Genomic DNA, 72,089 nt, shown 5'->3' with positions numbered 1-72,089 from the left:
TCAACGAGCAGCGGAGGGCCACGACGCCCCTCGCCGACAACAACCACCCATGTCTCGAGAAGCAAATCCTCCTATTTCCATACAACCACTACTGATATATGGTCAATCATTATCATCACATAAAAGTTTACAAATCCATAGATCAATCATCGCCAACACACAAGAATATACCTGCAGAGTCAGAGTGAGTGCCAGTTCGGGCTGTAGAAGAGCCTGGGTTGGAGGGAGTGAGGGACGGAGCAGCAGCGGGGTCCATGGGGTGCACGCGCGCGCGGGGGGTGGGGGGAGCTACTCAGCTCAGGTTGGACAAGCAGCACCACACCTTGCTGCATTGATGAGGGGCCGTAGGGGAGTAGCAACGCCATGCCTTGCAAGGAGCAGCAGGTGTCCACGTAGTCGCCAAGAGGAGAATGCCGAGGGAGAAGCGGATCAAGAGGAAAATTTCTCCGGTGGCCGGCGCCAGAGAAGACTAGATGAGGTGCCGGCAGCAGCCGCCACTTTGGGGAGGAAGGGAGGAGGATGCGTGTGAGAACAAGAAAAGGATACTCTCTCGGTTGAGCAACAGCAAATGAGCATACGACGCGTAGGCCAACAGGATAGACAATGAGCGCTTCCTTTTTTCCCAGCGCGTTTTTTTCTCTCCTTTTTCTCTTTTTTCTGTGGGGCACACGTGGCGTAGCTATTTGCTCGCCCAACAAGTCACTGTTAATGGGTGTAATGCTTCTTTCATCCATGAAGAGGGGTCCAGCACCAGCGGCGCTGTGATCCGCGAAGTGTGCTAGTGGTGGCCGAGAATTTCTTCCTCGGTCCTGTGGTGGACGCTCACACTGCTGAGGCTCTGGCATTGAAACGAGGCCTTGTGCTTGCTCGGGGCTTCAGAATTCACCACCTTATTGTCCAATCGGATTACTTGCAACTGGTGGAATGTATGAACAATGGATATGGTTCTCCATCTATAGCGGCACTCATTATCGACGACTGTTTTGATGCTTGTAGGGAGTTTGGTAGGGTCTCTTTTGTGCATTGTGCGCGTGAACTAACTGCGTGGCTCATGAACTTGATTAGCTAGGATAATCTAGTTTGATGCAACGAGGTATATAAGCACAAGCAAGGCATTGCAGATAAGAATAAAGGCTGAGTACCAGACAGGGCAAGCTTAACCAATACCATATTAAACTAGTTTAACCACTACTTTAACTAGCATTTTTTTGTTCTATCATGCCAACAGAAGAAATAGAGTAAAACAGGTCATGGTGAAATTTGGCTTACATCAGTAAAAAGACTGACCTATGAATTTTATTTTTCAGTCTTATCTTCCACTTTCACACTCCTTTTCTCCTGATATTGATTCTTCCTCATCAGGTCCAGCACTAGGTGGCATCCTCAAACCCTTCCGATGGTAGTACTTCTTCCAGTCGAGCTCAACAAGCTTGGTGGCCTCCACCAACCTCGATGCATCTACCAATGCATTCACTACATCCTGCAGCACACCCCAGTTGACTCCACAACACCTTTTACTAGCAAAGATTTCATAACAGCACCTCAGTGCACAATCCAGCTCTCCAGCCTGCAGAAGGTGTGGCACGAGAGTCTCTTATGTCACCTTATTTGGGGCACACTCATTCTTCATCAAATTATCATACACCTTCTTGGCCTCCTGGAACCTCGCTGCTTGGCAATATCCTCGAATCAATTCATTGTAGGATACTATATTGGGTTTTGGCCCGTCCTTCTCCAACCTCTCAAGCACAGCAGCTGCATCATCAATCTTACCTTCTGCAACCAAACCCCGCAGCTTTGCATTGTAGCATTTTGCGTCTGGCTCCAAATTCCTCTCCTTAATCATTTCCCATACTGCCTCGGTTTCCTCATTACGGCCACTGTTGTGAAACCCATCCAAGAGCGAGTTGAAAGTAATAATGTCAGGTGAAACACCGTGCTTCTTCATGAGATGAACAGCATCAAGAGCCGCTGAGAGGTCGTACTTCTGGCAGAATGTGCGGATGAGTGCGTTGTAAGAGTACACGTCGGGAACAATGGAGGGGTGAGTGGCTGGGATGTCCTGGAATGCAACAGCGAGCCCGTCAAGATCTCCGGCCTCGGCGTACGCGGCAAGGACGGCGTTGAATGTCCTCGTGGACTTATGCCGCGCGGGAAGTTGATGGAAGGTTGCGGCCGCTTGGGATGGCATGGAGGCACGGCCGTAGAGGCAGATGAGGCGCGCGGCGAATTCCGCGGTTGAGGTCTCGAGGAAGGGCTTCTGCGCGTCGATGATGGCCTGGATGCCGTCTGGGCGGCCGAAGGAAGTGAGGCGGCTCACCGCTGCATCGTACAGGTCGTGCCGGTCGCCGAAGCGCGGCGATGCTGACGAAGCTTGGACGAACATGGAGACCAGCTTATCAGGGTCCCGCTGCCTGATGAAGGCCTTGAGGACACCGCGAAGGGGCTTCCGGAGGATCTGGTCCGCGTCGGGCTCGGCTTTGGGTGGTTTTACGGTTGGCGGGGAGGGGGAGAAGATGCTGGAGAGGCCGTTTGACAAGCTGGAGGCAGTGGCCGCGGCGGCGGCCGCGGCGGGGTAGGCCATGGGAAGGGGGGCGAATGGTGGGGTACGAGGCGAGAGGAGTGGATCGGAAGGGCGGAGGAGGGCGTTGGCGCGCGCTTGGTCTTGCGATTGCGTTTGGGTTGTTTGACTCTTGGCGGCGAGGGAGAGGAGAAGATGCGGGAGAGGCTGTTTGCCCGGGCGGCGGCGGCCGCCGCCGCGGCGGGGGAGGCCACGGGAAGGAAAGCGGCGGATGGTAGGGTATGGCCGAATGGGGCGAGAGGAGTGTTTTTTTAAGACAAGTATGGGGCGAGAGGAGTGCGGTGGCTGGACCTGGACCGACCCGAGCCGGCGAATGTACAGACACGTCCGGCCGAAATCACTAGTCCTTTTTTCTAATCTAGACACGCTTGCTTTATTGAGTAATAATGTTCATAGGAATACAATCCATATGGGTTTATAAGCCACAAATGGCGCTCGAGCTCCAGACCAAAAGCATACTTAGCGAGGCTGTGTGCCTTGATATTAGTCTCTCGCTCCTCAAAAATAAAGGAGTATTGATGGAAATTTCTAGCTGTCTCTATAATTGCCTTGACTATACTTCGGTACGCTCCTCCAGTTTGGTTCTTGATATCACGAAACTACACCTTGGCAATCCGATGCAATAACAATATATGTTAGTTGAAGATCCGCTGCTACCGCAAGAGCTTCCCGGCAAGCTAGAGCCTCTAATATCGTTGGGTCAGAAATTCCTCTGCATTTTATTGCTGAAGCTCCTAGAAACATGTCATCCGAGTTCCTGCAAACGGCACTAAAAGTCCCTTTGCCTTGGTCCCTCGAGACAGCTCCATCAACCCTCAGTTTTGCAACTCCAGACGTTGGAGGGATCCATCACGTACGGCTAGGTGACTGGCGGACGGCAGCAGTCCGAACCTCTTGCTTGGGCTTGCAATCATTTAGTTCCCTCAGGTATTTCATGATGAAATTATGAGTTGATAAGGGGCTTTGAAATATATTTTCATGCAGCGCCTGCCTTCTCGCGTACCAAATCAACCACAGGGTCACCACTACTTGGGTGAATTCCGTTGTGGACAACAGATCCATAAGTGCAAAGATCCATCTCTTTGCATCTGGTTCATTGGAGTTGTTTAGAGCTTCAACAAGATCTTGATCCTTCAAGGCCCATACACACCGTGTTGCACTGCAATGGAGAAGCGAGTGTTGCCAAGAATCCTCTGCTCCACATAGTCCACAGGTGGTGGTCGTCGACATATTCCTATCATGTAGCAGATCGGTAGTGGGCATGGAGTTTTGAGCAAGCCTCCATAAAAAATTTCTGACTTTTGAGGGGACATCCACCTTCCACAACTTTGACCATGCCCGTTGCTCACCTTCTGTATTAGAGGAATTTGATCAGCCCTCAAGCCAAGCTTCTCTTCGCAATTTTGTTTCAGTGAGCATTCGATATGCAGACCGAACTGAAAAGACTCCATTCTTCTCATGTACCCAGGCCTAGAAGTCCTCAATATGTCTCGTGCATAAGGGTATAAAGAGGATGGTATTTGCATCAGTGGGTAAGAACACCTCCTCTATCATAGCTTGGTTCCATTCTCACCTGGTAGAATGAGGTGTCAAACTAGGTGCGGTGGGTTCAGCACCCTACTCACTATTGGCCTCATGTTGAACGGTCTCGGTAGCCAGTTCTGCTGCCATATGTGGGTGGATTGCCCATCACCAATACGACGAATGAGGCCTTGAACAAGAACATCTCGTCCTTCTAGAATGGATCTCCGGATGTAGGATGGGGTCGCACCCAACTCTGCACGCAAAAATATGTGGTGCTACGGTATTTTGCTTTCAATACTCGTGCACTTAGGGATTCCGGCTCCTTCAGCAGACGCCATGCTTGCCTGGCCAGAAGAGCTAGGTTGAAGAGTTCTATGTCACGGAACCCTAGCCCCCCATTGTACTGACCCAACTTGGCTTCCACAACTTGGCTTTCTCTTTTACTCTTTGCTGCCCCACCAAAATTTACGAATGAGTGTATTGATATGCTCACATAAGCCCCGTGGTAGCTTGAAACAGGACATCGAATAAACAGGCACAACCTGGGCAATTGACTTAATTAAAACTTCCTTCCCTTCCGAAGATAGAGTTTTTCTATCCAATCTTTAACCTTGCTCCACACTCTATTCTTTAAGAACTTAAAAACACCGTTCTTGTTATTTCCAACATTAATAGGCATACCCAAATATCTCTCAGAGAGGGATTCGTTGGCAATATTTAGCGCATTCATTACCTCAGACTTCAGTATATTGGGACATCCCTTGTTGAAGAAAACTGAAGATTTTGCCAAGTTAATTCTCTGGCCAAGAGGCATTACAATAACTATCCACCAGTGAGGACAATTCATTTTCTCTATTACAATCCTCACTTGCTCCATTACAACTGCCTTTGACAAATAGTAGGCTGCCATTCGCAAAGAGCAAGGGGCTTACTGGTGGTGCCGATGGAGCCACTCGAATTCCATTAAGGTGTGATGATTCATCTTGTGTTTTTAAGGCCGAAATCACTAGTCAAGGTCTCAAGGATGGAGACCTCCCCTGTGCGCCCGTAAACGGTAGCAACGCCCCCCCCCCCTTCGTGGGCTGGCCCATTTACACGAGCGTCCTCTCGATCCCATCAATTGCTCGTCCCGAGTGAAAGAACATGCGGTGCCCCCATGTTTGGTTTTGTCAATTGATGACAATCTCTATGGACTAATGGTTGTCTTGAGTTGTATTTGAAGGATTTGTCCATAGGCTTTTGTTGAAGTCCATGTGTTGGTTTCAAGGAGTTTTTGAGTTGACCAAGGTGTTATTAAGAAATTATCCAAAGATTGGTCATGCGAGTGTTGAGCTTATTGCAAGCATGTCTTGAAGAAGAAGGTTGTGTGATCATTCATGTTTACCTTCAAGACATCATCCAAATGAAGAGAGTTGCAAAAATTCAAGGTTGATCAAGACTAAGTCAAGAGTGAATTAAGTTGATCAACTCACAAAGCATAGAAGATGTACCGAGGGGGATCAAGTGATCCCATGGTATGGTAAGCATTGTCCATTACACTTTATGTACTAACCCATGGTCTATGTGAGAGTTGTATGTGGGGTTAGGTACGTATCCATGGGCTTGCGTCAAGAGGAAGATATCATACAACCCATGGAAAGGATGACATCAAGTGGTGATCGTCATCAAGATTGTCGTGTGCAAGTTCAAGTGGAGCATCAGAAAGAGATCAAGTGCTTGAATCTTGCCATCCATTGTGGTGTCAATGGACTTGTGAAGATGTGCCGAAGAGTGGCTCACCCATAGTGAACTATGGGGGAGCAATCATCTAGTCTTCATCGAGCCAACGCAATCAAGAAAGGTGGTCCAACTTGAGGGAGTCAAGATCGTCTTCATCTAGCTCAAGTGGACCATGTGCAAGGCAAAGGTTTTCCCTTGATAGGTTTTCTATTTTACCGGTCTTGTGGTGGTAGTTGGGAGACCGAGTTATAGGATCGTTTGCCGTACTATCAAGGGGGGCTCTCAAGTTGGTAGCTTGATCGTATCGTTAGTAGAGAGCTCAAACCATTGCATCCTTGCATCATGTTTCTTGGTTCTTGTTTGGTTATCTTTGTGAGTCTTAGAGCTTATGGTCATCTTGATGACAAGCTTGAGTTCATCGAAAACGGAGTTCGCATGCGTCTTCTATGATGTTTTCGGTGTTGGAGGTTTTACCGGTCTTATCCGATGAAGGGTTCTCACCATTTTCTTATGGGACTTTTCTCATTTGCTTATTCTTGATATTTCTATCAATATTGTGTTAGCCCATGTCGTTAGCTTTCCAACAAACTTGGTTTCGTTGAATTCGGAGTCCGTTTGCAAAAGTTGTGGCTGTTTTGGTAAAGGCTGCAGCGGTACTACCGCGACTAGAGCGGATGTAATTTTTTACTACCGCTCCAGAGCGGTACTACCGCTGCTCCTGAGCGGTAGTACCGCTCCAGAGCAGTACTACCGTGGCTCCTAAGCGGTAGTACCGCCCCGGACCAAAATCTCGTGTTTTCTCTCTCGTTTGGGCTGTTTTGACCGTGCTAAGCGGTAGTACCGCTCCTCCAAGCGGTAGTACCGCTTGTGCACGACCTGAGCACATAACGGTTGGATTCGGGAGGTCCTATAAAAGGGGGTCTTCTTCCCCAATGAACCTAATCCTTTGAGCTCGTGTTCTTCCCCCATTGTTGACCTTCTTCGAGCTTGCTAACTCTCAATCCCTCCATGGATTCTTGCTAGTTCTTGAGGGAAAAGAGAGAGGAGATCTAGATCCACGTTTCCACCAATCACTTTCTCCTCTAAGTGAGGGGAACCCCTTGGATCTAGATCTTGGAGTTCTTCGTGTTCTTCTTTCGTTCTTCCTCTCATTTTCCTCCCTAGCATTAGTTGCTTTGGTGGGATTTGGGAGAGAAGGACTTGGGCACTCCGTGTGCCCTTGCCATTGCATTTGGTGCATCGGTTTGAGTTCTCCACGGTGATACGTGGAAGTGAAGTTTGAGAAGCTTATTACTCTTGGGTGTTTGGGCACCCTAGAGCTTGTTCCTCTTGGTGCCTTGGTGCCCTAGACGGTTGGTGGTGTTCGGAGCTCAATCATTGTGGTGTAAAGCTCCGGGCAAGCGTCGGGGTCTCCAATTAGGTTGTGGAGATCGCCCCGAGCAATTTGACGGGTACCGGTGACCGCCCCCAAGGGTTGCCAAAGTGTACGGGTTCGGTGACCGCCCCCAAGGGTCGCCATTTGTACGGGTTCGGTGACCGCCCTCAAGGGTCCCTTAGTGGAATCACGGCATCTTGCATTGTGCGAGGGCGTGAGGAGATTACGGTGGCCCTAGTGGCTTCTTGGGGAGCATTGTGCCTCCACACCGCTCCAAACGGAGATTAGCATCCGCAAGGGTGTGAACTTCGGGATACATCGTCGTCTCCGCGTGCCTCGGTTATCTCTTACCCGAGCCCCTTTACTTATGCACTTTACTTTGTGATAGCCATATTGTTCTTTGTCATATATCTTGCTATCACATAGTTGCTTATCTTGCTTAGCATAAGTTGTTGGTGCACATAGGTGAGCCTAGTTGTTGTAGGTTTTGTGCTTGACAAATTAACCGCTAGGTTTATTCCGCATTTGTTCAAGCCTAAACCGTAATTATTTTAAAGCGCCTATTCACCCCCCCCTCTAGGCGACATCCTCGATCTTTCAATTGGTATCAGAGCCTCGTCTCTCTTTATTAGGCTTTACCGCCTAGAGAGTAAAGATGTCGACTAGAGGATTAGGATTCTCTGACACTCTTAGTTTCGATGGCACAAATTTTGATGTTTGGGTAATTCGCATGCTTAATCTCTTTAGGGTCATGGACCCAAATTTAGAGCGAATTGTAGATATGGGTTTTTCTCCTCCAAAGGATCCCCAAAGATTATCTTTAGAGGATGAGAAAAACTCTTATCTCAATGCTCAAGCTTCTAATGTGCTTTTTGATGCTTTGAGCAATGTAGTTATATTTGAACTCATGCCGTTCCGGGATGCTCATGAGTTATGGACAAAGCTTCAAGATAAATATGGTGTGTCCAATATTTGTGGGGATGATTGTTCTCCCTCCACCTCCGGTCGTATAGTCTTCTCAACTTCTTCTACTTCACCTACATGTGGTTTGCCACAAGGAAATGATATGGTGAGTAGTGTTGGTCATTGCAATGATGATAGTATGCTTACTGTGGATGATCCTTCATCACTATATTATTGCAATGCTCCTTCTTTGGGCTTTAACACTTCGAGCACTCCAAATGTTTCACATGCTTGTGTTGATAGTCCTTGCATATCATGTAGAAATTGCTTGACTAAATCGCATGATGATATGCTTGCTATGTCTTGTTGCCATGATAAAAATGCATCTATTTCCTCGAATTATTGTGCTAACAATGTAGAGGAAACCGAACACTCCATGGAACAAGATGTGGTGTTTAATGGTGCCTCAAGGGATCCTACATCATCATCTATTGCTTTTTGCCTTATGGCTAAGGCATCAAAGGTATCTCCTACTTTGTACCCCAATATGTCTCTTGATGATGATGTTGATGCTAATGATGATGAGGATAATGATGAAGAGAATGATAATGTTGCCTCCTTAAAAACTAAGGGGGAGATGATTTTTAAAGCTCTTCATAAAAATAAAATTGCTCGTTCCAACTTCATGGAAATTATGTCCATTGCCATTGAGGGCAAGAAATATATTGAGGAGTTGGAATCTCATCTCGAGGAGCATGAGGTCACCATTGAGAAAATGGAAGCTCATGGGCGTGATTACGCAAATGAGATCGCGGAGCTATCTCAAGCTCTTGAACATGAACAAACCACCAAGGAATCTCTTGAGGAGACTTTTGCTCTAGAATTGTCTAGAGTGAAGGAATCTACTGATAGAGCTCTTGAGGTGGCCAATGTTTTTGAAACTAAAAATGCTAAGCTTGAAGTTGCTCATGCTAGACTCCTTGAGGATTTTGAGCACCTCGAAAATGGCTCAAGGGTCATCAAGGGTGAGCTCATCAAACTCACCGAGTCTCATGCTCAACTTGAAGCTTCTTATTTAAAAGAGCTTGCCAAGTTGCCTTCTCCTCTTGTTGTTAATGATGATGCTTGTGCTACTAATTCTATTACTTGTGAAGCATCCATTTTGAAGGAGAATGTTGAGCTACGGGCTCAACTTGAGGTGCTATCTTGCAATTATGGGAAATTGGAAGAAAGTCATGAAAAGCTCTCAAGCTCTCATGATGATCTTCTAGTATCCCATAGTGTGCTAAAGATAGCTCATGAGGCCATGATTGCTAAGGTAACATCTAGTGAGCCTCATGTGGATACTAGCACTACTTCTAGTCAAAATAGTATATTGCCATGTGCTAGTCCTTGTAATTCATCTACTCACAATGTTGGTACATCTTGTGATGAATTGCTTTCCTTGCCTTGTTGCTCTAACGATGAAGCTTATACTTCCTCTAGTACTTGTGTTGAGACTAACCATGTAGAGGAAATCAAAGAGCTCAAGGCCCAAGTCACTTCTTTGAAGAAAGACTTGGAAAAGTGTCATGAAGGGAAGGCCACACTCAACAATATCTTGAGTGTGCAAAAATCCCCCAATGACAAAGGTGGACTTGGATTCAACTCCAACAAGAAGAAGAAGTCCAAGTTGAACAAGAAGAAGGGCCAAGAACAAGTCAAGAATTCGGCCAAGATTGTTTGCTTCAAGTGCAAAGTCGAAGGGCATCATGTTAGATCTTGCCCATTGAAGAAGAAGGCCATTAGTGTCAAGCAACAAGGGAAGAGGGCACAAGTTCAATCTCATGCTCAACATCAAGTTGAAGAAAGGCCTCTTCCCAAGAAGACTCAAGTTAATGCTTCTCAAATTGAGAAATCAAGTGAGAAGAAAGTGAAGAGTAGACGTTGCTACTTATGCCGTGAGAAAGGTCACGTCGCTTCTTCATGCACTAGTGGTAACTTATCCAACCCAATTATTATTGATGATATCTATTCTCTTGGTAAGGATAAGGTTGGCAATGTGTTTGCCAAGTTTGTTGGTACTCAAAGTGGTGTCAAGCAAAGAACCATTTGGGTAGCCAAACCTATTGTGACTAACCTCTTAGGACCCAACTTGGTTGGGGACCAACAAGCCCAAACTTGATCAATAGGTGTTGTTGGAGGTCATTGGAGACTTGGCTACATTATGAAGAATTAAGGGGACTTCATCTTTCTTGTTGTCTCAAGCCAAGTCAATTGGGTTGTCAAGTTTCTATCTTATATCCAATGTGCCTCCTTGCGGTAACTTGTACTTAAATTGTTTACATTGAAAGTTACTTGCCCCTTTGCATGTTTTGGTTTTGTTCCTTGCATGTGTTTGTATATGATGTGTCTCCAAATTGCCTTTGTGTATGTTGGTTTGCACATCATGTACTTGTGTGTCGTTCGTTGAGCCTTAGTGCATCTTGTTTATTTCTTAGTTGGCTCTTGTGAGAGATTAATGGAATATCCATTATGGGGGAGTGGTGTGCTTTGTGCACCTCACAATCCTATAAATGTGTGCACATGAGTAATACCATCTAGTATTGATATTTCAAGATTATCTAGTCGCTAGGTGGTATATCTCTCATGAGAAATTCAAATTCTAAAAATTCCATTGATTATCTCGTGTTGGATCCTCTTATTGCCTCTTGTTAAGTTTTCTTCATTGGTATCACATTATGGGGGAGTAATATGCTATGTGCATATTACAAGCCTAGAAAATGTGTACATTTGAGATATTGTCACCTATAATTGATATTGTAAATTATCTTGTTCCTAGGTGGCATGTTAGCTCTACAAGTTGCAATTTGCTTTTTGTTTGGAGTGAAGATGATGTCGGATATCCTTGCTATCTACCACCGGGAATTATTTCCAAATACTTCTTGTCTTTTGACAATTGGTAATCACTTATGTGTGGTAGAATTTAATTGATCATCTTTACATTGGCTTTTGTTTTTATTTGCCTTTTCTCTTGCCAAGGTTTGTGTCAACTCCCGTTGTCTTCCATACCACTTGTGGATCTTGTTAATTTCTTGTTCTTGTCTAGTGTTTTCTAGATATAGTGAAAGTGGTGATCCCACCTTGTGCATTTTGTATTCAAAGGAATTCTTTATAATGCACAACTCGTGGGGGAGCTATCCTATTTTCTTTAGAACACTCTTCTTGTGATCCTTATCAAGTGTGTGTTGGTGGAAGGCAAGCCGTTTTCTTTTGGTACCTTGTGCCATCATGAAACTTTGTTGGGAGCTTGGTTTGTTTGGAACCATCCTCTCTTTGGGAATTTGACATCTTTAATTTAGTGTGTATCAATGGATATCTCATTCCTTGATGTATCTTTAATGATATCTTCCAAGTGATGATTTCTCCATTTGGTATCCTTTTCACTTGGCATTTCTTTGTCTTTTGGTATCGGTTCTTGAAAGTTTTGAGCATGCATATTTACTTCATGTATTCTATTTGGCATGCTTTCTTTCGTTGACTCAATATATAGGGGAAACTTCACCTAGTCTCAATTTGGATGAGATGTGCATGAAATTCATTTTCATATCTATATGCACATATTTATGTGGAGTTTGTCCTATGTATTGGTGTTTCTAACTATTTGGTCCCGATGAGTTTGGGTACTGTTTAGTTTGTGTTGTTCTTCTAGGAACATTTGGAGATGCATTGGATGCTCGGCTCACTCACAAGGAAGGTGTTTTCACCATGTGCATATTGGAGTCAAGCAAGGATGATCAATGAACTACTATCTACCTTCAATTGGTATCTACTACATCCTTCCAATGATATCTCAGTAACAAGTATCTATTCATGCTTTCTCCTCTTGCATTCAACCTTGTGTAGATTGCATCTTGGCATGATATTCATTTCATATCTTGTGATACTTGTTTCCTTTCTCAAAGCATCCCAACGATGATCTCTTGTTGCTAGTTGTGATGCCTTTGATGGATGTGTGTTTGGACTTCATTTATATACAATAAGACCATATCTAGCCAAGTGCTATGCTTTCAAGCAAATATCTTATTGGTATATTTATGACTTCCATGTGGATATCTTGTTCCTTCGTGTTGTAACTATTTCGGGTGTACATCCTTCTTTGTAGATATATATATCATCATGATTTCGTCTACATAGAACCTTATAAACTTGAGAGAAATTACATCTCTAGTTGATATCTTTTCTTTCACGTCCACCTTGTCTTTCTTATGTTACTAGGACAATGCACGTGCGTTGCAACGGGATATAAATATTCTAGTACGTTAGCTGGTGATTTACCTGTCCATGTAAATGCGAGTGTGTAAATAAATGTTTATCAAATCATGCTCGTATTTCCCTTTAATTAGTTTGATAAGAAGTTCGGAGTAAAATTTTCATAAGTAAATTAAGGGGGAATTGCTTTAGAAGGTAAGTAAGTTAAGGTGATTGATTATCATGCGGGGAAGCTACAGACAAAAGGCAAAAAAACGTGAGGACGGAAAAAAATTGGGTGAAGGGACGTGGTGGGACGGGGGAGAACCGGTTACCAAATCATTATGCTGGCAAGAAACGAACACTACTCTCTTTTTAAGTAATAGAGATATAGGTAACTGCCCTCACATTGCAACGGGTGAACCTTATGTATGGGTGGATGATATATTCACGCTATGCTATCAAGAATGAGCACAACCAAAAATTTAGTGGGATTAACTTTACTTTGTTAAGTATCAGGCAATACATGTATTTTTTTTAAATATAAAGATATAGAGTTGGTATATGGTTGAATGCCTCATGCTATATGACAGGAGAGCCTATCTCAGTGTCCTTTCCGCCAAAAAAACAATATAATATGTTGAATATGTATCACAAAATCACTACAAGTCCACGCATTAGGAGCAGCCTCTTGCAATATTTACCTGGCTATTTTCTAGGTCGGCCTATAATATTTCATGTCACCTTGATTTTGCATCTATTTCCAGAAAGTCTTCTCCACTACCTAATAAAACATGCCAGAAAATAATAAAATTATGCAACAGAGAATGGTCTCGAATTTAGGAATTCGTTGCTCGAAATTCAATCATTTACCCTGCAAGATGTGAAGAAGGAGGAGAGGCGTAACTACGATGGAGAGGTGCAGAAGGAGGCCGAAAGGAGGCGCCGACAGAGGCCGACTATGAGGCGAAATAAACTTCAATCCATGGGAGCCTGGTACTGTTAGAATTAAGCTTGCTTGATGGTCACAAAATACAACTGCATAGTTATATAGGTAATGTCAAGGGGGCTTCTCTTGGATCCCAGAATCTTCATATAGTGTATTGTGTCACTGTGTGCATATATCTTTGCAAGCATCACTAAATGGGACAAAAAGAAGCATCTCCGTCAGCTTAACTTTGTCACGCACGGCCCGGGCATCCACCACCTCTCCTCGCCGTGGCTCGCCGGACGTCAGGGCGCCAAGTCGTCGGAACTATTCTTATGCCTCTTGTCTTGAAGTACCGGAAGGCGGTGTTCTAAAAGCCGTCCAGGATCTCCTGCGCACACAACATCAAATTAAGCCACCTGAAGGCTGATCCTTTCATAGACTCCATCTCTTAGAAGGCACGTCTAGCTAATCTCATGCATGCAACGTTTGTTATTTTTCTGTTTAGAATAATGTGTGCATGGTCGTGATGTGACCCATGCATGCACGTACGTAATCACATAGCCGGATGGAGTTGCTCCTAGCACGCATCTCTCCTTTCCTTTGTTTTCTCCAGGTTGTTGGCATGAACTATGAGACGCAGTCGCCGGGAGGCCATCGAGCTTCTCAATCAAGGGCGGGAGGTTGACGTAGATGTCGGATCTCCGCATGGTCGGCTGGTCGCCACAGAATCAGAATGCACATAATACATTGTGGTTGCTTTGCCGGTGACATGAACACTACATATCTTCAGGCCATGGTACTCATGTTTCGATTTCTCACCTCTCGTGTTGAGAGCCCCTGGGCATGCAGGATGTCCTTGTATTGGAAGAACTCGACGATGTAGTCATAGACCCAGAGCAGGCTGTCCATCTCGGCTCTCGCCACCTTCTCCACCGGCAGATGCTCCAGCCTGTGGAAACTCAAGAAATCGATGCGGATGCCTGCAAGCAGAGGAAGCAATGGATAATATCAGCGTCCTCTGTTCTATTGGTAATTAACCTCTTCCACACAAGGACAGACCGGCGTGATTAATTACTTACCTATGGCAGCGGCGGTGGAGACGCCCTTGCCGCCACCAGACATGTCCTTCTCGAGCACGAGCTTCCAGAACCTCTGTGGCATCCCTGCATCATGGTTGTATCGAGCTGCTCGCTCGGCGAGCCGGCCACCACACCACGCGGCTGCAGGGTCCCTTCGTCGGTCGCCTTGCACACCGATCGCGGCTGGTCTCCTCTCTGCTCTCGCTCATCTCTCTCTTAGCATCTTCCCATGATGACACAAGAAAAGACGGGGATCGAGCGGGCCGGTATATCGGATAGGGCAGGTTTGGAAGGAACAAAAACAGGAAACTACGTGAGTCACGGGAGCAATTAATTATGAGATTTTTTAGGAAAAAGATAATTACGGGATTAATTGAGGGAATCAGATGGAACCAACCCGATAGGAAAGAAAATCGGTGGAGGGAGGAAAGAAAATCGGCGGAGGGGTGTGAGATCGTACGAGAGGATGGACGAAGGGCAGGGACGTAAAAGGAGAGACGGAACCTTACGTTTCTTTTAGGTAGTAGAGATTTCTTTGGTGGCTCCGTGAAAGCTTTTGCCTTGAGTGTGTGTCCTCTATCGTTGCATCTTATTGCACTCTTGTGTGGTGAAGATTATTTTCCTCTTGCTTATCTTTACGAGGTTTTTGCCATCTTAATTGGTATCCCTCGTCTTGATGAGCCTCCCCTCGTCTATCTTCACCACGGGTTGTCACAAGCATAGGTTCTCTTTTGCTTATTAGTAAGCTTGTGAACCCATTTGCCAGTTGTGTGTGGGAATGATAGGCCTTGCACCGTGTGCCTCATTCTTTCAAGACTATGTTGATGCTTAATGCCCATCCTAATCTTAGTCTTCTCAAGTGCTTCGCCATGACTCACACACATCATTTTGGTTGAGCCTATTCTTAAGTTGCCTCTTTTACATGTTGCTCAACCATGTGCTTGTTGCAAGTGCTAGGCTTTGTTTCCAATATGCTCACTTGCACTGGATGTGAGTTTCTATTGATTTTGGGGGAGCTATGATCCTATTTTATGCACTTTGTATTCAAATACAAAAATTCTTATGTGTGCACAAATCATGGGGAGCTTCTCTAGTTTCTTTAGAACACTCCTTTGCGCTTTTCATAATATCTTTATTCTTATGGCATGTAGGATCATTGGTCTAGTTGGTTCAATTGATATCCGTTGATTGCTTGCTTCAATTGGTATCTTCTGATTGCTTGTGTCTCTCTTTGTTATGTCTTTGTGGCATATCTTTCTGTTGCAATCTTTGGGCATCAATATAGTTTGCCTTCCTCCAAGTATTGGCAGTTCGATATGTGTATTGCATTCCTCTTTCTTGTTGAGAAATACACAATTTATGGAGGACCACAATTTATATTGGCCTTCTTAGATTTTCGCCCATTTTGGCAATCGATGCCAATGGGGGAGAAGTTTCAGAGAGTTTTGTGGAGAAGTTTAGAGAGTTATCTCTTCTTGCTTTGTTTTTGTTCCTTAGCATTTGCATCTCATTTGCATACACTATTAGTTGTTGCATTGCATGGTGATGCATAATTCCTTATGTAAACTCTCTTGAAAGTGATTGTCATCAATTACCAAAATGGGGGAGATTGAAAGAACATGCGGTGCCCCCATGTTTGGTTTTGTCAATTGATGACAATCTCTATGGACTAATGGTTGTCTTGAGTTGTATTTGAAGGATTTGTCCATAGGCTTTTCTTGAAGTCCATGTGTTGGTTTCAAGGAGTTTTTGAGTTGACCAAGGTGCTATTAAGGAATTATCCAAAGATTGGTCATGCGAGTGTTGAGCTTATTGCAAGCATGTCTTGAAGAAGAAGGTTGTGTGATCATTCATGTTTACCTTCAAGACATCATCCAAATGAAGAGAGTTGCAAAGATTCAAGGTTGATCAAGACTAAGTCAAGAGTGAATCAAGTTGATCAACTCACAAAGCGTAAAAGATGTACCGAGAGGGATCAAGTGATCCCATGGTATGGTAAGCATTGTCCATTACACTTTATGTACTAACCCATGGTCTATGTGAGAGTTGTATGTGGGGTTAGGTACGTATCCATGGGCTTGCGTCAAGAGGAAGATATCATACAACCCATGGAAAGGATGACATCAAGTGGTGATCGTCATCAAGATTGCCGTGTGCAAATTCAAGTGGAGCATCACGAAGAGATCAAGTGCTTGAATCTTGCCATCCATTGTGGTGTCAATGGACTTGTGAAGATGTGCCGAAGAGTGGCTCACCCATAGTGAACTATGGGGGAGCAATCATCTAGTCTTCATCGAGCCAACGCAATCAAGAAAGGTGGTCCAACTTGAGGGACTCAAGATCATCTTCATCTAGCTCAAGTGGACCATGTGCAAGGAAAAGGTTTTCCCTTGATAGGTTTTCTATTTTACCGGTCTTGTGGTGGTAGTTGGGAGACCGAGTTATAGGATCGTTTGCCGTACTATCAAGGAGGGCTCTCAAGTTGGTAGCTTGATCGTATCGTTAGTAGAGAGCTCAAACCATTGCATCCTTGCATCATGTTTCTTGGTTCTTGTTTGGTTATCTTTGTGAGTCTTAGAGCTTATGGTCATCTTTATGACAAGTTTGAGTTCATCGAAAACGGAGTTCGCATGCGTCTTCTATGATGTTTTCGGTGTTGGAGGTTTTACCGGTCTTATCCGATGAAGGGTTCTCACCATTTTCTTATGGGACTTTTCTCATTTTCTTATTCTTGATATTTCTATCAATATTGTGTTAGCCCATGTCGTTAGCTTTCCAACAAACTTGGTTTCGTTGAATTCGGAGTCCGTTTGCAAAAGTTGTGGCTGTTTTGGTAAAGGCTGCAGCGGTACTACCGCGACTAGAGAAGATGTAATTTTTTACTACCGCTCCAGAGCGGTACTACCGCTGCTCCTGAGCGGTAGTACCGCTCTAGAGCAGTACTACCGTGGCTCCTAAGCGGTAGTACCGCCCCGGACCAAAATCTCATGTTTTCTCTCTCGTTTGGGCTGTTTTGACCGTGCTAAGCGGTAGTACCGCTCCTCCAAGCGGTAGTACCGCTTGTGCACGACCTGAGCACATAACGGTTGGATTCGGGAGGTCCTATAAAAGGGGGTCTTCTTCCCCAATGAACCTAATCTTTTGAGCTCGTGTTCTTCCCCCATTGTTGACCTTCTTCGACCTTGCTAACTCTCAATCCCTCCATGGATTCTTTCTAGTTTTTGAGAGAAAAGAGAGAGGAGATCTAGATCCACGTTTCCACCAGTCACTTTCTCCTCTAAGTGAGGGGAACCCCTTGGATCTAGATCTTGGAGTTCTTCGTGTTCTTCTTTCGTTCTTCCTCTCATTTTCCTCCCTAGCATTAGTTGCTTTGGTGGGATTTGGGAGAGAAGGACTTGGGCACTCCGTGTGCCCTTGCCATTGCATTTGGTGCATCGGTTTGAGTTCTCCACGGTGATACGTGGAAGTGAAGTTTGAGAAGCTTATTACTCTTGGGTGTTTGGGCACCCTAGAGCTTGTTCCTCTTGGGTGCCTTGGTGCCCTAGACGGTTGGTGGTGTTCGGAGCTCAATCATTGTGGTGTAAAGCTCCGGGCAAGCGTCGAGGTCTCCAATTAGGTTGTGGAGATCGCCCCGAGCAATTTGACGGGTACGCGTGACCGCCCCTAAGGGTTGCCAAAGTGTACGGGTTCGGTGACCGCCCCCAAGGGTCGCCATTTGTACGGGTTCGGTGACCGCCCTCAAGGGTCCCTTAGTGGAATCACGACATCTTGTATTGTGCGAGGGCGTGAGGAGATTACGGTGGCCCTAGTGGCTTCTTGGGGAGCATTGTGCGTCCACACCGCTCCAAACGGAGATTAGCAAAGGGTGTGAACTTCGGGATACATCGTCGTCTCTGCGTGCCTCGGTTATCTCTTACCCGAGCCCCTTTACTTATGCACTTTACTTTGTGATGGTCATATTGTTCTTTGTCATATATCTTGCTATCACATAGTTGCTTATCTTTCTTAGCATAAGTTGTTGGTGCACATAGGTGAGCCTAGTTGTTGTAGGTTTTGTGCTTGACAAATTAACCACTAGTTTTATTCCGCATTTGTTCAAGCCTAAACCATAATTATTTTAAAGCGCCTATTCACCCCCCTCTAGGCGACATCCTCGATCTTTCACCGAGGATCGCTGGTTGGCTCCTTAATGATTGTACAAGCGTGATTTCATTTTTGAAAGTCGTACTACGAATATTGATGCACACAATTTAGCTAAATTTTTTACTTCGTTAGATGCTGGTCATCATCTGTGGCTGGGTATACCCCATGACAAGTTTGTTATTCCTGTAAACCGAGCGGCTATTTTGCAATAAAGCTTTGGTTTACCACTCAAAAAAAGATCGCTAGTTGGCCTTTCACTACGAGCATAGAACACTGCTCAGGTTGTTATTTCCTAAGAAAAACTGTTCAGGTTGTTGACAGGTGACTTTAACATAAAAGTTCACAAAAACTCATAAATTCATGAAAAAAGTTCATAAAAAAATAAAGTTTTGCAAAATGTACTGAAATTTAAAAAAGTTCTTCACTTTTGAAGAAAAACTTCACAAATTTGGAAAAAGTCCATTGATTTTGGAAATAAGTTCACACAAAAAAATGTTCATCGATTTTTTGTTCACAAATTTGAAACCCTAACCTCATGCACGTGCCCCAAAGGACTCGCTCTTGAAGCCGCGGTCGTTGTCGTTGAACCCTTGCATAGATCCAAAGCACCTGATACCAAATCTCGCCACATGACGAGAAACCCTAACCTCACCACCCCAAGAAGACGGTGGAAATCTACACCGAAGCTTAGTCGACTACGCCTAGGTAGACGAAAAGACAAACTCAAAGATAATTTTAGATCAGTTTGTAGTACATCCACTCCCCACAACATACTTCATTTCCAAATTGGAGAAAACAATATATTCCTCTTGGGCTCCTGAATCTTAAGAAAATCTAGCAAGATATCAACCAATCCAATAGAATTTTTCAAAGAAAATATGCAGTCATATGCAAATTCATTACCACGGCAGGGATCACCTAAGCAAAAAGCATAAACGTGGCTAAATTATCTTCGACGTTGAAAGCACATACAAAACTAAGATAGTCTGCAGCTCTTCAATCAATCAATTCTGCTTTTGAAATAAAATGTGTGCCATATATCTGAAGGGACAAGTACATATTACTCAACAGAAGATCTCTCCGATTTACTAACTGACTTAGCTAGTCAGTTAAAGCTAAGGCACCGTGTCACCATTACATGCAGGCAACAAGGGAGCACAAGCAAATGAAGCCAACAAAATAACACCATGCCAGAAATATTGTACAAGGACAGACGCAGAGGATGAACCACCATATCTGAACAGAATTCGAGAGCCGGATCGCCGGAAATAGAGACAGAGGCGACCGCATTGGAGAAATCAACAACCACTGATCAGCGCCAGCACACGCACGAACCCAAAGCAACCTGAGGAAGACACGCATCAGGACATTTGTGCACAAGCAGGCTACAAAACGAGGCGAGGTAAAATTAAACAGAACCTAGTCATGATCCTCCATGGGAAGGGGGAATGAGGAAGTGGCTTTCTGCTGCTCATCGACTAGCAGGGGAGGGCCATGGCCTCCCTCGCTGACAACAACTACCCATGTCTAGAGAAGCAAATCTCCTATTTCCATACAACCAATGTTAAATGTTGACAGTCGGGGGGGGAGCAGAGTCAGAGTGAGTGCCACCTCTTTCTCTCTCTCTCTCTCTCTCTCTCTCTCTCTCCCCACAGCAAATGGGCATCCGACGCGTGGGGCAACAGGATAGACAACAAGCGCTTCCTTTTTTTTCCCGACGCACTTTCTCTCCTTTTTCTCTTTTTTCTGTGGGGGACACGTGGCATAGCTCTTTGCTCACCAAACCAGCCGCTATTAATGGGTGTAATGCTTCTTTCATCCATGAAGAGGGGTCCAGCACCAGCGGCGCTATTGTCCGCGATGCTGCCAGTGTGCTAGCGACAGCCGAGATTTTTTTCCTCGGTCCTACGGTGGACGCTCACACTGCTGAGACTCTGCGTTGAAACGAGGCCTTGTGCTTGCTCGGGGCCTCAGAATTCACCACCTTATTGTCCATTCGGACTACTTGCAACTGGTGGAATGTATGAAAAATGGATATGCTTCTCCGTCTATTGCAGCACTGATTATCGACTGTTTTGATGTTTGTAGGGAGTTTTGGGAGGGTCGCTTTGGTGCATTGTGCACGTGAAGCTAACTGTGTGGTTCATGAACTTGAATAGCTAGGATAATCTAGTTTGATGCAACAAGGAATATAAGCACAAGGAAGACATTGCAGATAAGAATAAAGACTTCATGTGGATCTCTTCTAAAATGGGCAGAAAGATTTTCAATAAGTATTACCACACAGGGCAAGCTTAACCAATACCATATTAAACTAGTTTAACCACTACTTTAACTTGCATTTTATTGTTCTATCATGCCAACAGAAGAAATAGAGTAAAACAGGTTATGCTGAAATTTGGCTTACATCAGTAAAAGCCTGACATATGAATTTTATTTTTCAGTCCCATCTTCCACTTTCACACTCCTTTTCTTCTGATATTGATTCTTCCTCATCAATTTCAGATGATAGTACTTCCGATGATAGTTGGACTTCTGCCCGAGCTCAACAAGCTTGGTAGCCTCCTTCACCCTCGATGCATTTACCAATGCATTCACTACATCCTGCAGCACACCACACTCGACTCCACAGCACTTTTTATTAGCAAAGATCTCATAACAGTACCTCAGTGCACAATCCAGCTCTCCAGCCTGCACAAGGTGTGGCACGAGAGTCTCATATGTCCCCTTATTTGGGACACACTCGTTCTTCATCAAATTACCATACACCTTCTTGGCCTCCTGGAACCTCCCTGCTTTGCAATATCCTAGAATCAACTCATTGTAGGATACTATATTGGTTTTTGGCCCGTCCTTCTCCAACCTCTCAAGCACAGCAGCTGCATCATCAATCCTCCCATGTGCAACCAAACCACGCAGCTTTGCATTGTAGCACTTTGCGTCTGGCTCCATATTCCTCTCCTTAATCATTTCCCATACTGCCTCGGCTTCATCATTACGGCCACTGTTGTGAAACCCATCCAAGAGCGAGTTGAAAGTAATAATGTCAGGTGAAACACCGTGCTTCTTCATGAGATGAACAGCATCAAGAGCGGCTGAGAGTTTGGACTTCTGGCACAATGTGCGGATGAGCGTGTTGTAAGAGTATAAGTCGGGAACAATGGAGGGGTGGGCGGCTGGGATCTCCTGGAATGCAGCAGTGAGCGCGTCAACATCTCCGGCTTTGGCGTACGCGGCAAGGACGGCGTTGAATGTCATGGTGGACTTATGCCGCGCAGGAAGTTGATGGAAGGTTGCGGCCGCGTGGGATGGCATGGAGGCACTGCCGTAGAGGCGGATGAGGCGCGTGGCAAATCCCTCGGTCGAGGTCTCGAGGAAGGGCTTCTGCGCGTCGATGATGGCCTCGATGCCGTCCTTGCGGCCCAAGGAGGTGAGGCGGCTCACCGCTACATCGTACACGCGGCGCCCGTCGCGGAAGCGCGACGATGCGGACGAGGCTTCGACGAACTTGGAGACCAGCTTATCAGGGTCCTGCTCCCTGATGAGGGCCTTGAGGACACCGCCAAGGGGCTTCGTGAGCTTCTGATCCGCGATGGAGTCGGCATCGGCGGCGGGCGGCGCGGGCTTGGTCTTGGGATTGCGTTTGGGTGGTTTTACGGCTGGCGTGGAGGAGGAGATGATGCGGGAGAGGCTTTTTACCCAGGTGGAGGCGGCGGCTGCGGCGGCGGCGGCGGCGGCCGCGAGGGAGGACATGGGAAGGCAGCGGATGGTGGGGAATGGGGCGAGAGGAGTGGAGTGGGCGAAGGAGGGGTTTCCCCAGCGAATCGATGCAATGCTTCTTAATTAGGCCGTTAAAATGTTAGCCCGTTAACCGTCTCCCAGCCCAGCCCAAAATGTCTCGGTCGACCGACCCACCCAGCAATTGGGCGCGGCTATACGCGACCTCCTATGTGGGACCTCCTATAGGCCGCTCGTTGCGGCAAAGAGTTGGCGCTTCGCACAGGGCGACTCACCTGGGCCGGCCCATTTGCAGTGAACGGGGTGGCACACGTTAGCGATGTTTGTCTCAAAAAAAAAACACGTTAGCGATGTGGAAAAAAAGAAGAAAAAGGAGCGCACGGGCACTAGCGTTCGAACACGCGACCTCAGGGACGTGGTGGGTTGCACGCAAGTCATAGTGGTACAAAAGCAGCGCGACCCCATAAGAAGTAACCAACCACGGCAAATTTAAACACCAGGCAGCACAAATTCCCATAAAAACAAATCTGTACGAGGGATCGAACCTAGGTCCTATTTCTGGTGCAGAGCGTCGCTGGCCACCTACATTACTTTGATTAGGTGTCTAAAATGACAGCCCCGTGTCTATGAACTATAAGCCACGAACCTGATTTTCTTTTTGACAAAATTAAATATTTTTAAACCAAAATTTTCTAATTTGTGAACAAATTTATAAAAAGTCCAACATTTTGTGAAACCCAAACATTTTTTGAAAAAAGGAATAAATTTCGAAGGGAGAACAATTTTTTTAATTACAGACAAATTTTTGGAAATGAAAACATTATTTAAAAAAACAAGAACAAAATGCACTTTTTATTAAAATCACGAACAAATTTATCAAAATGCGAACAATTTTTGAAATTCCCTGATTTTTTTCTGAATTCATGAAAACATGGCTTTTTATTTGTGAACATATTTGGAAAGTGAAAATTCCCGAACATTTTTAAATTTTGTGAGAAAAAAATTCAAAGGCGAACATTTTTTGAGATCCTCGGAACAATTTGTTATTTGGCGAACAAATTTTGGAAACACGAACATTTTTTAATTTTCGAATAAATTTTGAAGGTGGGAACATCTATTGGAATTCACAAACATTTGCTGATTTTGCTAACAAAAATTCAAATGCAAACATTTATTAATTTGGAATTCTGCACTTTTCTAATTTTCGAACATTTTTTTGTAAAGTAGAAAACAAATATTAAAATTATAAAAATTTAGAATTTGTGAACAAAATTTCAAAACTGGAATATTTTAGAAAAAACGAACAAATTTTAAAAATGCGAACATTTTTTGATATTGTTGAAAATGATTTGTTTTCTACTTTACAAAAAAATGAAAGAAAAGTAAAAATGAAAATAATAAATGAAGGAAAAGAAAATAAAAAAGGAAAAAGGAAAGAAAAGGAAAACGAAAAGAAAAAGAAAAACAATCATCTTTTAGTTTGTGAACATATTTTGAACAAATGTGGAAAACAGAAACATATATCTTAAACCGAACATTTTTTAGTTTATGACCAAAAAAATAAAAGGACAAACACGTTTTGAACTTTGGAACATTTTTTGAAAATAAGAGAACAATTTTATAAATTCTAAACTTTTTCGAAATTTCTGAACAAAAATTTAAATTAGGAACGTTTTCTGGAAAATCAAAAAAAATGAAAATTTGAATTTTTTTCTAAATTTCTGAAACAATCGTTAAAAATAGAAAAAATTCTAAAAGAAAAGAGCAAGAAGAAAGAAAAAACAGACAGGAATAAAGAAACAGAAAAAAAGATAGAGAAAAAACGAAAAAGGGAAGATTAATCAAAAGTAAAAACGAAAAAAGAAAAAGAAAAAGAAAACCGGTTCAGGAACCTTCTAGAACGTTCCCAAAACCGGAAAAAATCGGCTGGGAATATCCATAGAAGGTTTCCAAAACCGGTATGTTTGGAACGCTAACAGGCCGGCCCACCCCCCGAGCGCTCCGTCATTACCCGTGCGGTAGCTCGACTGTTTGCCGCAAAGAGCGGCAAATAGGGTTTTCCCTTCTATGTGACGCGCGTTGCGTCCAACAGACGCGCTCCGCACAGCTTAGAGCAAGTACGAACAAACAGATGTGATAATTTAAAAAAACGTAAAAAGGCTTGGAAGGGATCATACCCCAAACCTTGCAACAAGGTACTACGTCCTTAGCCACTGCAATACCTACAACTTGATGTCCAAGTTAGCATCAGTATCACCCACGATAAATTTAAATTATTTCCAAATTTCAAACGTGAGTTCTTCAAAAAATTAAAATTCTCATGCACTACCGACATTTTTTGAAGAAATAGGAAAAAAATTTAATAAATAAATATCAGTTGAATTTACGATCATTTTTTTAGAAACAGTAACATTTTTTGGAAAGCTGGAAAAGACTTGAAAACTTAACATTTTTTGAGAATAATGAACATTTTTTTCAAATCGTGAACATTTTTTGTATTTGCAAACAAAAAATTAAAAGTGATTTTTTTAATTTGTAAACAAATTTAAAAACAGAAACATTAAGTCTGAAATTGTGAACAAATTTGGGAAATGAGAACATATTTTGAAATTCCTCTAAATTTTCCCAAAAAATGAATAACATTGTGAACATATTTTGAAAAAGAGAATTCTTGAAATTCCTGAACATTTTTTAGAAACATGAACATAAAATAATTGAAACGAGAACATTTTTTGAAATTACTGAACATTTTCTAAAACACGAACATTTTTTGAAATTGTGAACAAAATTATCGAACTAGAACATTTTTATAAAATTCTTGAAAGGCTTTTTCAAGCACGAACATTTTTAGAAATTGTGAACAAAATTTGAAAACAGGAACATTTTCTGAAATTCCGGAACATTTTTGAAATTAGGAGCAAATTTTGAAAATGAGAACTTTCCGTAAAATTCTGAATAAACATTTGAAATTCTCAAGAAAAGTAAAAAAACGAAAGAGCAAAGGAAAAAAAGAAAACAAAAAAAGAAAATTAAAACGAAAAAGGAAAAGAAACAGTAAAAGAAAAAAAATGGTAAAAGGGAGAATAGAAAAACCGGTTCAGAAACTTTCTAGAAGGTTCCCAAAACCAGAAAAAACCGGCTAGGAACCAGCTAGAAGATTCCCAAAACCGGATTCGCTTTAACGTTTGAACGGGCCGGCCCATCCTAACGCTCGTCGATCTGCGTGTGTGCGTCCGGTCGACTAGTGCTTGCCGCAAAGAGCGGCAAATAGGAATTTCCCAGCTATACGTCGCTTATAGCGAGATGTATCGAGCTATCGCGTACAACCTTGCTCAATCATTTGTGTGGGTGGACCGGCCCAACACTGTAATACCCTTTTTTTTAGATCACCATGATGGAATTTTATTAAACATTCGGCGATACAACTTCTGATTGCGCTTGGGCACCAAGAAAGCAGGTATTACATCAAAAATAGCGTTCGCAGACGCCAAGTTCAGTGCTTCCTTTGCACAAAGATGAGCTGCAAAATTCGCACTTCTAGGAATAAAAACAAGCGAAAATCCCTGAAAATTTGAGAGATATGATTTCATCTCTCTTGGGCTACACCCGATCGGTCTTCCACCACCCCCCCAAGCCGTTGCCACCATCTGGCTATCAGTCTCAAGCACTATTTTCTGTGACCACCCTCCATAGCTGCTTGAACACCAACTCTGTAGGCTAGGGCTTCGATGATGAACGGGTCTGAAATGACCTCGTACTGCTTCGCCTGCGCTGCGACAAAATTACCCAGGTGATCTCGAAGCGATACAGTTGCTCGCTCACGTCCATCTTGCTTGTCCGCTTGCTTTTAGCGGCAAATGAGAGAGCAACTAACTGGAGATTATCCTTAGAGCACGTCCAGTGATGTGTGCAGACACTATCACATGTCGCTTGTTGGGCTCTCTCTACGGATTTCTTTTTTTAATTATTTTTATGAGTTTTTTGGGTTTAGATGGATTATTAGGGGGTTTTCGATTTTCTTCAAGTTTTCCCTAGGTCCTGGTGTCGGGGGTTTGGTGCGACATATGCCAAAGGATGGCTAATCATGGTGGGAGCTAGTAAAACATCGTCGGTGCCTGGAAATGGGATAAGGCGTAAACATTCACGTTGACGCATCTTACCCAGGTTCGGGGCTCTCCTAGGAGATAACACCCCTAGTCCTTCTCTGCGGGGTCTTCGCATGATCACTAGATCAACAAGTAGCTACAAGCTTGCTCCTTGAGCTGTTCGGCTAGAGGAGGAAGAAGGGCTAGGCTAGCTCTATTCCTCTCTCTATGTGTGTGTATTATCTAAGAGGCTGAACCCTTTGCATGGGTGCCCTGGGGGGTTTATATAGGCCTACCCTCCAGGGGTACAATGGTAATCTGACCGGGTGTAGGCCCGGGCCATCAGTGTCTATGGTCGCTGGCTTCTCCGTCGACTGTTGGGGCCCGCCGCTTGGTGGGTCCTGCCGGCTGCCGGGCTCTCGGCCGATAGGTAAGGCCCGCCGCTTGTGGATCCTGTTGGCTGCTCGTCAATGTAGCCCTGCTTCTGATGACGAGGGCTTGGTCGGGGAAGCGTGGCTACAGTACCGCCGCCCGGTGGGCGTTTCACTGCTGCCACTCCCCATCTTATCTGGTTAATGGCGCACAAACTTGAAGGGAAGGGGAGGGTCGGCTGCTGGGAGCCGGCCTCCCCTATGCCGACTGGTCATGGCCTGCCGTCTTGTGGCATCTCACAGAGAAGTAGGGTCTGCCGCCTGCGGGCCGTACCGATAGCCCGTCGTGGGAGTATGGCTGCCTCTGCTACGGGTGATGTCATGGGAAGCGTGGCAATAGTGGCGCGCCGGGCTAGGGATGGCCGCCCGGTACGCTGCACTGTGGCCACGTCCGCCCCTGGATTCGAGGGTGGCAGGCTATACTGTAGCCATGCCCCGTCTCGTCGTTGTTATGTGGGTGCAAACTTTGAGGATGCGAGGGTGGGACGCCTACTAGGAGTTGGCCGCTCTAGCGGCCGCCTACTAGGAGTCGGCTCGCGTCGGGGCCGCTCTTTAGGCCTTGTCGTCTTCCTGCAGCCGGCCATTTGGACCAGCCGGCCATAAGAAGGCGGTCCCTTGTCTTTGATGCCTGAGGGGCACAACCGGCCCCGATGTCTTGAAATATCATGGGGAGCAGATGGCGCTACCCGTGATCATTTACTCCGACAGTAGTCCTCGAAGCTGGTGGGGCATCGCGGTTGAGAGGGCGACAGGCCTCAGCAGCTTCCTACTTCGAAGAGCCGACAGCTAGGAGTCGGCCGTGACTAAGCATGCCATCTGGTGAATTCGAAATGCGAAGGCGGGAGATAGGTGGCACATTTGTCGGGCGCCGAGCCAGCCGCCCGCTGACCGCGGGCCATGCGATGCTAGCCGGCCAGACCAGCCTGCCAGCCCACACGCACGACGGGACGTCACCGCAGGCTGGGGCCCGCCACTACCAGGCCTCGGCACGCGGGCGGATCCGCTATGGCCGAGGCAGACGGTTGGCGTTCCAGGGCACAGTAAATGCGCATCGTTGCTACACGGTAAACGCAGGGTCGTGGGGTCATGGGCGCAGTTAATCCCACGATCCCCACGCCCCGCCCCCTTGGCTCCGCCGCCCGGGGCTATAAGTAGGGGGAGGAGGGGAGTGGCAGACGCACGCGCGCCCTCCTCTCCCTTCGCCATCCATCTCCTCCTCTCTGCTGCCGCCGCAGTTCGCCGCCGCCGATTCCATCCGCCCCGCGGCGCCGCTGCTCCATCATGGGCTTGCGCACTCGTCGTCGTGTTGTGCTTCCGTCGAGCTCCAAGTGCTCATGGCGCGCGAGCGGGCAAGCTCCAGGGCTTGGGATGGCTCCAACGTCCACGAGGATCACCTCGCCTTCCTCCGCCAAACATGGCGGCTGCCCGGCGAGGGCTACGTAGAGGTACACCTGCCGCCCAAGAGGGAGATCTCGCCGGCGCCGGAGGAAGGCGAATGCGTCATCTTCCGGTCGCATTTCCTTTGCGGCTTCGGCTTGCCGGCGAGCGGCTTCCTCCGCTCCTTCCTCCAACTCTATCGACTCCAGCCACACCACCTCACGCCGAACACGGTGGTGCTGATGTCCGCCTTCGTGACTCTCTGCAAGGGTTACCTCGGCATCCTCCCCATCCTCGAGCTCTGGGGGGAGTTCTACACCAAACTCGGCACTGCCGCCGAGGGGAAGGTGGCTCAGTGCGGAGCCTTCGTCGCGGTGCATCGTCCAGATGCTGAGAACTGCTTCCCGGCCATCAGCTTGACACAGTCGGTCAAGCTATGGCAAAAATCTTACTTTTACATCAAGAATGTCCACCCGGTGGCGGACTTTGTCAGCCTGCCGGCTTATGTAACCGGCCCGCCGGCTGAGCCTCGCACCAACTGGGCGTTTCGACAGAAGACGTTGTCGGCCACCTCCTCCGCCGCCATCGCGCGGCTTAAGGTGATGACGGAAGTAGAAGGCCTCAAGGGGTCGGATCTGCTGACCGCCTTCGTGGTGCACCGGGTGTCGGTGTCAAAACCGGCGGATCTCGGGTAGGTGGTCCCGGTCTGTGCGTCTTAGGCTGATGGTAACAGGAAGCAAGGGACACAATGTTTACCCAGGTTCGGGCCCTCTCGATGGAGGTAAAACCCTACTTCTTGCTTGATTAATATTGAAGATATGAGTAGTACAAGAGTAGATCTACCACGAGATCGTAGAGGCTAAACCCTAAGAGCTAGCCTATGATGGTATGATTGTAATTGTGATCGGCCTTCTAAGGACCAACCTCTCCGGTTTATATAGACACCGGAGAGGGCTAGGGTTTACATGGAGTCGGTTACAAGGAAGGAAACACAATACCCGGATCGCCAAGCTTGGCCCCCACGCAAAGGAGAGTCCCATCCGGACACGGGACGGAGTCTTGAGTCTTGTATCTTCACGCTTCAATAGTCCGGACGATGTATACAGTCCGGCTGCCCGGATACCCCCTAATCTAGGACTCCCTCAGTAGCCTATGAACCAGGCTTCAATGACGATGAGTCCGGCGCGCGGTCTTGTCTTTGGCATTGCAAGGCGGGTTCCTTCTCCGAATAATCCAAGGTAATTATCGAACATGTAGACCGTGTGCGGATCTGCAAAATGATCTTCACATACCATTGTATGGACCATAGCATAAATCCGTTCTGCTGGCAATCTTCGTATGTCGTGCCCTTGCATCATGGCCTGGTCCAACACGAACCGGCATTTCTTGCCCCACCTCGACTCACGTTGCGAGGCGGTTTTTTTGGCACGTCCTGTCAAAGCAGAGATCATGTTCCTCTTATTACGGGATCTTTCATCAATATGGGCGTGTGTGACCCCACAATGACCGTTGGTATGACTCCGTGTACTTTTGGATAAGTCTCAAGCGGTTGCGCTGAGGACTCTTGATATTCATCCCCTTTATAAAGGGGTCGAGGCCTATGCCTCTTTTCCTCCTCCCTTGCTCCTTCTCGCGCCTCGAGTTCTAACACCCAAGACCTAAGCTCCAACACCCCAGATCCTCCAATATGTCCGGATCCAACGCAAAAGGCCGGTGGGTGGCCTCCTCGATCCAAGAGGAAGACATAACGAAGCTTAGGGAGGTCGGATACCTGACCGCCGATATCCAACACAAGCTTCCTGCTCCAGGGCAGGTTATCCCTACACCAGAGCCCAATGAGAGCGTTGTGTTTGTCCCTCACTTCCTCCGAGGCCTGGGCCTCACCCTCGACCCCTTCGTGAGGGGGCTCATGTTCTACTATGGGTTGGATTTTCATGATCTGGCTCCAGACGCTATCCTCCATATCTCGTCGTTCATTATTGTGTGCGAGGCTTTTCTCCACGTCACCCCACACTTCGGCTTATGGCTTAAGACCTTCAATGTGAAGCTGAAGATGATCGAGGGGCGACATGCGGAGTGCGTAGGTGCCATAATAAGCAGGAACGCCGATGCCCCATGGCTAGAGGGCTCTTTCCCGGAAGTATCCGATGTATGGCAACGGAGGTGGTTTTATGTTACGGCTCCCAGAGGCATAAGGTGGGTAGCCTCCCCCGATTTCCGCTCAGGCCCTCCGTCACAGTTGGCATCTTGGACCGACGTAGGATAGAACTGGGGCCCGCTGGCGATGTACCAGTACTGCAGAATCGCATCCGGGAGCTTCTTGAGAGGGACATAAATCTTGTCAACGTAATTCAAGTGATGCTAATCCGACGGATGTTGCCGTGCAAACGTCGGCCTCTCCGGATGTGGGAGTTCAATCCGGAGGGTCCGCGGACTATTAAGCACTTCTTCGGCCTGAAGCTCGAAGGGATGTGTAAATTATTCTTCGGACCATAAGTAAAGTGCCCGGACACCACCGAGGATGCGGGCCTAAGCCGCAATCGCCTAGATGCCCAAGTAAGTAACCTTAAAGCCGGACACTTTGTTTATATTTGTCATAACCATTATTCTGAAAAACCCTCCGTGGCCAGGAATGGATCAACAAGGCGGAGAGAATCAGGTGTCTGGCGCCACTTCCTGAAGGCTCGCCTGGTCCAACCGTTGCCAAGATGCTTGGTCAGGTGCTCAGCAAAATCCCCTCAGGGAAAGGTGAAGGAAAGGGTAGTGAAGCCGAACTTCACACACTATGCATCCAAACCGGGGGAATGGTTACCTCCCCTGAGGAGGATAGTCGGGAAGGGGAGGCTAAAGCCTCCTCACCGCACGGGAGGAAGAGGGCCGCCTCTGAAGACTTGGAGACGGAGATGCCCAAGCAAGGGAAGAAGGTATCACCAGGGGGCTCTGCCGCAACGGGCACCCTCACCGCGTCGTGCCCACCAACGGGCCAACCCTCGACCGAGCTGTAAGTTAATCACTATTCTGAGGGTACCGCGTTTCTCCAAGATCAATAACCATGATTCGTCTTTTGCAGTCCGGCTAGCAGCTCTCCTCAACAGAGTTCGTCTTTGGGGGATCTTCCTCCGGAGATGATGGAGAGCAAGACCCCACCCACCTCTCCGCCTCATGAAGCGGGCAACATTGAGGTGTCGTCACAGAGGAGTTCGGATTTGCCGAAGCCGGAGGCCAATAGTCAGTCGCCCTGAGCCTGGAGCATTTGGCTCCCACGGGGGGCGATGAGAAGGGTCCGACACAGTTCGATGCCCGGCCAGACGTACTGACAGGTCTTCTGGAGTGAGCTGCGCTCTCAGCGGAGCACCGCTTATTAATGAGCGCGGTGCTTAAGAAGATTTCATCCACTACAAGCGGTTTGAATGAGGCATTTACGAGCCTGCTCAGAGGCTTTGAGGTATGTAGTAAAAAATGCACTATTTTTTGGCTATGAGGCACGCGCTAGGTGTGCTCCATATGGAGAGTAGCCCCTGAGACTCTGGTTGTCCGCCATAGGCGGAAAACGGGGGATCATATAGTAATGGCTGTGCTGTACATGTGCGCAGCTATCTAAGGATCCGGCGGCCAACTAGTCTGTGGAAATTGCCGAACTAAGGAGGCAGATCGGATCTATCAATGCCGATATCACGCTGGCGAACAAATAGCTGGATGAGTCACAGGGTATGTGCTCTGCTTCCCTTATTATGTTGTATAGGAAAATGTGAGAGGGGCATAATATTAATGCAATGTGTTTGTACTACAGATGGTGCTGCTGCTGTGGAGGCCCTGAGGGCGGAACTTGCTCAGGCCAAGGAACAAGCTCGGGCTAGCAATGCGGCTGCCCTAAAGGCGGTCGAAGAATTGAGAGCCGAACAGGCTGCTTATCGCCGAAGCGAGGAAAAGATAGCCGAAATGGTTGTGGATTTAAAAAATGCCGCCGACCGATATGTACTCCTTGAAAAGGAGAATAAGGCTAGCTCGGCCGAGTTAGACACGGCACGTAATGCCACCAAGGAGATGCGGACCGAGATCCGGGGTATGCGGGAGGAGCTCCAACAGGCTGACAAAATCGTGGCTGGGGGCTCCTACTTACTGCAGACGAAGTTTTTGAATCCGAAGTATGCTTCCCTGGATGGACGCTGGAGTCCGGCCGACGCATATGTGGACTTGGTGAATAGTACGGCTGACGCTGCCAAGTTCTTCGAGGATCAAGGTGATAAGGAAGTGGAGAAGCTTTTCTGGTCACAATTCAATGCTCCCACTCGCCTGCTGCCGTTAAATGAGAAGATGGCTTCTGTGGTGGAGCTTCACAGGCTGTCCGGGCTTGCAATGCGGTCTGTAATAGACCATCTTTGGCCGAAGGGGCCTAAGCCGGACAACTTCTTTGGTTTGGTGCAACAATTCCTTGGGGCCGTGCCTCCGATCGATGCCATGAGGAGGTCGGCGTGCATAGAGGGTGCACGAATGGCTCTTGCCCGCGTTAAAGCCTATTGGACGGATATGGAGGCCACCATTGTAGCGACCCAGGATCCGACGAGGGGCCAATATCTAGCCGAGCACTACTTGGTGCAGGTCACAGAAGGTGCCCTGCTAATAGAGGCGCAGTGCTCGAAGAATGTCTTGTTCGAGTGGTAAATCGAATCATTGTAAAACAATGTTTATTTTGATTATGAGGCTATATTTATAGTTTTTGCCTGAAAAGATGATTGTGTCCCCTGTGCGACCGTTTTTATATATGCATATAAGTAATCCGAAAGTTAGCAGTCGTTGGATTCAGCCCCCACGCATACAATGCGGGGGTGTTCGCGAAAAATATGCTTAATCACACTTGATCCAACGTCTTGGTCCATTAAGGAGGTGATCGCACGTCGAACTAGGTAACCGGACTATATAGCTATAACACTTTCGCTTAGCCATGGGAGTCTACAGGTGGGGCTACTGTGTAGCCCCTGGTACCTTCGCGTGCATCCGAATACGAGCGCGTATGTACATGGCCGGGAAACGGCCCTTCGTTAATGCGGAGGAATCCTAAAGATTCCGGTGAGTCTTCGAGTGGTTGAACAGTCTCTCGCTGCATCATGACAGTCAGTTTTCGGCTTTCTCTACTGAGGTGCTCATCCGGAATAACCAGGGCACAATCGCAGTAGTTCTCCTTTGGCCGCCTTAGCCGATAATAACGGAACGTAAGGCGGCAAACCCAGGAGCCATGCAAACCCAACATTTGACCAAAGACATGATTCGGAGTTGATGCATATAAGGCCAAACTCATGACGCCGAACACTCCCGAAGTATTCGGGCTTTATAACAGAAGATGGGCTCAAGAATGCCCATTCATTATGAACCCTGTGTTTCCAGGTACGTGCGCTAATCTGTCATGGCGAAATGCCAATAACGACAGTATCCTCTGTGGGTATGGAACCCATGGGATGGTTAAACAACAAGAGGCAATAGAAAAGGTTTACATAGGGGCTTAATCTAAAAAGAAACCTGTTGAACGGGGCCCTGCTGCACGTTTGCGCCTTTGTCTCCGTTGTGCCGTATCCTAGAAGGGTATCGCACGAACGTTGCCTGTGGAAAAAGGAAAACTCGTAGGAGAGTACAACGTAAGTATGCGATGGATAGTAAAAGTGTAAGATGTTGGCCTGCCAATAAGGTTGAGCCAGTGTGGGGCTGTATTAAATATTTATAGCCCCTGGTGTCCGCTATGGGATTACATATACGGTGCCCTGGTTTAATTTTATCCGGGCTACCGGACTCGTCTAACCGAGTATGTGGTCTTAATGACCAGTCATGTTTTCTGATATTGGAGGCCGCTTATAGTCCGGCCGCCAGGGCCGTCGTGTGTTCCTCTGCGCGTGAAGAGCGCTCTGTGATTCCGCTAATGGTGATGACGCCACGTGGACCGGGCATCTTGAGTGTAAGGTAGCCATAGTGCGGCAATGCGTTGAAGCGGGCGAAGGCCGTTCTTCCAAGCAGTGCATGATAGCCGCTTTGGAAGGGTGCAATGGTGAAGAGTAGTTCTTCGCTTCTGGAGTTGCCTAGGGAGCCAAATGTTACCTCCAGTACGATGGAGCCCCTGCCGTAGGCTTCAATGCCTGGTATCACCCCTTCAAAGGTGGTGTTGCTTTGGCTAATTCTGGATGGGTTTATCCTCATCCCGCGAACAGTGTCCTCGTATATTAGATTGAGACTGCTACCGCCGTCCATGAGGACACGGGTGAGACGGTATCTGTGGATTATTGGGTCAAGCACCAAGGCCTCTAATCCTCCGCGTCGAATACTAGTTCGGTCGTCCATGTGATCGAAGGTGATCGGATAAGACGTCCAATAGTTAGATGTGGGTACGATGGGCTCTATTTCGTGCGCATCTCTGAGCGCGCGTTCGTGCTCTATCATGGATGTGTGAGTCGCCTGGATCATGTTTACTGTTTTAACCTTTGGCAGGAATTTTTTCTGTCCCCCAGTGTTCGGCTGGCGAGGTTCATCCTCGTCTTCACTTGGGGTTTCCCTCCCCTTGTGTTCGGCTTTTAATTTGCCGGCCTGCTTGAAGACCCAACATTCTCTATGCGTGTGGTTCGCAGGTTTCTCCGGGGTGCCATGAATTTGGCACAGTCTGTCCAGGACTCTGTTCAGACCGGACGGTCCCTCTTTACTGCCTTTAAGTGGCTTCTTTTGCTGATCAGGTCGAGAGCCCCTGAATCCGGCATTGATCGTTGTGTTGTCCGGGTTCTCTTCCTTGTTTTGGCGTTTGTGTTTATTACGCCGTGGCTTCCCATTGCCATCCCTTATTTCGGATGTGCTGGGGTCGCTGGTGCCTTTACGGGCCAGCCAGCTATCTTCACCCGCGCAAAAATGGGTCATAAGGCTTGTTAAGGCTGCCATTGTCCTTGGATTTTCTTGGCCAAGGTGTCTGGCGAGCCATTCGTCGCGGATGCTGTGTTTGAATGCCGCTAAGGCTTCGACGTCCGCACAATTGACAATTTGATTCTTCTTAGTGAGGAATCTGTTCCAAAGCTTGCGCGCGGACTCTCTGGGCTGTTGGATTATGTGACTTAGATCATCCGCATCCGGAGGCCGGACATAAGTCCCTTGAAAATTGGCCCTGAAAGCGTCCTCGAGTTCCTCCCAACTCCCAATTGAGTTTTCGGGGAGGCTTTTCAACCAGTGTCGAGCTGGTCCCTTCAACTTGAGGGGAAGGTATTTGATGGCGTGGAGGTCATCCCCACGAGCCATGTGAATATGCAGGATAAAATCCTCGATCTAGACCCCTGGGTCTTTTGTTCCGTCGTATGCCTCTATGTTCAAAGGTTTGAAACCTTGTGGGAATTCATGGTCCAGTACTTCTTTGGTGAAGCACAGGGGGTGAGCAGCCCCTCTGTATCTGGACGCGCTGTGGCCTGCAGTTGGCTGTTGTTGTGTCCGGAGCTTATTCCGAACTGGTATTTGGTTTGTATGATTGTTCTGGTGACCATAGTCCCTCGCTGGGGTGTGTCCTTTAGATCCAGAGATGGACCTGGCCGCACCGGCTTGCTTATCCAGATGCTCACGTAGATCGTGCACGGCGTCAGTAGCCATTCTGTTGCGGTTGTGAAGCGGTACGTCTGGTCTCCTGGTCGTATTATTCCTTGGTGGAACGGCCTCGTTGTCGAATTCTGGCAGTAGCTTGCGTTTGGGATAGCTCTTTGTATGGCGATCATCGTCATATCTTTCTTCGGTGTCTAGCACTTTATTCCATATGCGATTGAGCGTTTCCTGTGAGGCTTTGAGCCGTTACTTCTGCTTCTTTAGACTTCTCACTGTGGCCATAAGCTCTCTGTGGAGGTTATCACGTTCCATGCGTTCTTCTAGAATGATGAATGCATCATCGTCCGAACTGTGTTCTTGTCCTGGGGCAGTCTGATGGACTCGTCCCTCTGGATCATTGTGATCGGGCATCTGCTCCGAACTCGGTTCGGCGTGACATGGCTCATCCTGCTCCATCGCTGGGTCCATGTGGTCGTTATTGCCTTCGGAGTTTGCTGGTATGTCGATCCTTCTTGCGCTCTTGTCACTATTTTTACTGTTGCTGGACTTTGAGCGGCGTCTGCGCCGCCGTTTTGGCTTTTGCCCGGGGGTTTTATCTTCCGGATTGTCGCCGTCGTCCTCCTTGGGCGTATCCACCATGTATATATCGTGTGACGAGGTGGCCGTCCACCGCCCTGCGAGCGGTGGCACCTGTACTTCTCCTGCATCATCGTCCATACCATCGATGTCTTCGGAGTCGAAGTCAAGCACGTCGGTTAAATCATCGACCGTGGCAATGAAGTGGGTGGTGGGTGGCCAGCGAATTCCTTCGCCGTCTGCTTCCCACTCAAGACGGACATAGTTCGGCCCAGAGCCTCCTGAAAAAGAGAGAGACTTTAATGAGTTCAGCATGTCGTCAAAGGGCGAGTGCTGGAAGATGTCCGCAGCGGTAAACTCCATTACCGGAGCCCAACCTGGCTCGGCTGGCTCGAGGGTGTGCGGACTAGAACCAACAACCGGATATGAGTCCGGGGGCCTGGGGTTACAGGCCCCCACAAAGGTGGGACCTGTGTTCGGCTCCTCCACCGATGAGTGTGCGGCCTGTGGGGCGGGGTCCACCCCTCCATCCTTAGGCAACACAACCTGCTCCGGATTTAGATCCGAGGCTACTGCGGGGGTGATATCCCGAGCTTCGTCCGACAGCAGGTCTAAGCCGTGCTCATCGTGACTGTTCGGTGCTCCAGGCGCTGGCCCAAATCCGTCGAAGACCAAGTCTCCGCGAATATCCGCTGTGTAGTTCAAGTTTCCGAACCTGACCTGGTGGCCAGGGGCGTGGCTATAGATCTGCTCCAGATGGCCAAGCGAATTGGCCCGCAGTGCGAAGCCGCCAAACACGAAGATCTGTCTGGGGAGAAGAGTCTCCCCCTGGACTGTGTTGTTGATGATTGAAGGCACCATCAAGCCTTGCAGCGATGACACAGAGGAACTCTCAATGAAAGCACCAATGTCGGTGTCAAAACCGGCGGATCTCGAGTAGGGGGTCCCGATCTGTGCGTCTTAGGCTGATGGTAACAGGAAGCAAGGGACACAATGTTTACCCAGGTTCGGGCCCTCTCTATGGAGGTAAAACCCTACTTCCTGCTTGATTAATATTGAAGATATGAGTAGTACAAGAGTAGATCTACCGCGAGATCGTAGAGGCTAAACCCTAAGAGCTAGCCTATGATGGTATGATTGTAATTGTGATCGGCCTTCTAAGGACCAACCTCTCCTGTTTATATAGACACCGGAGAGGGCTAGGGTTTACATGGAGTCGGTTACAAGGAAGGAAACACAATATCCGGATCGCCAAGCTTTCCCCCCACGCAAAGGAGAGTCCCATCCGGACACGGGACGGAGTCTTGAGTCTTGTATCTTCACGCTTCAATAGTCCTGACGATGTATACAGTCCGGCTGTCCGGATACCCCCTAATCCAGGACTCCCTCACCGGGTGCTCCCCCTTCAAGGCCGGCCTCACATGATCAGCCAGATGAGCGGGCATCGAGACCCGTGCTAGATGTGCACCAGGGAGATGTCGAGCGCGGAGGTGGCGCATCTGGTGAACTACATCTCAAACTGCAAACTCCCGGAGGCGGAGTGGCAGTTCGGCAACCAGCCGTATTCCCACGCACACCCGCTGCCTTGGTGAGTTGTCAACTCTTTCTTTTTTCTCTTTAGTTGTCGGCTTCTTCTTTGCTGCCTGACCAGTCGGTCATGATGCAGATCTTCACCACCCACTCGGCAGCCGACGCCCTGGAGCAAGGCCACGAGTATCTGCTCGACCGGTCGGTGAGTGACGCGGACAACCCCGGCTTGGGGGCGGCCACCCTGGAAGAAGACGACGCCACGGGTGGCGGTGGCGGAGCAGGCGGCTGATACGTGTCCGTCGTATCTATAATTTTTGATTGTTCCATGCCAATATTCTTCAACTTTCATATACTTTTGGCAACTTTTTATACTATTTTTGGGACTAACATATTGATCCAGTGCCCAGTGCTACTTCATGTTTGTTGCATGTTTTATGTTTCGCACAAACCCAAAATCAAACAGAATCCAAACGGGATAAAAATGGACGGAGAATTATTTTGGAATATTTGGGAATTTCCGGAGGAAGAATCAACGCGAAACGGTACTCGAGGTGGCCAGGAGATAGGTGGCGCGCCTGGCACTCTTCTGGGCCACCCGTAAGGCAGTTGACGCTCTTATTTTGCTGCAAGAAAGCTAATTTTACGAGAAAAATCTGGGCGAAATATTCACCCCAATCGGAGTTACATATCTCCGGATATAAAAGAAACGGTGAAGGGGAAGGATCTGGGAACGCAGAAACAGAGAGAGACAGAGAGACAGATCCAATCTCGGAGGGGCTCTCACCCCTCCCACGCCATAGGAGACAAGGACCAAAGGGGAAACCCTTCTCCCATCTAGGGAGGAGGTCAAGGAAGAAGAAGAAGAAGGGGGGCTCTCTCCCCCTTTGCTTCCGGTGGTGCCGAAACGCCGCCGGGGGCCATCATCATCACCGCGATCTGCACCAACACCTCCGCCATCTTCACCAACATCTCCATCACCTTCCCCCTCTATCTACAGCGGTCCACTCTCCCGCAACCCGCTGTACCCTCTACTTGAACATGGTGCTTTATGCTTCATATTATTATCCAATGATGTGTTGCCATCCTATGATGTCTGAGTAGATTTTCGTTGTCCTATTGGTGGTTGATGAATTGCTATGATTGATTTAATTTGCTTGTGGTTATGTTGCTGTCCTTTGGTTCCCATCATATGAGCGCGCGCATGGATCACACCATAGGGTTAGTTGTATGTTGATAGGACTATGTATTGGAGGTCTAGAGTGACAGAAGCTTCAACCTAGCATAGAAATTGATGCATACGGGATTGAAGGGGGACCAATATATCTTAATGTTATGGTTGGGTTTTACCTTAATGAACGTTAGTAGTTGCGGATGCTTGCTAATAGTTCCAATCATAAGTGCATAAAATTCCAAGTCAGGGATGACATGCTAGTAGTGGCCTCTCCCACATAAAACTTGCTATCGGTCTAGTAAAGTAGTCAATTGCTTAGGGACAATTCCACAACTCCTACCACCACTTTTCCACACTCGCTATATTTACTTTATTATTTATTTATCTAAACATCCCCTACTTTTTATTTACATGTTCTTTATCATCTTGCAAACCTATCCTATCACACCTACAAAGTACCTCTAGTTTCATACTTGTTCTAGGTAAAGCGAATGTCAAGCGTGCGTAGAGTCATATCAGTGGCAGATAGGACTTGAGAGAGTATTTGTTCTACCTTTAGCTCCTCATTGGGTTCGACACTCTTACTTATCAAAAGAGGCTACAACTATCACGTATACTTGCTAGTCATCAAGACCTTTTTCTGGCACCGTTGCCGGGGAGTCATAGCGTGGGGTGAATATTCTCGTGTGTGCTTGTTTGCTTTATCACTAAGTAATTTTTATTTGCTGTTCTAAGTTGTTCTCTATCTTTAGTTATGGATATGGAACACGAAATACCAAAAAATTAGGTGTAGATGCTACTCATAGAGATGGGGAACCTCCTAAAACCCTCGATGCTCGTTATGAGAAAGAAATTATGTACTACTTTAATAATCCTGAGAAAACCCCATTCAACTTTGTTATGGGAGACATGTTGGATCAACATGAATACTTTAGGGATTATCGCTTGACAAAAAAAGGGAAATTATTATGGGATCAAATTTCTATGTTGCGTTGGTATGCTCGTCAACTATGCGTGATACATGATTATACTTGTTTCTCTAGGATGAAGGCTCCACAGCTTCCCTTTTCATGCAAATTCAATGATAATGAAACCTTAGCTTCTTATGCTAATGGTAGATATGATTACTATGATGTGGAACAAATAGAAGAATTTGTTGCTTTTATGGGTGCTTATGAGATTGAATCTATGTTTAAAGCGTTTGACGATTTTGATGATTCAGTTTATAGACCAGAAAATCTTGTTATACTTAGATATTGCTATGAAAATTATGAATACAATTACAATATTAATGTGTTTATTGAGAAAGTCTCCGTTGTCCAAGAAGAGACTAATATTTTGCAGGAAGCTATGGAAGAAGAAATTGATGAAACTGTGAGCTCATTGGATGAAAAAGATGATGAGGAGAGCGAAGAACAAAAGGAGGAAGAGTGGATTGATCACCCGTGCCCACCTTCTAATGAGAGTAACTCTTCAACTCATACATTGTTTAATTCCCATTCGTTCTTACCGAGGGATGATTGCTATGAGCCCGTTCATTCTCTTGAAATATCCCTTTTTGATGATGCTTGCTATGCTTGTGGCCAAGATGCCAATATGAATTATGCTTATGGAGATGAACTTGCTATAGTTCCTTATGTTAAACATGAAATTGTTGCTATTTCACCCACGCATGATAGTCCTATTATCTTTTTGAATTCTCCCGACTACACTATATCGGAGAAGTTTGTGCTTATTAAGGATTATATTGATGGGTTGCCTTTTACCATTGCACATGATGATTTTGATAGATGTAATGTGCATGTGCTTGCTGCTCCTACTTGCAATTATTATGAGATAGGAACTACATCTCCGCCTCTTTATGTTTCCAATATGATAAAATTGCAAGAATCTGCTTATACTATGCATTGGCCTTTACTATGTGTGCATGAATTATTCTTTTATGACATGTCGATGCATAGGAAGAGAGTTAGACTTCGTCATTGCTTGATATATGTTACTTTGTGCTCACTACTAAATTACAAATCATTTTTAATTAAAATTGGCTCTGATATACCTTGGGATCCGGGTGGATTCATTACTTGAGCACTATATGCCTAGCTTAATGGCTTTAAAGAAAGCGCTGCCAGGGAGACAACCCGGAAGTTTTAGAGAGTCATTTATTTCTTTTGAGTGCTTTCATATAGTTTAAAAACAAAAAAATAAAGAGGGGAACCTAAAAACTTTTCAAAAAGGAAAGTGAAAGTGAGAGAGACAAGCATTGTTGAAGTGGGAGCTAGCCTTGAACTTTGTTCATGCTCACGGAAACTTTGCGAATCTTAATTACAGAAACTTTTCATCAAAAATAATTATCCCCTTGTACAATTCCATTGTATTATAAAAATAATGTGCCAAGGTTTGCCTTTAGGATGTTTACAATGCTTGTTGGTTTTTACGGTGCAGGACAGAAACTTTGGCTGTAGCGCGCGATTTTACATTTTTAATTGGAGCGTCAAACGGTTATGATTCTTTTTGAACTGTCTTGATGTACAACTTATTTATTTTTCCTAATTTTGGTAGAATTGTTGGGGTACCAGAAGTATGGTGAATGTTCAGATTGCTACAGACTGTTCTGTTTTTGACAGATTCTGTTTTTGATGCATAGTTTGCTTGTTTTGATGAAACTATCAATTTATATTAGTGGATTAAGCCATGAAAAAGTTATATTACAGTAGATACATTGCAAAAATGAAATATGAATTGGTTTGCAACAGTACTTAGAGTAGTGATTTGCTTTATTATACTAACGGATCTTACCGAGTTTTCTGTTGAAGTTTTGTGTGGATGAAGTGTCTAATCGAGGATGTCTCGATATGAGAAAAAGGAAGAGAGGCAAGAGCTCAAGCTTGGGGATGCCAAAGGCACCCCAAGTAAATATTCAAGGAGACTCAAGCTTCTAAGCTTGGGGATGCCCCGTAAGGCATCCCCTCTTTCTTCAACAAGTATCGGTATGTTTTCTTATTCGTTTTGTTCATGCGACATTTGCAAGTCTTGGAGCGTCCTTTGCATTTAGTTTTCAATTTTCTTTTATGCACCATGCTGGTATGAGATAGTCCTTGGTTGATTTATAGAATTCTCATTGCACTTCACTTATATCTTTTGAGTATGGCTTTATAGAATGCTTCATGTGCTTCACTTATATCATTTGAAGTTTGGATTGCATGTTTCTCTTCACATGGAAAACCGCCATTTGTAGAATGCTCTGTTGCTTCACTTATATTTGTTAGAGCGTGGGCATATATTTTGTAGAAAGAATTAAACTCTCTTGCTTCACTTATATCTATTTAGAGAGATGACAGGAATTGGTCATTCACATGGTTAGTCATAAAATCCTATATGAACTTGTAGATCACTGAATATGATATGTTTGATTCCTTGCAATAGTTTTGTGATATAGAGGTGGTGATATTAGAGTCGTGCTAGTTGAGTAATTGTGAAATTGAGAAATACTTGTGTTGAGGTTTGCAAGTCCCGTAGCATGCACGTATGGTGAACTGTTATGTAACGAAGTTGGAGCATGAGGTGTTTCTTGATTGTCTTCCTTATGAGTGTTAGTCAGGGATGAGTGATGGTCTTTTCCTACCAATCTATCCCTCTAGGGGCATGCGTAGTAGTACGTTGCTTCGAGGGCTAAGTAGACTTTTGCAATAAGTATATGAGTTCTTTATGACTAATGCGAGTCCATGGATATACCCACACTCACCCTTCCACTTTGCTAGCCTCTTTATACCGTGCAATTTTCGCCGGTATCATGCACCCATTATTTACCTTCCTCAAAATAGCCACCATACCTACCTATTATGGCATTTCCATAGCCATTCCGAGATATATTGCCATGCAACTTCCATCATCATCATATACATGACGAGCATTCATTGTCATATTGCTTTGCATGATCGTAAGATAGCTAGCATGATGTTTTCATGGCTTGTCCGTTTTTTGATGTCATTGCTATGCTAGATCATTGCACATCCCGGTACAACGCCGGAGGCATTCATATAGAGTCATGTCTTTGTTCTAGTATCGAGTTGTAATATTGAGTTGTAAGTAAATAAAAGTGTGATGATCACCATTATTAGAGCATTGCCCCAGTGAGGAAAGGATGATGGAGACTATGATTCCCCCACAAGTCGGGATGAGACTTCGGACTTTATGAAAAATAAAAGAGGCCAAAGAAGCCCAAATAAAAAAAAGAGGCCAAATAAGCCCACCCAAAAAAATATATAATAAAAAATAAAAATAAAAATAAAGAAGAAAAAAAATGAGAGAAAAAGAGAGAAGGGGCAATGTTACTATCCTTTTACCACACTTGTGCTTCAGAGTAGCACCATGTTCTTCATAGAGAGAGTCTCTTGTGTTTTCACTTTCATATACTAGTGGGACTTTTTCACTATACAACTTGGCTTGTATATTCCAATGATGGGCTTCCTTAAAATGCCCTAGGTTCGTGAGCAAGCAAGTTGGATGCACACCCACTTAGTTTCTTTTGTAGAGCTTTCATATATTTATAGCTCTTGTGCATCCTTTGCATGGCAATCCCTACTCACTCACATTGATATCTATTGATGGGCATCTACATAGCCCATTGATACGCCTAGTTGATGTGAGACTATCTTCTCCCTTTTTGTCCTCACAACCACCACCATATACCACCATAGTGCTATATCCATGGCTTGCGCTCATGTATTGCGTAAGAGTTGAAAAAGCTAAAGCGCGTTAAAAAGTATGAACCAATTGCTCGGCTCATCATCGGGGTTGTGCATGATTTGAATGCTTTGTGTGATGAAGATGGAGCATAGCCAGACTATATGATTTTGTAGGGATGAGCTTTCTTTGGCTATGTTATTTAGATAAGACATAATTGCTTGGTTGGTATGCTTGAAGTATTATTGTTTTTATGTCAAATGATAGACTATTGCTTTGAATCACTCGTGTCTTAATATTCATGCCATGATTAGACATATGATCAAGATTATGCTAGGTAGCATTCCACATCAAAAATTATCTTTTTTATCATTTACCTACTCGAGGACGAGCAGGAATTAAGCTTGGGGATGATGATACGTCTCTGTCGTATCTATAATTTTTGATTGTTCCACGCCAATATTCTTCAACTTTCATATACTTTTGGCAACTTTTTATACTACTTTTGGGACTAATATATTGATCCAGTGCCCAGTGCCAGTTCCTGTTTGTTGCATGTTTTATGTTTCGCAAAAACCCAATATCAAACAGAATCCAAACGGGATAAAAACTGACGGAGAACTATTTTGGAATATTTGGGATTTTCCGGAGGAAGAATCAACGCGAAACGGTGCCCGAGGTGGCCAGGAGATAGGGGGCGCGCCCACCCCCTGGGCACGCCTGGCACTCTCCTGGGCCACCCGTAAAGCGGTTGACACTCTTCTTTTGCCGCAAGAAAGCTAATTTTACGAGAAAAATCTGGGCATAATATTCACCCCAATCGGAGTTACAGATCTCCGGATATAAAAGAAACGGTGAAGGGGAAGGATCTGGGAACGCAGAAACAGAGAGAGACAGAGAGACAGATCCAATCTCGGAGGGGCTCTCGCCCCTCCCATGCCATGGGAGCCAAGGACCAGAGGGGAAACCCTTCTCCCATCTAGGGAAGAGGTCAAGGAAGAAGAAGAAGAAGGGGGGCCCTCTCCCCCTTTGCTTCCGGTGGCGCCGGAACGCCGCCGGGGGCCATCATCATCACCGCGATCTTCACCAACACCTCCGCCATCTTCACCAACATCTCCATCACCTTCCCCCCTCTATCTACAGCAGTCCACTCTCCCACAACCCGCTGTACCCTCTACTTGAACTTGGTGCTTTATGCTTCATATTATTATCCAGTGATGTGTTGCCATCCTATGATGTCTGAGTAGATTTTTGTTGTCCTATTGGTGGTTGATGAATTGCTATGATTGATTTAATTTGCTTGTGGTTATGTTGCTGTCCTTTGGTGCCCATCATATGAGCGCGCGCATGGATCACACCATAGGGTTAGTTGTATGTTGATAGGACTATGTATTGGAGGGCTAGAGTTACAGAAGCTTCAACCTAGCATAGAAATTGATGCATACGGGATTGAAGGGGGACCAATATATCTTAATGCTATGGTTGGGTTTTACCTTAATGCACGTTAGTAGTTGCGGATGCTTGCTAATAGTTCCAATCATAAGTGCATAGAATTCCAAGTCAGGGATGACATGCTAGTAGTGGCCTCTCCCACATAAAACTTGCTATCGGTCTAGTAAAGTAGTCAATTGCTTAGGGACAATTCCACAACTCCTACCACCACTTTTCCACACTCACTATATTTACTTTATTGTTTATTTATCTAAATAGCCCCTACTTTTTATTTACGTGTTCTTTATTATCTTGCAAACCTATCCTATCACACCTACAAAGTACCTCTAGTTTCATACTTGTTCTAGGTAAAGCGAACGTCAAGCGTGCGTAGAGTCGTATCAGTGGCAGATAGGACTTGAGAGAGTATTTGTTCTACCTTTAGCTCCTCATTGGGTTCGACACTCTTACTTATCGAAAGAGGCTACAACTATCCCGTATACTTGCGGGTCATCAGCGGCTCTGGAGGTGGAGGCGGCCTCGACAATTGGCCGGACGATGATGAGGAGGAGAACACGCCGTGCTGTCCACCGGTTGCCGAGCATGCAGGCGCGAGCTCATCAGCAGCGCCGACTGCCCCAGGCGGCACACCGAAGCGCCGAGCCGGCTCGTTGCTGTATGGCAGCCAGCCAAAGAAATCCAAGAGCTCGGCGGTGGCAACCAAGCGGGAGGAGGCCGCCACGAAGGTGGCCCGATTTCAGAAGACCGTGAAGCAGCCCCAGATGGTGTATGCATAAGTGTTTGATTCTTCTCGCTCCTTTCTTCTTGCAACTTCATTTTGAATTCTTTTTTATTTTGCTTGAATAGGGCCCCGCTCTCTTTTGAGCGGTCCGGCGCTGCCTCTGTGGTCAAGACGGCGGAGGGCTCTGCCAACACCCGCCGCGTGGACCCACGTGCCGAGCTCTAGGCGGCGACGGAGAGGAACGCGCAAGGGGCTGATACGTCTCCAACGTATGTATAATTTTTTATTGTTCCATGCTATTATATTATCCATCTTGGATGTTTTATATGCATTTATATGCTATTTTATATGATCTTTGGGACTAACCTATTAACCTAGAGCCCAGTGCCAGTTTCTGTTTTTTGCTTGTTTTTGAGTTTTACAGAGAAGGAATACCAAACGGAGTCCAATTGACGTGCCAATTTTAAATGATTTTTTATGGACCAAAAGAAGCCCCCGGAGTAAAAGAGTTGGGACAGAAGAGTCCCGGGCTGTCCACGAGGGTGGAGGCCGCGCCCCCCTATCTCATGGGCAACTCGGAGACCGCTCTAACTTGCGACTGACGCTAAAAATTCCTACAAATACAGAAACCCCCCAGAAAATAACCTAGATCGAGAGTTCCGCCAATGCAAGCCTCTGTAGTCACCAAAAACCAATTAGGGCCCTATTCCGGCACCCTGTCGGAGGGGGGATCCCTCACCGGTGGCCATCTTCATCACCCCGGCACTCTCCATGATGAGGAGGGATTAGTTCACCCTCGGGGCTGAGGGTATGTACCAGTAGCTATGTGTTTGATCTCTCTCTCTCTCTCGTGTTCTTGATTCGGCACGATCTTGATCTATCACAAGCTTTGCTATTATAGTTGGATCTTATGATGTTTCTCCCCCTCTACTCTCTTGTGATGGATTGAGTTTTCCCTTTGAAGTTATCTTACCGGATTGAGTCTTTAAGGATTTAAGAACACTTGATGTATGTCTTGCGTGGGATACCCGTGGTGACAATGGGGTATTCTATTGATTCACTTGATGTATGTTTTGGTGATCAACTTGCGGGTTCTGTGACCTTGGGAATCTATGCATAGGGGTTGGCACACGTTTTTGTCTTGACTTTCCGGTAGAAACTTTGGGGCACTCTTTGAAGTTCTTTGTGTTGGTTGAATAGATGAATCTGAGATTGTGTGATGCATATCATATAATCATACCCATGGATACTTGAGGTGACATTGGAGTATCTAGGTGACATTAGGGTTTTGGTTGATTTGTGTCTTAAGGTGTTATTCTAGTACGAACTCTAGGATAGATTGAACGGAAAGAATAGCTTCTTGTTATTTTACTACGGACTCTTGAATAGATCGATCAGAAAGGATAACTTTGAGGTGGTTTCGTACCCTACAATAATCTCTTCGTTTGTTCTCCGCTATTAGTGACTTTGGAGTGCCTCTTTGTTGCATGTTGAGGGATAGTTATATGATCCAATTATGTTATTATTGTTGAGAGAACTTGCACTAGTGAAAGTATGAACCTTAGGCCTTGTTTTGAAGCATTGGAATACCGTTTTCGCTCACTTTTATCATTAGTTACCTTGCTGTTTTTATAATTTCAGATTACAAATACCTATATCTACCATCCATATTGCACTTGTATCACCATCTCTTCGCCGAACTAGTGCACCTATACAATTTACCATTGTATTCGGTGTGTTGGGGACACAAGAGACTCTTTGTTATTTGGTTGCAGGGTTGTTTGAGAGAGACCATCTTCATCCTACGCCTCCCACAGATTGATAAACCTTAGGTCATCCACTTGAGGGAAATTTGCTACTGTCCTACAAACATGTGCACTTGCAGGCCCAACAACGTCTACAAGAAGAAGGTTGCGTAGTAGACATAAAGCTCTTTTCTAGCGCCATTTCCAGGAAGGTGAGGTAACCGGCACTAACACCCCGTCAACTAAGCTCTTTTCTGGCGCCGTTGCCGGGGAGGCGAGTGCTTGGAGGTATATATTTAGATCTTGCAATCGAATCTTTTAGTTTCTTATTTTATCACTAGTTTAGTCTATGAAAGAAAACTACAAAAAATGGAATTAAGGTTGCCTCATATGCTTCATATTTTTAATGTCTTCCATGAAAATGATGGGAAGGAAAATTGTGCTCAAGTCCTAGAAGAAGAATTACATAGAAGGCTTGGCATAAAATATGTGAATGATTGCAATGTTGTTAGTATGAATTCTTTGATGCTAATGATATGCAAAGCCACAAGCTTGGGGATGCTATGTTTGATGAAGATGATATGTTTAGTCCCCCAAGTTTTGATGAGCAAATTTATTGTGATGAAAGCATGCCTCCTATTTATGATGATTATTGTAATGACACATATGCTATAAAGAATAAATATAACCATGAAACTTGTCATCATGATTTTAATTTTCAATTGGATTATGCTTCACATGATAGTTATTTTGTTGAGTTTGCTCCCACTACTATTGATGAGAATAAACTTGCTTATGTGGAGAGTAGTAAAATTTCTATGCAAGTCGATCATGAAAGGAATGCTTTATGTGCTGGTTATATTGTTGAATTCATTCATGATGCTACTGAAAATTATTATGAGCGAGGAACATATGCTTGCAGGAATTGCAATAATATCAAGTTTCCTCTCTATGTGTTGAAAATCTTGAAGTTATGCTTGTTTTGCCTTCCTATGCTAGTTGATTATTGTTTCCATAAGTTGTTTGCTCACAAAATCCCTAGGCATAGGAAGTGGGTTAGACTTAAATGTGCTAGTCATATGCTTCATGATGCTCCCATTATGTTTCAATTCGTATCTTTTATGAGAGCATCATTGCAATCATCATGCCTAGCTAGAAAGGCATTAAAGAAAAGCGCTTGTTGGGAGACAACCCAATATTTACCCTTACTGTTTTTGTGTTTACACATGATTATGCTACTGTAGTAATCATGTTTTATAGCTTTTGTTTCAATAAAATGCCAAGTAAGACCTTTAGGATGGCTTACGATGATAGTTGTGTTAAATCCTGCTGAAAATCAGAAACTTTTGCGCCCAGTAAATTAGTTTTGTTAATTCACATAAATGTGATTTTGGTCTGATTCTTATTGATATGGATTGGTACACAAATAGCTCAGGTTTTCCTAATTTGGTAGGATTTGTGGAGTTACAGAAGTATTCGATAGTTACAGATTACTACAGACTGTTCTGTTTCTGACAGATTCTGTTTTCTATGTGTTGTTTGCTTATTTTGATGAATCTATGAGTAATATCGGAGGGTATAAACCATAGATAAGTTGGAATACAGTCAATATTACACCAATATGAATTTAGAATGAGTTCATAACAGTACCTAAGTGGTGATTTATTTTCTTATACTAACGGAGCTTACGAGTTTTCTGTTAAGTTTTGTGTTGTGAAGTTTTCAAGTTTTGGGTAAAGATTCGATGGACTATGGAATAAGGAGTGGCAAGAGCCTAATATTGGGGATGCCCAAGGCACCCCAAGGTAATATTCAAGGACAACCAAGAACCTAAGCTTGGGTATGCCCCGGATGGCATCCTCTCTTCCGTCTTCGTTCATCGGTAACTTTACTTGGAGCTATATTTTTATTCACCACATGATATGTGTTTTGCTTGGAGCGCCAATTTATTTTATTTTGTTTTGATTGATGTTTCAATAATATCCCAAGATCTGGAATTCTTAAATGTTAGATAGTCTTCATATATTTGCATAATTATTCAACTACTCATTGATCTTCACTTATATCTTTTGGAGTAGTTTGTCGTTTGCTCTAGTGCTTCACTTATATCTTTTAGAGCACGACGGTGGTTTTATTTTGAAGAAATTGATGAACTCTCATGCTTCACTTATATTATTTTGAGAGTTTTAGAACAGCATGGTAATTTTCTTTGGTTATAAATTTTGTCCTAACATGATGGGCATCCAAGAGGGATATAATAAAAACTTTCATATAAAGTGCATTGAATACCAAGAGAAGTTTGATTTCTTATGATTGTTTTGAGATATGAAGATGGTGATATTAGAGTCATTCTAGTGGAGTAGTTGTGAATTTGAGAGATACTTGTGTTAAAGTTTGTGATTCCCGTAGCATGCATGTATGGTGAACCGTTATATGATGAAGTTGGAGCATGATTTATTTATTGATTGTCTTCCTTATGAGTGGAGGTCGAGATCGCGCGATGGTTAACTCCTACCAACCCTTCCCCTAGGAGCATGCATGTAGTATTTTGTTTTGTTAACTAATAGATTTTTTGCAATAAGTATGTGAGTTCTTTATGACTAATGTTGAGTCCATGGATTATACGCACTCTCACCCTTCCACCATTGCTAGCCTCTCTTGTGTCGCGCAATTTTTGCGGGTACCATACACCCACCATATACCTTCCTCAAAACAGCCACCATACCTACCTATTATGGCATTTCCATAGCTATTCCGAGATATATTGCCATGCAACATTCCACCGTTCCGTTTATTATGACACGCGTCATTATTGTCATATTGCTTTGCATGATCATGTAGTTGACATCGTATTTGTGGCAAAGACACCGTTCATAATTCTTTCATACATGTCACTCTTGATTCATTGCACATCCCGGTACACCGCCGGAGGTATTCATATAGAGTCATATTTTCTTCTAAGTGTCTAGTTGTAATTCTTGAGTTGTAAGTAAATAAAATTGTGATGGTCATCATTATTAGAGCATTGTCCCATGCGAGGAAAGGATGATGGAGACTATGATTCCCCCACAAGTCGGGATGAGACTCTGGACGAAAAAAAAGAGAAAAAAAGAGGCCATAAAAAATAGAAAAGGCCCAAATAAAAAAAATAAAAAATAATAAAAACAAATGAGATAAAAAGAGAGAAGGGGCAATGCTACTATCCTTTTACCACACTTGTGCTTCAAAGTAGCACCATGATCTTCATGACATAGAGTCTCCTATGTTGTCACTTTCATATACTAGTGGGAATTTTTTGTTATAGAACTTGGCTTGTATATTCCAATGCTAGGCTTCCTCAAAAGTGTTGGGGAATGTAGTAATTTCAAAAAAATTCCTACGCACACGCAAGATCATGGTGATGCATAGCAATGAGAGGGGAGAGTGTCGTCCACGTACCCTCGTAGACCGAAAGTGGAAGTGTTAGAACAACGCGGTTGATGTAGTCGTACGTCTTCCCGGCCCGACCGATCAAGCACCGAAAGTACGACGCCTCCGAGTTTTAGCACATGTACAGCTCAATGAAGATCCCCGTACTTCGATCCAGCAGAATGTCGAGGAAGAGTTTCGTCAGCACAACGGCGTGGTGACGATCTTGATGTTCTACCGTCGCAGGGCTTCGCCTAAGCACCGCTACAATATTATCGAGGAGGACTATGGTGGAGGGGGGCACCGCACACGGCTAAGAGATCAAGAGATCAATTGTTGTGTCTAGAGGTTCCCCCTTGCCCCCGTATATAAAGGAGCCAGGGGGGAGGGGGCAGCCGGCCTAGGAGGGGGTGCGCCAAGGGGATTCCTACTCCCACCGGGAGTAGGACTCCCTCCTTCCTTGTTGGACTAGGAGAAGGGGGGAAGGAGGAGGGAGAGAGGAAGGAAAGGGGGGGGGGGCGCCGCCCCCCTCTCCTTGTCCTATTCGGACTAGGGGGGAGGGGCGCACGGCCCAGCCCTTGCCTCCTCTCCTCTTCTCCACTAAGGCCCATGTAGACCCACTAAGCCTCTGGGGGGTTCCAGTAACCTCCCGGTACTCCGGTAAAATCCCGATTTCACCCGGAACACTTCCGATATCCAAATATAGGCTTCCAATATATCAATCATCATGTCTCGACCATTTCGAGACTCCTCATCATGTCCATAATCTTATCCGGGACTCCGAACAAACTTCGGTACATCAAAACTCATAAACTCATAATATAACTGTCATCGAAACCTTAAGCGTGCGGACCCTACGGGTTCGAGAACTATGTAGACATGACCGAGACACGTTTCCGGTCAATAACTAATAGCGGAACCTGGATACTCATATTGGCTCCTACATAATCTACGAAGATCTTTATCGGTCAAACCGCATAATAACATACGTTGTTCCCTTTGTCATCGGTATGTTACTTGCCCAAGATTTGATCGTCGGTATCTCAATACCTAGTTCAATCTCGTTACCGGCAAGTCTCTTTACTCGTTACGTAATGCATCATTCTGTAACTAACTCATTAGCTACATTGCTTGCAAGGCTTATAGTGATGTGCATTACCGAGAGGGCCCAGAGATACCTCTCCGACAATCGGAGTGAAAAAACCTAATCTCGAAATATGCCAACCCAACATGTACCTTTGGAGACACCTGTAGAGCTCCTTTATAATCACCCAGTTACGTTGTGACGTTTGGTAGCACACAAAGTGTTTCTCCGGTAAACGGGAGTTGCATAATCTCATAGTTATAGGAACTTGTATAAGTTATGAAGAAAGCAATAGCAACATACTAAAACGATCAAGTGCTAAGCTAATGGAATGGGTTAAGTCAATCACATCATTCTCCTAATGATGTGATCCCGTTAATCAAATGACAACTCATGTCTATGGTTAGGAAACATAACCATCTTTGATTAATGAGCTAGTCAAGTAGAGGCATACTAGTGACATTAAGTTTGTCTATGTATTCACACATGTATCATGTTTCCGATTAATACAATTCTAGCATGAATAATGAACATTTATCATGATATGAGGAAATTAATAATAACTTTATTATTGCCTCTAGGGCATATTTCCTTCAGTCTCCCACTTGCACTAGAGTCAATAATCTAGATTACACAGTAATGATTCTAACACCCATGGAGTCTTGGTGCTGATCATGTTTTGCTCGTGGAAGAGGCTTAGTCAACGGGTCTGCAACATTCAGATCCGTATGTATCTTGCAAATCTCTATGTCACCCACCTGTACTTGGTCCCGGATGGAATTGAAGCGTCTTTTGATGTGCTTGGTCCTCTTGTGAAATCTGGATTCCTTTGCCAAGGCAATTGCACCAGTATTGTCATAGAAGATCTTCATTGGTCCCGATGCACTAGGTATGACACCTAGATCGGAAATGAACTCCTTCATCTAGACTCCTTCATTTGCTACTTCCGAAGCAGCTATGTACTCCACTTCGCATGTAGATCCCGCCACGACACTTTGTTTGGAACTGCACCAACTGACAGCTCCACCGTTCAATATAAACACGTATCCGGTTTGCGATTTAGAATCGTCCGGATCAGTGTCAAATCTTGCATCAACGTAACCATTTACGACTAGCTCTTTGTCACCTCCATAAACGAGAAACATATCCTTAGTCCTTTTCAGGTATTTCAGGATGTTCTCGACCGCTGTCCAGTGATCCACTCCTGGATTACTTTGGTACCTCCCTGCCAAACTTATTGCTAAGCATACGTCAGGTCTGGTACACAGCATTGCATACATGATAGAGCCTATGGCTGAAGCATAGGGAATATTTTTCATTTTCTCTCTATCCTCTGCTGTGGTCGGGCATTGAGTCTGACTCAACTTCACACCTTTTAATACAGGCAAGAACCCTTTCTTTGACTGATCCATATTAAACCTTTTCAAAAATTTATCAAGGTATGTGCTTTGTGAAAGTCTAATTAAGCGTCTTGATCTATCCCTATAGATCTTGATGCCCAATATGTAAGCAGCTTCACCGAGGTATTTCATTGAAAAGCTTTTATTCAAGTATCCCTTTGTGCTATCCAGAAATTCTATATTATTTCCAATTAACAATATGTCGTCTACATATAATATCAGAAATGCTACAAAGCTCCCACTCACTTTCTTGTAAATACAGGCTTCTCCAAAAGTCTGTATAAAACCATATGCTTTGGTCACACTATAAAAGCGCTTATTCCAACTCCGAGAGGCTTGCACCAGTCCATAAATGGATCGCTGGAGCTTGCACACTTTGTTAGCACCTTTTGGATTGACAAAACCTTCTGGTTGCATCATATACAACTCTTCTTCCAGAAATCCATCCAGGAACACAGTTTTGACATCCATTTGCCATATTTCATAATCATAAAATGCGGCAATCGCTAACATGATTCGTACAGACTTAAGCATCGCTACGGGTGAGAAAGTCTCATCGTAGTCAACCCCTTGAACTTGTCGAAAACCTTTTGCAACAAGTCGAGCTTTATAGACAGTTACATTACCATCAACGTCAGTCTTCTTCTTGAAAATCCATTTATTCTTGATGGCTTGACGATCATCGGGCAAGTCAAGCAAAGTCCATACTTTGTTCTCATACATGGATCCCATCTCGAATTTCATGGCCTCAAGCCATTTTGCGGAATCTGGGCTCATCATCGCTTCCTCATAGTTCGTAGGTTCATCATAGTCAAGTAAATTGACTTCCAGAATAGGATTACCGTACCACTCTGGTGCGGATCTTACTCTGGTTGACCTACGAGGTTCAGTAGTAACTTGATCTGAAGTTTCATGATCAATATCATTAGCTTCCTCACTGATTGGTGTAGTTGTCACAGGAACGGTTTCTTGTGATGAACTACGTTCCAATAATGGAGTATGTATAGTTACCTCATCAAGTTCTACTTTCCTACCACTCACTTCTTTCGAGAGAAACTCCTTCTCTAGAAAGGATCCGAATTTAGCAACAAAAATCTTGCCCTCAGATCTGTGATAGAAGGTGTACCCAATAGTCTCTTTTGGGTATCCTATGAAGACACATTTCTCCGATTTGGGTTCGAGCTTATCTGGTTGAAGTCTCTTCACATAAGCATCGCAGCCCCAAACTTTAAGAAGCGACAACTTTGGTTTCTTGCCAAACCACAGTTCATAAGGCATCGTCTCAACGGATTTTGATGGTGCCCTATTTAACGTGAATGCGGCCGTCTCTGAAGCATAACCCCAAAATGATAGCGGTAAATCAGTAAGAGACATCATAGATCGCACCATATCTAGTAAAGTACGATTACGACGTTCGGACACACCATTTCGTTGTGGTGTTCCGGGTGGCGTGAGTTGCGAAACTATTCTGCATTGCTTCAAATGTAAACCAAACTCGTAACTCAAATATTCTCCTCCACGATCAGATCATAGAAACTTTATTTTCTTGTTACGATGATTTTCCACTTCACTCTGAAATTCTTCGAACTTCTCAAATGTTTCAGACTTGTGTTTCATCAAGTAGATATACCCATATCTGCTCAAATCATTTGTGAAGGTGAGAAAATAACGATACCCGCCGTGAGCCTCAATATTCATTGGACCACACACATCAGTATGTATGATTTCCAATAAATCAGTTGCTCACTCCATAGTTCCGGAGAACGGCGTTTTAGTCATCTTGCCCATGAGGCACGGTTCACAAGTACCAAGTGATTCATAATCAAGTGATTCCAGAAGTCCATCAGTATGGAGTTTCTTCATGCGCTTTACACCAATATGACCCAAATGGCAGTGCCACAAATAAGTTGCACTATCATTATCAACTATGCATCTTTTGGCTTCAACATTATGAATATGTGTATCACTACTATCAAGATTTAATAAAAATAGACCACTCTTCAAGGGTGCATGACCATAAAAGATATTACTCATATAAATAGAGCAACCATTATTCTCTGATTTAAATGAATAACCGTCTCGCATCAAACAAGATCCAGATATAATGTTCATGCTCAACGCTGGCACCAAATAACAATTATTCAGGTCTAAAACTAATCCCGAAGGTAGATGTAGAGGTAGCGTGCCGACTGCGATCACATCGACTTTGGAACCATTTCCCACGCGCAACGTCACCTCGTCCTTAGCCAATCTTTGCTTAATCCGTAGTCCCTGTTTCGAGTTGCAAATATTAGCAACGGAACCTGTATCAAATACCCAGGTGCTACTGCGAGCATTAGTAAGGTACACATCAATAACATGTATATCACATATACCTTTGTTCACCTTGCCATCCTTCTTATCCGCCAAATACTTGGGGCAGTTACGCTTCCAGTGACCAGTCTGCTTGCAGTAGAAGCACTCAGTCTCAGGCTTAGGTCCAGACTTGGGTTTCTTCTCTTGAGTAGCAACTTGTTTGTTGTTCTTCTTGAAGTTCCCCTTCTTCTTCCCTTTACCTTTTTTCTTGCAACTAGTGGTCTTATTGACCATCAACACTTGATGCTCCTTCTTGATTTCTACCTCCGCAACCTTTAGCATCGCGAAGAGCTCGGGAATAGTCTTGTCCATCCCTTGCATATTATAGTTCATCACGAAGCTCTTGTAGCTTGGTGGCAGTGATTGAAGAATTCTGTCAATGACACTATCATCAGGAAGATTAACTCCCTGTTGAATCAAGTGATTATTATACCCAGACATTTTGAGTATGTGTTCACTGACAGAACTATTTTCCTCCATCTTGCAGCTATAGAACTTATTGGAGACTTCATATCTCTCAATCCGGGCATTTGCTTGAAATATTAACTTCAACTCCTGGAACATCTCACATGCTCCATGACGTTCAAAACGTCGTTGAAGTCCCGGTTCTAAGCCGTAAAGCATGGCACACTGAACTATCGAGTAGTCATCAGCTTTGCTCTGCCAGACGTTCTTAACGTCGTCAGTTGCATCTGCAGTAGGCCTGGCACCCAGCGGTGCTTCTAGGACGTAATTCTTCTGTGCAGCAATGAGGATAATCCTCAAGTTACGGACCCAGTCTGTGTAATTGCTACCATCATCTTTCAACTTAGCTTTCTCAAGGAACGCATTAAAATTCAACGGAACAACAACACGAGCCATCTATCTACAATCAACATAGACATGCAAAATACTATCAGGTACTAAGTTCATGATAAGTTTAAGTTCAATTAATCATATTACTAAAGAACTCCCACTTAGACAGACATCTCTCAAGTCATCTTTTTGATCACGTGATCCAAATCAACTAAACCATGTCCGATCATCACGTGAGATGGAGTAGTTTCAATGGTGAACATCACTATGTTGATCATATCTACTATATGATTCACGTTCGACCTTTCTGTCTCCGTGTTCCGAGGCCATATCTCTATATGCTAGGCTCGTCAAGCTTAACCTGAGTATTCCGCGTGTGCAACTGTTTTGCACCCGTTGTATTTGAACGTAGAGCCTATCACACCCAATCATCACGTGGTGTCTCAGCACGAAGAACTTTCGCAACGGTGCATACTCAGGGAGAACACTTCTTGATAATTAGTGAGAGATCATCTTAAAATGCTATCGTCAATCAAAGCAAGATAAGATGCATAAAGGATAAACATCACATGCAATCAATATAAGTGATATGATATGGCCATCATCATCTTGTGCTTGTGATCTCCATCTCTGAAGCACCGTCGCGATCACCATCGTCACCAGCGCGACACCTTGATCTCCATCATAGCATCATTGTCGTTTCGCCATCTATTTCTTCTACGACTATCGCTACCACTTAGTGATAAAGTAAAGCAATTACAGGGCGTTTGCATTTCATATAATAAAGCGACAACCATATGGCTCCTGCCAGTTGCCGATAACTTCGGTTACAAAACATGATCATCTCATACAATAAAATATAGCATCACGTCTTGACCATATCACATCACAACATGCCCTGCATAAACAAGTTAGACGTCCTCTACTTTTTTTTGCAAGTTTTACGTGGCTGCTATGGGCTGAGCAAGAACCGTTCTTACCTACGCATCAAAACCACAACGATAGTTCTCAAGTTACTGTTGTTTTAACCTTCTCAAGGACCGGGCGTAGCCACACTCGGTTCAACTAAAGTTGGAGAAACTGACACCCGCCAGCCACCTGTGTGCAAAGTACATCGGTAGAACCAGTCTCGCGTAAGCGTACGCGTAATGTCGGTCCGGGCCACTTCATCCAACAATACCGCCAAACTAAAGTATGACATGCTGGTAAGTGATACGTCTCCAACGTATCTATAATTTTTTATTGTTCCATGCTATTATATTACCTGTTTTGAATGATTATGGGCTTTATTATACACTTTTATATTACTTTTGGGACTAACCGATTAACCGGAGGCCCAACCCATATTGCTGTTTTATTGCCCGTTTCAGTATTTCGAGGAAAAGGAATATCAAACGGAGTCCAAACGGAATGAAACCTTCGGCAACATGATTTTTTGGAAGAATATCATCCTGGAGACATAGAATTCAAGTCAGAAGATACTCGAGGACTCCACGAGATAGGAGGGCGCCCCCTGTCTCGTGGACCCCTCGAGCACCCCCCGACCGACTTCTTTCGCCTATATAGTCCCACGTACCCTAAAAACATCCACGGAGAAGATAGATTGGGAGTTCCGCCACCGCAAGCCTCTTTAGCCACCAAAAACCTCTTGGGAGCTCGTTCTGGCACATTGCTAGAGGGGGAACCCATCACCGGTGGCCATCTTCATCATCCCAGCGCTCTCCATGACGAGGAGGGAGTAGTTCACCCTCGAGGCTGAGGGTATGTACCAGTAGCTATGTGTTTGATCTCTCTATCTCTCTCTCTCTCTCATGTTCTCTCTCGTGTTCCCTCTATGGAACGATCTTGATGTATCCCAAGCTTTGCTATTATAGTTGGATCTTATGATGTTTCTCCCCCTCTACTCTCTTGTGATGAATTGAGTTTCCCCTTTGAAGTTATCTTATCGGATTGAGTCTTTTATGAGAACACTTGATGTATGTCTTGCCGTGCTTATCTATGGTGACAATGGGATATCATGTGCCTCTTGATGTATGTTCTAGTGACCAACTTGCGGGTTCCGCCCATGAACCTATGCATAGGGGTTGGCACACATTCTTGACTCTTCGGTAGAAACTTTGGGGCACTCTTTGAAGTACTTTGTGTTGGTTGAATAGATGAATCCGAGATTGTGTGATGCATATTGTATAATCATGCCCACGGATACTTGAGGTGACAATGGAGTATCTAGGTGACATTAGGGTTGTGGTTGATTTGTGTCTTAAGGTGTTATTCTAGTACGAACTCTTTAATAGATCGATCCAAAAGAATAACTTTGAGGTGGTTTCGTACCCTACCATAATCTCTACGTTTGTTCTCCGCTATTAGTGTCTTTGGAGTGACTCTTTGTTGCATGTTGAGGGCTTGTTTATGATCTATCTATGTTATTATTGTTGAGAGAACTTGCACTAGTGAAAGTATGAACCCTAGGCCTTGTTTACTATCATTGCAATACCGTTTACGCTCACTTTTATTAGTTACCTTGCTGATTTTATTATTTCAGATTACAAAAACCTATATCTTCTATCTATTTTGCACTTGTATCTTCATCTCTTCGCCGAACTAGTGCACCTATATAATTTACCATTGTATTGGGTGTGTTGGGGACACAAGAGACTCTTTGTTGTTTGGTTGCAGGGTTGTTTGAGAGAGACCATCTTCATCCTACACCTCCTACGGATTGATAAACCTTAGGTCATCCACTTGAGGGAAATTAGCTACTGTCCTACAAACCTGTGCACTTGCAGGCCCAACAACGTCTACAAGAAGAAGGTTGTGTAGTAGACATCAAGCTCTTTTCTGGCACCGTTGCCGGGGAGGCTAGGTAAAGGGCACTCACTCACACCCCGTTAACTAAGCTCTTTTATGGTGCCGTTGCAGGGGAGGTTAGTGCTTGAAGGTATATCTTTAGATCTTGCAATCAAATGTTTTTGTTTCTTGTTTTATCACTAGTTTAGTTTATAAAAGAAAATTACAAAAAAATGGAGTTAAGTTTGTCTCATACGCTTCGTCTTTTTAGTATCTTTCCTGAGTTTGATGGAAAGGAAAATTGTGCTCAAGTGTTAGAAGAAGAATGCATTAGAATGTTTGGTACTATATCTTTGAATGATGAGCATGATTGCAATGTTGTTAGTATGAATTCCTTGAATATCCATGATGCTAATGATATGCAAAGCCACAAGCTTGGGGAAGCTATGTTTCATGAATATGATATTTTTTGTCCCCCAAGTTTTGATGAGAATATTTATTATGATGAAAGCATGCCTCCTATTTATGATGATTATATTGATGAAAGTGGGTTTGGAAGAGTGTCAACTTTAGGAAGTAGTGATCCCACTATTTTGGAGGATGTTGAATCTTATTGTGATGAACATGAAAGTGGATTTGGAAGAGTGTCAACATTATTTAGTGATGATTCCACTATTTAGGAAGAGGTTCCAATTGATTATGAGAAAAAAGTTGCTATCTATGATGATTATTGTGATGACTTGTATGCTATTAGTAATAATGATAAACATGAAACGTATCATCATGATTTTAGTTTTCAATTGGATTATGCCTCACATGATAATTATTTTGTTGAGTTTTCTCCCACTACTATTCATGAGAAGAAATTTGCTTATGTGGAGAGTAGTAAATCTTCTATGCTAGTAGATCATGAAAAGAATGCTTTAGGTGCTGGTTATATTGTTGAATTCATTCATGATGCTACTGAAAATTATTATGAGGGAGGAACATATGCTTGTAGGAATTGCAATAATATCAAGTTTCCTCTCTATGTGCTTAAAGTTTTGAAGTTATGCTTGTTTTACCGTCCTGTGCTAGTTGATTATTGTTCCCATAAGTTGTTTGATCACAAAGTCCATATGCATAGGAAGTGGGTTAGGCTTAAATGTGCTAGTCATATTCTTCATGATGCTCTCTTTATGTTTCAATTCTTATCTTTTATGTGAGCATCATTGCCATCATCATGCCTAGCTAGAAAGGCATTAAAGAAAAGCGCTTATTGGGAGACAACCCAATATTTATCCTTACTGTTTTTGTGTGTCCACATGATTATGCTACTGTATTAATCATGTTTTATAGCTTTTTTTCAATAAAGTGCCAAGTAGAACCTTTGGGAAGACTTGGGTCAAGTTTATGTGATCTTGCTGTAAAAAACAGAAACTTTTGCGCTCACGAGATTAGCTGCCATTTTTTACTGAAGAGTGCTTTTAGGTTATTCTTTTTGAAGATGATTAATAGACAAATTCATCAGGTCAAGCAATTTATTTCATAATTTTTGGGGTTCCAGAGGTATACGTTTGATACAGATTACTACAGACTGTTCTGTTTTTCATAGATTCTGTTTCCTATGTGTTGTTTGCTTATTTTGATGCATCTATGGCTAGTATTAAGTTGTATGAACCATAGAGAAGTTATAATACAGTATATATTACACCAATATGAATTTAGAATGAGTTCATTACAGTACCTAAGTGGTGGTTTTATTTTCTTATACTAACGGAGCTTACGAGTTTTGTTTTGAGTTTTGTGTGGTTGAAGTTATCAAGTTTTGGGTAAGGATTCGATGGACTATGGAATAAGGAGTGGCAAGATCCTAAGGTTGGGGATTCCCAAGGCACCCCAAGGTAATATTCAAGGACAACCAAGAGCCTAAGCTTGGGGATGCCCCGGATGGCATCCCCTCTTTCGTCTTCGTTCATCGGTAACTTTATTTGGAGCTATATTTTTATTCGCCACATGATATGTGTTTTGCTTGGAGCATCATTTTATTTTGTTAGTTTTTGCTTTATGTTAGTTAGAATAATGTTTTGCATCTTTAGTTTCAATAAAAAGGTCAAGGATAGCCTTTGCCATGCTTATTTTGCTAGTATACATGTTGCTGTTTGAAAACAGAAAGTTTACCGTTGTTGCAAAAATTCCCTAGAAAAGTCAGAGAATGGTGTAATGTTGAATCTTTTTACATATTAAGCTCTGATAAATTTATTACAGTGGGAATTTTAGTTAATAATTTTTGTAGTCAGGGAAGTATTGATACTCTTGCATTCTTTACAGACTGTACTTTTTTGGCAGATTGCTGTTATGGTTGCATTGTTTGCGTATGTTTGCTTGTTTAATGATTCTATTTGAGGATAGGAGTATTAAATATTCAGAGGCATTTAGTATTCAATGTTGAATAATAATTTTAGTGATTTGTTACAGTAGAGGATGATATGGTTTTGCATTGGTTTATACTAACCTATCTCACGAGTTCTTGTTGAGTTTGTTGTGAATGAAGCTTTTGATAAAAAGAGAAACCATGATATGAGAGGAATTAAGGAGACACAAAAGTTAAAGCTTGGGGATGTCCAAGGCACCCCAAGATAATATTTCAAGAAGTCTCAAGCATCTAAGCTTGGGGATGCCCCGGTAGGCATCCCACCTTTCCTCTTCGACAATCATCGGTTAGTATCGGTTGAACCTAAGTTTTTGCTTCTTCACATGAATTGTGCTATCCTTGCAATGTCATTTTATTTTGTTTTGCTTGCTGCTTGAATAAGATACCAGGATCTGAAATTCTTTAATGAGAGAGAGTCTTTGCATAGTTGCATAATTATTTAGCTCATATTGGCTCCTACATATTCTACGAAGATCTTTATCGGTCAAACCGCATAACAACATACGTTGTTCCCTTTGTCATCGGTATGTTACTTGCCCAAGATTTGATCATCGGTATCTCAATACCTAGTTCAATCTCGTTACCGGCAAGTCTCTTTACTCGTTACGTAATGCATCATTCTGTAACTAACTCATTAGCTACATTGCTTGCAAGGCTTATAGTGATGTGCATTACCGAGAGGGCCCAGAGATACCTCTCCGACAATCGGAGTGAAAAAACCTAATCTCGAAATATGCCAACCCAACATGTACCTTTGGAGACACCTGTAGAGCTCCTTTATAATCACCCAGTTACGTTGTGACGTTTGGTAGCACACAAAGTGTTTCTCCGGTAAACGGGAGTTGCATAATCTCATAGTTATAGGAACTTGTATAATTTATGAAGAAAGCAATAGCAACATACTAAAACGATCAAGTGCTAAGCTAACGGAATGGGTCAAGTCAATCACATCATTCTCCTAATGATGTGATCCCGTTAATCAAATGACAACTCATGTCTATGGTTAGGAAACATAACCATCTTTGATTAATGAGCTAGTCAAGTAGAGGCATACTAGTCACATTAAGTTTGTCTATGTATTCACACATGTATCATGTTTCCGGTTAATACAATTCTAGCATGAATAATAAACATTTATCATGATATGAGGAAATAAATAATAACTTTATTATTGCCTCTAGGGCATATTTCCTTCAAAAAGTGCCCTAGGTCTTCGTGAGGAAGCAAGTTGGATACACACCCACATAGTTTCTTTTTGAGCTTTCATACACTTATAACTCTAGTGCATCTGTTGCATGGCAATCCCTACTCACTAACATTGATATCTATAATGGGCATCTCCATAGCGCGTTGATACGCCTAGTTGATGTGAGACTATCTCCCTCTTTTTGTCTTCTCCACAACCACCATTCTATTCCACCTATAGTGATATGTCCATGGCTCACGCTCATATATTGCGTGAAAGTTGAAAAAGTTTGAGAATACTAAAGTATGAACCAATTGCTTGGCTGAAACCGGGGTTGTGCATGATTTGAATATTTTGTGTGACGAAGATGGAGCATAGCCAGACTATATGATTTTGCAGGGATAAGCTTTCTTTGGCCATGTTATTTTGAGAAGACATAATTGCCTTGTTAGTATGCTTGAAGTATTATTGTTTTGATGTCAATATTAAACTTTTGTTTTGAATCTTATGGATCTGAATATTCTTGCCATAATAGAGAAGATTACATTGATAAATATGTTAGGTAGCATTCCACATCAAAAATTCTGTTTTTATCAGTTACCTACTCGAGGACGAGTAGGAATTAAGCTTGGGGATGCTTGATACGTCTCCAACGTATCTATAATTTTTTATTGTTCCATGTTATTATTATATCCATCTATGATGCTTTATATGCATTTATATGCTATTTTATATGATGTTTGGGACTAACCTATTAACCTAGAGCCTAGTGACAGTTTCTGTTTTTTCCTTGTTTTTAACTTTTACAGAAAAGGAATACCAAACGGAGTCCAATTGACGTGCCAATTTTTGATGATTTTTTATGGGCCAAAAGAAGCCCCCGAAGTAAAAGAATTGGGCCAGAAGAGTCCCGGGCTGTCCACGAGGGTGTAGGGCGCGCCCCCTATCTCGTGGACGACTCGGAGACCCCCCTGACTTGGGAGTGAAGCCAAAAATTCCTATAAATACAGAAACCCCCGGAAAATAACCTAGATCGGGAGTTTCGCCACCACAAGCCTCTGTAGCCACCAAAAAACAATCAGGACCCTGTTCTGGCACCCTGTCGGAGGGGGGATCCCTCACCGGTGGCCATCTTCATCATCCCGGCGCTCTCCATGACGAGGAGGGAGTAGTTCACCCTCAGGGCTGAGGGTATGTACCAGTAGCTATGTGTTTGATCTCTCTCTCTCTCTTTCTCTCTCTCGTGTTCTTGATTCAGCACAATCTTGATGTATCGCAAGCTTTGCTATTATAGGTGGATCTTATGATGTTTCTCCCCCTCTACTCTCTTGTGATGGATTGAGTTTTCCCTTTGAAGTTATCTTATCGGATTGAGTCTTTAAGGATTTGAGAACACTTGATGTATGTCTTGCGTGGGATACCCGTGGTGACAATGGGGTATTCTATTGATTCACTTGATGTATGTTTTGGTCATCAACTTGCGGGTTCCGCGACCTTGGGAATCTATGCATAGGGGTTAGCACACATTTTCGTCTTGACTCTCCGGTAGAAACTTTGGGGCACTCTTTGAAGTTCTTTGTGTTGGTTGAATAGATGAATCTGAGATTGTGTGATGCATATCGTATAATCATACCCACGGATACTTGAGGTGACATTGGAGTATCTAGGTGACATTAGGGTTTTGGTTGATTTGTGTCTTAAGGTGTTATTCTAGTACGAACTCTAGGATAGATTGAACGGAAAGAATAGCTTCTTGTTATTTTACTACGGACTCTTGAATAGATCAGTCAGAAAGGATAACTTTGAGGTGGTTTCGTACCCTACAATAATCTCTTCATTTGTTCTCCGTTATTAGTGACTTTGGAGTGACTCGTTGTTGCATGTTGAGGGATACTTATATGATCCAATTTTGTTATTATTGTTGAGAGAACTTGTACTAGTGAAAGTATGAACCTTAGGCCTTGTTTCGGAGCATTGCAATACCGCTTTTGCTCACTTTTATCATTAGCTACCTTGCTGTTTTTATAATTTCAGATTACAAATACCTATATCTACCATCCATATTACACTTGTATCACCATCTCTTCGCCGAACTAGTGCACCTATACAATTTACCATTGTATTGGGTGTGTTGGGGACACAAGAGACTCTTTGTTATTTGGTTGCAGGGTTGTTTGAGAGAGACCATCTTCATCCTACGCCTCCCACGGATTGATAAACCTTAGGTCATCCACTTGAGGGAAATTAGCTACTGTCCTACAAACCTCTGCACTTGGAGGCCCAAAAACATCTACAAGAAGAAGGTTGCGTAGTAGACATCAGAGACACGCGAAGAGCGGGAAGAGGCGGATCAGTAGAGGGCGGAGGCGGCCAAGGCGGCGCAGGAGGAGGTGGATGCGGCCGCTAAGGCCTAGGCCGACACTGCGGCCAAAGCCCAAGCGGATGCCGCGGCCAAGGCCCAAGCGAAAGAGGCCATGCGTGGCCAGGCTCCGCAACTTGTCATCCCCCTTCGTGCCGCGCCACCCGCACCTGAGATCTCAACGCCGATTGGAGGAGCCGGCAACGACCAGCCAATCATGGAGAGGGGAGGGGGCGATGACATCACCCTGGGGGCGGAGATGCCCCCGCCGGCGCCGACCATCAAGGACCAAGACAGCCGGCCTGACGCACCACCTGCGCCGCCGACTGGTGGCGAGCTGGTGGGGGCGACCCCCGTGGTCCGCTCCCTAGCACGTCGGCGTGCGGTGATGGCGGCTTGGGCGCCACGACTGCAGGAGGCCGGGGCCGCCAGCTCGTCGGCCCTGGATGTGGAGGCCACCAGCGTTGGTTCGCCGGAGTGGACGCCTGGGGGCGGAACGACCGTTCTGAACGCGCCCACACAGGACGTCTGTGCCCGGCTCCAGGCTCAGGCCGCCACTCTTCAGCATTATACGCAGGAGTTCCTGGCTTTGTGATCGGCCATCCGGGTATGTTTCTTGTTTTTGATTCTTGTAATCTTCCGTGGGGGCGCGTCAGCGCACCCACTGGGTGTAGTCCCCGAATTCCGAGCCGGCTGCTGAGCAGGCGGCCTAGAACTTTCAAGTAGGCCCGAGTTCTGACTTCCTTCTTCTTCTGTTATCTTCGTTGCAGGATTATCACAACATCCACGTGGCCGCCTTCAACTCCCAGGTCCAGGAGCTGGCCCAACGGACCGCTGACTTGTTCGAGAGCCGGAGTAAGCACTCCGCCTTCTCTCTCTCGCGGGGGCGTGCCGGCGCACCCGCTGGGTGTAGTCCCCGAGATTTGGGCCGACTGCTGAGCAGTCGGACCGGATCTCTCCAGTAACTTCTTCTCTTCTTTCTTGATTATTGACCATCTTTCTTTTCTTATTTTTTAGGAGCCAACGCCACCTTGCAGTAGCAGCTGGGTGAAGCCCAAACTGCGCTGCACGCCAAGGAGGAGGAGTGTAACAAGGTGGCCTAGGAGCATGACCGTCTGGTCCAGGAGCAGGCTGACTAGGCGGAGTTTCAAAAGGTGGCCCTCCAGAAGGCGAAGGACAGCGAGGCTAGTATCCAGGCCGAGTTCGAGACTCAGTGCTCAAACTGGGCCGACACGGAGAGGACACTGAACGACGGCTTGGGCCGGATCGAGAACATTGTCGATGGTGAGTTCCCTTCTTCTTTCTTTCATCTGCCGTTTGTTATATGATCCGGCTTCCGGCTTCATGCTTCTTTTTATCTTCTTGCGCAGAGTACTTCCCTGGTTATGCCGTTGCCGCCTGCCAAGCCATCAAAGCTTGCCGCGAAGAGTGAAGGCGGGATGGTGCGGAGATCACGCCGAACGCCCATCGGTCGCTCGACGAGCAGCTCCTTGCCATCCAGGCTCGTCTCCAGCCAACTCATCGGATGCTCCACCGGCTGTAGCGTGTTGGAGCCCAGGTGATCTCCACCCTCTGGCTAGGCATCCAAGCTCCGCGCACCCCCAGTCAGACTGCCGACTGGCTGGATGTGGTTGTCGGCCGCTTTGAGGCGTGGAAGGGCTCCTCGGCCCAGGCAGGCGCGCGGCGGGCCTTGGAGTTCGTCAAGGCGTGGTACCCTGGGCTAGATCTAGCCCAGGTGGCCACGTTCCGGCAGGAACCCAACGAAGAGTTGGTGGCGTTGAGGGGTGATCTCATTCATCGCGCCGCGGTGATCGCCGAGTACACTGAGACCGGCTTCTTCATCCCCGAGGTGAACGAAGAGGGTGCTGAGGTGCCACCGGACTTGTTCGGGCTGAACCCGTATGATGGCGAGGACTCGGCATAGGAGATCACCTCCAGCGACGAAGGCGAGGACAAGGAGAGCGAGGATGGTGAAGAAGTCGCGCCGGAGGGCGGAGCGGACGGCCAACCTCAACTTGACCGTGCCTCGAGCAACGAGCCGCGTGTGAGCACATCGACCACTGCTGGAGATGACAAAGCCGAGACTCGCCAGCCGACCACTCCACCAGCCGGTGTCGCCGACTCCACCAACCTGCCGGACCCGCCTGCTACTCCCTTGGCCTAGGCGGCCAACTTTTATCTTATCTTTTTCCTGCTTTGTAGTCTTTTGAACAATATCATTAAACTCACACAGTTCCACCCACTGGGGGTGTATTCAAACTTTATTGAACTCTGACTTGAAAGCCTTGTTATGTAAATATTATCTCGCACGTGCTATGCTTGCGCCGAATTCCGACTTTTCTTGCTTTTTGTTCCTTTTTGGCTTTTTCCTTTGCCGCCCTCCCTTGGCTGCCGTCTTGCCAGCCAGGCAGCCGCTCTATGGACTGTGGCTGGGTCAAATACTTAGCCGTTTTGGGAGGACAAGTACTTCGGCCGTTTAGGACGTAGCAAGGTAAGTAAGAAGCCGGTCGGCCGGTCGCTCAGCAGCCGGCCGGCCAGGCGGAAAGCCGGCTCATCTTATGTAAATGCTTTTGTCCTTAGCCATTTTTCATGTGGGCATCGTTTCCTGCCTTTAACTCTTGCCAGCCGGACAGTCGCTCTATGAGCTGCGGCTTGTGGCAAGAGAGGGCTTAGATGCCGGCACATTACTTGTCCGGCTGCAGGTATCACTGACATAATACAAGGCAGCAAACCCCCGGGCCGACTGGTCGAACCCAGTGCGAGGTAAAAGAATGAAATGACACATTCATAGGCATAAAACTTATCATATAGATAAAAAGGGGTAGTCCCCGAGTGCTCCTCGGGGGACCCGATGTCTTGCGCTTAATACAAAAGGTAGCGTGGTACATACTGCATCAACTGTAAAATCTTCGAAGGAGGTTTGCATTCAATGGGCGCTCTGATTCCTTGCCGGAGTCGTTCCTCTTGCGTGCCCTAGGCTTTTGTGCGTCGATCAGGTAGTAGGAGTCATTGCCTAAGGCTTTGCTGATGATGAAGGGAACTTCCCAAGGGGCCGAGAGCTTGTGTTGGCCGGCTATTCGCTGGATCAGCCGGAGCACAAGGTCGCCCTCTTGGAAGGATCTTGGCTTGGCCTTCCGACTATGGTAGCGGCGCAGGCTCTGCTGGTAGATATCAAACCGTCTGAGTGCCAACAGCCGGCTCTCGTCCAGCAGATCGACGTCGTCTTCTCGTGCTTCCTTCGCCTTCACTTCTGTGTACATGGTGACGCGAGGTGAGTCGAACTCGATGTCAGTTGGGATGATAGCCTCGGCCCCGTACATAAGGAAGAAATGAGTGAAGCTGATTGACTTGTTCGGAGTGATGCGCAGGCTCCAGAGGACGGCCGGCAGCTCATCGATCTAGCAGCCGGCCGAGCTCTCCAGTGGCTCGACCAGTCGAGGCTTGATGCCAGAGAGGATGAGGCCGTTTGCTTGCTTGACTTGGCCGTTTGACTGCGGATGGGCAACGTACGCTAAGTCCAGTCGGATGCCTGTGTTGCGCAGAAAAGGGCCAATGCTCCTTTGGCAAAATTTGTGTCGTTGTCGGTGATGATGTTGTGTGGTATGTCGTACCGGACGGTGATATCTGCAATGAAGGTCATGGCAGTCGGCCCATTTAACTTCTTAATTGGCTTTGCTTCGATCCACTTGGTAACTTTGTCCACGGCGACAAGCATATGAGTCATGCCGCCGCGTGCCATCTTGAACGGGCCCACCATATCTAGCCCCTAGACGGCAAAGGGCCAAGTGAGGGGGATGGTCTTGAGTGCAGAAGCCCGCAGGTGTTGCTTGGAGCTGAATTTCTGCCACCCCTTGCAATGCTTGACCAAGTCCTTGGCGTCTTCCAAAGCAGTCGGCCAGAAGAAACCATGGCTAAAAGCCTTGGCAACAAGTGATCTTGAGGCTGCGTGGTGGCAGCATTTGCTTGGGTGGATATCTTTGAGGATTGCCTTGCCTTTCTCTGGTTGTACGCATCGCTGGAAGACTCTAGTTATGTTGCGCCTGACAAGCTCTCTATTTACTATTGTGTAGGCTCCTGCCCGGCGCTGCACTTGCCGGGCCGAGATCTCATCAGCCGACAGCTCTCTATTCACCAGAAAGTTGAGAATGGGTTGCGCCCATGATGGAGCTGCGACTTCTTCTACTGTCAGTACGACCACTGCGACTAGGGCGGTTGGGTTGGGAGGTGGCGGGTTGGAGTTGGCCACCGCCTGCTGTGTTGTTGAAGTCCCCGGTTGACTGCTTCAGTCCCCGGGCCGTGTGCGGCTGCAGCAGTCCCCGAGCCGCCTGCCGAAGTCCCCGAGCCGACTGCTGAGGTCCCAAAGTCGGATTCGACTATTTTTGGGGCAGTCGGCACGAAGATAGAATCTGATTCCGGTGAAGGCTTGATGGACGGCTTGAGGAGGCGCTGAAGGGAGATGCCGGTTGGTATGGCTTGCCGGGTGGAGCCGATTCGTGCCAGGGCATCTGCTTGCTCATTGTTGGCCCGTGGCACGTGAAGGAACTCGCACCCTTTGAAATATCCGCTGAGTTGCTGGACGAGGAAGCGGTAGCTTGCCATGTTTGCATCCTTGGCGTCCCAGTCGCCAGATGACTGTTGGACCACCAAGTCCGAGTCGCCGTAGCACAGGACCCAACGGATGCCGAGCTCTTTGGCCAGCCGGAGCCCGTGTACGAGTGCCTCGTACTCGGCCACATTATTGGAGGCGGCGAAGTGGATTTGCAATGTGTATATGAGCTTGTCACCTCTGGGAGAGGTAAGGACGATGTCAGCTCCCAGACCGGTGTGCATTTTGGAGCCATCAAAGTGCATCCGCCAATGGGTGGAGTCCGGCACTGGCGGCAGGTACTGGGTCTCGGCCCAGTCGACGAGGAAGTCGTCCAGTGCTTGGGACTTGATGGCGGTGCGAGGCTAGTAGAAGATGGTGTATGGAGCCAGCTCGATGGACCATTTGGCCACCCGGCCTGATGCATCTCGGCTGCCCATGATCTCGGCAAGTGGGGCAGTGCAAACAACCATGATGGGGTGCTCTTGAAAGTATGGCTTGAGCTTCTTGGTGGCAAAGTACACGTTGTAGCACATCTTCTGGTAATGGGGATAGTTCTGCTTTGAGGCTGACAACACCTCGCTCAAATAGTACACAGGCCTCTGGACCAGCTGTGCCTTGCCGTCTTCTGGGCGCTGTACCACAATGACTATGCTGACCACCCGGCTAGTTGCGGCAATGTAAAGGAGCATGGGCTCTTTGTCAGTCAGAGCCGCCAGGACAGGCGGCGTGGTCAACATCTTCTTCAGCTGGAGAAAGGCCTCGTCCGCCTGGTCGTTCCACTCAAAGTGAGTGGTTTTCTTCATGAGCTAGTACAGGGAAAGAGCCTTCTCTCCCAGCCGACTGATGAAGCGGCTGGGGGATGCCAAGCACCCGGTGAACTTCTGGACATCTTGTAGTCGGTTGGGTATCTCCATCCTCTCGATGGCTTTGATCTTCACAGGGTTGCACTCAATGCCGCGTTCGGAGACCAGGAAGCCAAGGAGCTGGCCAGCTGGTACTCCAAAGACACATTTCTCGGGGTTGAGCTTGATTTGAAAACGGCGCAGGTTGTTAAATGTTTCCTTGAAATCTTCCAGAAGGGTGTTGCGCTTCTCCGTCTTCACCACAATATCGTCTACATAGACGTGGGCATTTCTGCCGAGCTGTTTGAGGAGGCACTTCTGCATGCAACGCTAAAAAGTGGCACCAGTATTTCTCAAGCCGAATGTCATGGTCAGGTAGCAGAAGGCTCCGAATGGCGTGATGAAGGCGGTCTTCAGGCGGTCGGCCGGGTTCAACTTGATCTGGTGGTACCCTGAGTAGGCATCCAAGAAACTCAACATCTCGCATTTGGCCATGGAGTCTATTACTTGATCAATCCGAGGCAAGGCAAATGGATCTTTGGGGCAAGCTTTGTTGAGGCTGGTATAATCAATGCACATGCGCCACTTGTTGTTCTTCTTCAGTACAAGGACTGGATTGGCAAGCCATTCTGGAAAGAACACTTCCATAATGAAGCCGGCTGCTAGGAGCCAGGCTATCTCTTCACCAACAATTCTTCTCTTCTCGTATGACAGTCGGCGAAGGGTTTGCTTGACTAGTTTTGCATCTGCTCTGACATGTAGCTTGTGCTCGGCGAAATCCGTCGGAACACCCGACATGTCCTTGGGGAACCATGCAAAGATATCTTGATTCTCACGGAGTAAATCGACGAGCTCGCTTTCCTATTTGCTGTCAAGGGTGGTCCCTACAAGAGCGAACCTCTCTGGGTGGTCCGGGTCCAAGGGTATCTTCTTGGTTTCTTTGGCTGGCTGAAAGGAGCCATGGGTCTCCGACTCTTTGGGATCTGGTGACAAGTCCGGCTGCTTGCTGGCCATGTCCACAACCCGGTCAAGGAGCTTCCTCTCTGCGGCAATCACAAGGGACTCGGCCAGCCAACTGCTTGTTGTGGCACAGGCGGACGAGTTCTTGTAGTCTCCGACTATGGTGATGATGCCCTTGGTTCCCGACATCTTCATCTTGAGGTAGGCGTAATGAGGTACTGCCATGAACTTGGCCAGAGCGGGCCGGCCAAGCAATGCATGATAAGGGATCTCCAGGTCCACTACCTCAAACCAAATTGCTTAGGGCAGAAGTGATCTTTGTCTTTGAAGAGGAAATCTATATTGATCTTGCCGATTGGTGAGCAGG

General features: G+C 45.5%; 1 protein-coding gene and 2 pseudogenes across 1 annotated transcript; all 3 read right to left on the bottom strand.

Annotated features, from left to right (window-relative positions):
• Positions 1 to 2,821, bottom strand: part of LOC123071097 (pentatricopeptide repeat-containing protein At1g55890, mitochondrial-like) — a 3,571-nt pseudogene extending 750 nt beyond the window's left edge.
• Positions 2,822 to 13,329: 10,508 nt separating this feature from the next.
• LOC123071096 (rop guanine nucleotide exchange factor 12-like) lies at positions 13,330 to 14,564 on the bottom strand. The gene is made up of 2 exons (XM_044494573.1): positions 14,343 to 14,564; positions 13,330 to 14,243 (listed from the first exon to the last, which is right to left on the bottom strand). The coding sequence occupies exons 1-2, from the start codon at positions 14,422 to 14,424 to the stop codon at positions 14,050 to 14,052; spliced, it is 276 nt and encodes a 91-aa protein (XP_044350508.1). The 5' UTR covers positions 14,425 to 14,564; the 3' UTR covers positions 13,330 to 14,049.
• Positions 14,565 to 20,714: 6,150 nt separating this feature from the next.
• Positions 20,715 to 22,290, bottom strand: LOC123071095 (pentatricopeptide repeat-containing protein At1g55890, mitochondrial-like; annotated as a pseudogene).
• Between the last annotated feature and the right edge of the window lie 49,799 nt (positions 22,291 to 72,089).

Source organism: Triticum aestivum, chromosome 3B, assembly GCF_018294505.1.
Source record: "Triticum aestivum cultivar Chinese Spring chromosome 3B, IWGSC CS RefSeq v2.1, whole genome shotgun sequence".
Taxonomy (NCBI): domain Eukaryota; kingdom Viridiplantae; phylum Streptophyta; class Magnoliopsida; order Poales; family Poaceae; genus Triticum; species Triticum aestivum.
This window is presented reverse-complemented; position numbering and strand designations above follow the sequence as displayed.

What these genes read in the sequence shown, in the direction of transcription:
- LOC123071096 (XM_044494573.1), bottom strand. Translation starts at nt 14,424, where the DNA reads ATGCCACAGAGGTTCTGGAAGCTCGTGCTCGAGAAGGACATGTCTGGT. An exon ending in CTCCACCGCCGCTGCCATAG is followed by an intron (nt 14,244 to 14,342) that starts GTAAGTAATTAA and finishes CTCTGCTTGCAG; the next exon opens with GCATCCGCATCGATTTCTTG.